Source organism: Grampus griseus, assembly GCF_964374135.1.
Source record: "Grampus griseus genome assembly, chromosome: 17".
Lineage (NCBI taxonomy): Eukaryota > Metazoa > Chordata > Mammalia > Artiodactyla > Delphinidae > Grampus > Grampus griseus.
Window position 1 is genome coordinate 46628624 of NC_139011.1, and position 72089 is coordinate 46700712.

Consider the following 72089-nt stretch of genomic DNA (forward strand, 5'->3'; position numbering starts at 1 on the left):
CTCTTGATACTCATGGTCCATGTCCTGGACACCCTCATATTATGGTAAGTTATGATCAAACTGCTTCACAAGCAGCACAGCAGTTGCACGCTTTACACCGTCAGTCAGCGGCTACATTACACACACAATTTTCCCTTACTGGTGAAGCCGCCCCACAAATTGTGAAGCAATGCCCACAATGCTTACCTCACCTTCCTGTTCCACATTATGTTGTTAATCCTCGTGGATTATTACCTAGACATTTATGGCAAATGGATGTTACTCATATCCCGTCTTTTGGGAAATTACAGTTTGTTCATGTCACTATCGATACTTATTCTGGTTTCCTCTGTGCTACAGCACAGACCGGAGAAGCTACTGAACATGTTATCTCTCATTTATTACACTGTTTTGCTTTCATGAACCTTCCCAAAATTATTAAAACAGATAATGGGCCCGCTGCTTTTGCAACATTTTGTAATTCATTACAAAATTAGCCATATTACAGGCATTCCATATAACCCTCAAGGACAAGGTATTATAGAACGTGCAAATAGATCTTTAAAGCTAACTATTGCAAAAATAAAAAGGGGGGAATTGTATAGAACAACGCCACATAACCTTATAAATGATGCTCTGTTTATTTTAAATGTTCTCACTGTTGACAAATTTGGCTGCTCTGCAGGGGGAAGGTTGGTGGCTGAGCCAAGATTGGCCTCTCAATCTCCGGAGGTCCTCTTGAAAGATCCGTTAACCAGCACTTGGCGTGGTCCTGATCCTGTGTTGATTTGGGGACGTGGTCACGTGTGTATCTTTCCCAGATCAGCGCCTGGACCTCGCTGGCTTCCTGAGTGCTTAGTCAAGCAAATAGATGGCTTGCCACAGCTCACCTAGTTCAGAAGATGAAGAAGCTCTGCACCTCTCCCGAAAATTTGACAGTGTTGATTGAGAAAAAGAAGAAGAAGAGGAGACCACTTGCCAGGACGACTCAAAGGAGTGATGTTCCAACTTGGGGACAAATTAAACAACTGGTTTCACGAGCTCAAGAGTCAGTGAAACAACAGAATAATCCTGTTACACCTGTAACTTTATTTTTGGTTATGTTGGCAACCATTTCATGTGTTCCCTCTGTTAATGCAGCAACTTACTGGGCCTATGTACCTTATCCTCCACTATTACAACCCATATCTTGGTCTGAAGCAGAGTTTCCTGTATTTTACAATGATAAGTGTTTATGGGCCTCTTATTGGGACTATAAAACAAATCAATATGTCTGTAAATTATACTAACTGGTTTAGTACCCATCCTGTCTGTCTTAGCCCATTGAATCTGGAAGCTGGATGTGTAAAGGCTATTAGTTATGAGCATACAGATGTTTATGAGGGAACGGATCAATCAATTAGTTTGTCAGGCTCTCCAGGCATCCTTCATTTTACAGGAACCAACATTACTCTTACATGCCCGGCTACCAGCCGACGAGAGGATCTTAAGGATACCATCATTTGGTATAAAATGGGCAAGCTATTAATATTAGAGGTCAAATCTCATACGCCTCACCACTTAGGGATTCTGCTATTACTATAGCCAAGGTTACAGGTGAAGATTCAGGAAATTATTTCTGTATGAAGCGTTTACTTGGAGGACAAGGGATACTTATAGCTGGACATAAGGTTACTATGCTTAACAGAAAATCAAAAAATCAATTGCCTCCCCTTATGACCGTTAACTTTCCTGCATCCAATTTTGAACGTTGCAATGCATCTTGGAATAATAACCAAATATGGTGTACTATGGATTATACCAAGCTGTCAATTCTTATCTCTTCTTTTCCCATCATAGATAGGTTTATCACATTTCAAAAGAACTGGGATATATGGAAACTAGCTCTAACTTATTCCAATACACCTGTTATAACTTGTGTTGCTCCTCCATATACACTTTTGTTTGGTTCTATTAACATTGGTAATTCTTCCAAAGGAGGATATAATATTAGCTGTGTTAATTGTATTTTTAGCAGTTGTATGTTCCCTTCTGCAGGAACGCAATCTGTGCTTATACTAAAGCAACCCATGTATGTTATGGTGCCTGTACATCTGAGAGAACCTTGGTATGAAGATACTGGAGTACAGGCATGGGTGGAACTCTCTAAAGCCTTGCAGAGGAGACGCTTTCTTGGGTGGTTAATAGTAAGTTTACTTGCCTCGGCTGCTCTGTCTGCTACCGTGGCTACTGCCGGTCTTGCTCTTTCACAGAGTATTTATCATGCTCACTTTGCTAATCAGTTATCTCAACATACCAGTCTTGCTTTATCTTTACAAAGTCACATAGATTTACGGATTAATAACAAGTTAGATGAATTTAAAAACGCAATGTTGGGGATTGGAGATCAGATGGCAGCATTAAAATTGAGGATGCGTTTAGCTTGTCATGCAAAGTATACATGGATGTGTGTTACTCCTTAAAAGTACAGTGACTATTTGGGAATGGGAAAAAGTAAAAATGCATCTGCTGAGTGTTTGATCAGATAATAATATTAGTCTTGATCTTAAGAAATTAAATGCTGAAATTCAGGATATACAAAATACACATCTTGATGATGTTTCGCCAGAAGATGTAATTCAAACTTTACTGGATCATTTAAAGTGGTTAAACCCTCAGTCTTGGATTACTGGAAGGTTGTCAGGATTTATTACCCTGGCCATAATTTGCCTATTATTGATAATAATCTTCTCATGTCTGTTTCGTATCCTCATGCAACAGTACACTACTCTCGGCACTAAACTTCATGGAATTATTTTGCAGCAAAAGTTAAAAACTAAAAAATGGGGACCTGTGGGAAGCCAGTCAGCCTTGAGAGCAGGTAAGGACATGCCAGGCATGCCGCCGCTGCTCGAAGGGACTGTCCCTACTTGTTCCCCTCCTTGTTCCATTCCATGGGAGATAAATCACCAGGGCCCAGAGATCAGAAAGAATGTAAAATGAGACAAGCAAAGCTGTCTTCCCCCTGCACATGCAGGTTATTTTTGATGCTTCTGGGTTTATGGGTTTCCTCCCAGGGAAGTTAACCTTGAGCCGAGACAGTCTGTAGATAATGTAAACCACCATCTGGCAACCTTCCTTTTTCTAGTCTAGATAATCTGCAACTGTAGCATAATAAAATTTGCCTTGCAACCATCAGTTGTCTTGGTCCTTCTGACCCTTCGTCGGTGCCACTTCAGTTCCTTACCCCTTCCCTTCTGACCCTGGGCGGTGAAATCCTCTTTCTCCGGCTGGTCCGCGGCACACATGAATATATGTTTTTGTCTTGCTGTACTGCACCTGTGCTGTCTAGTAACAGATATTTTGTCTGCTAGTAGTGTTCTAGATTATGTCTTTCCAAAGCGCTGAGGCAGTGCACCTATTCTGTAGTTGCAGCTGATGCCTGAATGTAGCCTAGCTGACAAATTATTGATTAATAAGAACTTGAATTTCTCAAAGATTTGTACTGTTAATCAAAATCTGAGCAAGGAGTCTCAAATGTAATTCTTAGCCAGAATTACATGTTAATGAACCATTTAACAGTGTGAATCAAGGAACATCAGTGTAAGGATTTCTTTTAATTTATTTTTTACCTGCTTGAAATATCAATTAAAGTTTGCCAGCTTGGTTGCAGATGAACGGACGTTTGAAGTTCACCAAACTACTTAATGTGGGAGAGGATAATAGACTTCCAGCGCCCTCAAGGCTGTGACCTTGCAGCCATTTTACATAGCACATCCTCCTCCTATAGGGATGAACCTTTCCCTGGCCCGAAAAGTAGCAGCTCTGTTGAAGCTTTGCTTATTGTAACAGGATTTTGTTTCCGGGTTACATGTCTGTGGAAGACTTAATTCTGAATAGAGATATAGATATTACTGGAAACTAATTGTTTTTTCTATTATACTCTGATTTATCAAAAAAGTAAAACATTTAAACTGTGCTACAGAAATTCAGAAGTTGTCTTGCAATCTTTAAACAATAAATGAATGAGTTGCCCTTAAAAAAAAAAGGATTAAGCAGTTAAGCTCTTGGTCCCACATCAGACAAATTTTCCTATACCTCCTGTCAATATTGTTAACAGAGACTGTTATTTTATTAATCCTTATGATCCCGTGATTCTTTCTTTCATGTTTCAGGGCACAGCAGGTGAGAGAGTGGATTTGTTAAGCTGGGTGGGTTTATCCTTCTTTTATGCGTTCATTCAATTTTATGTTCATTTACTTATTGTACACACATGGCAATAGAAGCTGCTAAAGCAATCATTGCTATTCTGCAAAACAACAAGGCACAGAAGCAGATGTCTTATTTCTGAGATTTCTCCCCCCAGGATTATTATGATTAAAGATCCTTGCCCCCCACTCCCTGGAGAGGACAAGGGGCTGCTCGCTGGAGGTTTTTTAATGACTTGGGGAAAGGCTCAAATATCCCCTCATTATGGTAATCCACCCCAGGGGCAAACCACACAAGAATATTATGAATTTATTTTTCTATCCTTGCAAAGGTAATACTCAGCTCATTAGAATATGAAAACTATACTGTCAAATTTCAGAATTACATGGATGAAGAAAATCACCAAAGTGGCATCATATCACGTGTGTTATAGTTGTATTGACTATATTGACTATATTAACTATGTTGTGTTAACAGTATATTGTATAACTATATATTGAAAAGGCAAAATGCTGTAACTTATTTCAGAGAAAATAAGTATGTTGGCAAACCCCAAATTGTACACTGTAGACAGGTCCTAGGAAAAGAAGATTTAATTCATAGTGGACAAGAGGTTAGCTTCTGTTTTCAGCCATGTGCTATTTCAAGAATTAAACGTCATGAATAATACAGGATATAAGAGGAATAGTCTAAAGACGGAAAAGCACATTTTGATTAGGAAAGAGAATTTAAGGCTTAAGTCTTTTTTTTTTTTTTAAGGAAAACTGCCTTATTACTATGAGATAAGAAAATTGTTTCCTTCTTTTCTTCCTTGCTTTCTTCTTTTCCTTTTTTTTAACCTTTTTAATTTTGGATATTTGACCTCTAAGCTGAGATGACTGAAAATGCCTCCTCTGGGCATCAACCTTTTTGAAAGACTTTTTCCCCCTCCCTAAGGGCTATTTGTCTCTTGGAGGCATTGCCTACATTACTCACCAAGAGGCAAGCACTTGTCCTTGCACTAAATGCTGACATCTCCTGATAAGAGGGAAGCTGCAAAGTAGAAGAATTGAAGGTCAATATGTTGATAGTGGTCTCAAGAGCATTGATGTACATTTGTGTATTGGGGAAGGGGAGAGAAGCTTGAGAGTGGGCCAGTGGGGAGGGGTAAATATTTTGTGATGCTGTCTACCTATGGGCTTATAAAGTTTACAGCTGCATTAGGAGGACAAGCATTACCATTAGCATGAAGAGTAGGGCAGACCTCAGTTGCAAAAGCTTCTAGCCATACACATAGGGCAATACGTAAATGATACACCTTATTGCATTCACCCATTCACCCTCCCCTGTTCATGCGAATTGGAAATTTCAGTCCATTTCAGAGAAGTAACACGACTATCAATCATTTTCCCTGGCACGAATCTTCCTAGAGCTCACGCACTAGCCCATGTGTCTTAGATTTAATATCTGATCACTAGCTGGATTGAAGCCAAGAGGTGGTTCCCAAAGTTGCTGCACATTAGAATCACCTGGGGAACTCTGAGCCCTCCCTGTGCCCAGGCTCCTCCCTAGACCTACTGAATCAAAATCTCTGGGGCTGGGACCCAGACACCAATGTTTTTCTTAAAAGCTCTTTAGGTCATTCAAATGAGCAGCAAAGCTTGAGAAGCAGCCCAATAACGGGAACAATCTTATTTCACACAGATAAAGTGGGGCAATTCATATGTTAAAAGAACATGAATATATGTCCATGCCTCTCTCACGCTTTGTCACAGTTTACCCTTCCCCCTCCCCATATCCTCAAGTCCGTTCTCTAGTAAGTCTGTGTCTTTATTCCTGTTTTACCCCTAGGTTCTTCATGACATTTTTTTTTCTTAAATTCCATATATATGTGTTAGCATACGGTATTTGTCTCTCTCTTTCTGACTTACTTCTACACTGTTGGTGGGGATGTAAATTGGTGCAACCACTATGGAAAACACTATGGCAGTTCCTCAAAAAGCTAAAAGTAGAGCTACCATATGATCCAGCAATCTTACTCCTGGGCATATATCTGGACAAAACTATAATTCGAAAACATACATGCACCCCTATGTTCACAGCAGCACTATTTATAATAGCCAAGACATGAAAACAACCTAAATGTCCACTCACAGGTGAATGGATAAAGAAGATGTGATATATATAAAATGGAATACTACTCAGCTATAAAAAAGAATGAAATAATGCCATTTGCAGCAACATGGCTGGACCTAGAGACTATTACACTAAATGAAGTAAGTGAGAAGGAGAAAAACAAATACCATATGATATCACTTATATGTGGAATCTAGAATATGATACAAATGAACTTATCCATGAAACAGAAACAGACTCACAGACATAGCACACAAACTTGTGGTTCCCGAGGGGAAGGGGGAGGTGGGAGAGTGATGGATTGGGAGTTTGGGATTAGCAGAGGTAACTTATTATATATATGATGGATAAACAACAAGGTCCTACTGTATAGTACAGGGAACTATAGTCAATGTCCTGTAATTAACCATAATGGAAAAGAATATGAAAAATTATATATATGTATAACTGAATCACTTTGTTGTACAGCATAAACTAACACAACATTGTATATCAACTATACTTCATAAAATAAATTTTTAAAAAGGAAAAAAAACATGAATATATATATATACATATATATATATATTTCTTTTTTTCCTCTTTATTCTGTTTGTGTTTCAAATAGGCTTTTTTTTTTCCTTCTGCAAAAAGCGTTATTGTTTCCATTTGGTCCAAGGCTTGGGAGAGGGCTCCAGGGCGGTTACAAAGCTGCCTAGTAGCTGCAGAGCAGGGCTTCAGGCAGAAGCTCTGATGCCAGAGGGGCTCCTCAGAGGCCGCTGGACTTCAGAGACTCCTGTTTGTGCTCGAGGGTGAGCCTTTCAAAGAGATACTCGCCCAGCACAGCCTGCGGACCAGCCAGCCTGCGGAGGTTGGTCAGGTGGTCGCCCATCTTCTTGATGAGTTTCACCTGCTCCTCCAGGAAGCGGCTCTCCAGGAAATCACAGAGGTGGAAGTCTGCGCGGGCGGAACCCAGGGCGCGCAGATCTGATAGTGCCTGGTGCAGGCTCTTCTCCCTAAGAATGGCGGCTTCCACAGCGTCCTGGGTTTTACCCCACTCATCTTGAGAAGGCTTCCGCGCATCCTGGAAGAGGGCGCGGCCACAGCACTGGTTTTGTTCTGCATTTTCAAGAGACGCTGGGCGCCCTCACACTTCTCCTCAGCCAGTTGGCGAAAAATGTGGCCCACACTGTCCAGAGTCCCATTGTTGCTGTCGAAATAGAAGCTCAGAGAGAGGTAAGTGTCCCCAGATGCATGTTGAACAGGCGGTGGACGGCGGCCTCCACCTCGATGGAATAATTCTGACGCACCTGGGAACTCGTGGTTGATCAGTGATAAGGAGCTAAGCTCAAAAAACGGTGTTGGCCTGTCCTGGAGGCTGAGGATAGCTGAGTGGCTGATTCCAAAGGTTGCGACAGGAAGAAAGGTTGGAAGGTGGTCGGGGGCTGGAGCAAGGAGCGTCCCTGGGTCTGTTCATTCCAAACACTGTTGAAGCAAAAGACAGAACTGCAGGACTGCCGAGCGCACTGCCTCAAATAGGCTTTGCTATAAATGAACAAGAAGTCCAAGCAAGGACAAAACTTACCCTTCCCCCCACCAAAATAGTTGGCGATACTAGAATCTAGACCTGGGAAGGGATTCTTCCATTACTTTCTGAACATTCCAAGCCACTAGAGCAGTGGTTCTCAAAGTATGGTCACCTTGTAACCAAGCAGTACCCTATGGGGCCTTCCTAGGACAGACCCATCCCCCATATCCTCTGCTGTAGTTCCTCTCTGAAGTACTCAGATAATAGTTATCTCAGGCATATTTCTTGAGTTTTCAGATGCTAAAAACCACCACCCAATGGAAGAAATTAACTCCTTGATGATCATGAGCACATAGCCCCCAGACCTTCTGGCACCTAAGGATGGATAATGTTACCTGCCCTGTGGCCTCCACATCAACCAATCAGAGGATTGTGCACGAGCTGATCACATTCCCTGGGACGTCCCTCCCTCACCTGGCCTTTAAACATGCTTTGCTGAAATCCTTTGGAGATTTCAGGGTGTTTTGGAACTCGGGCCACCCCTCTCCTTGCTCGATCCTGCAATAAACCTTTCTCTGCTCCAGACTCCAACCTTTAGGTTTGTTTGGCCTCACTGTGCTTCAGACACACGAACCTGCATTCGGTAACAACCTGACCAGTTTTACCAGCGTCCCCTGATAATGTGTCAGATATTCAAGTTTTAGGGCCCTGTCCCAGCCCTATGGAATCAGCAACTCTGGTGGGGCTCAGTGATCTCTGTTATAACAGGCCCTCCAGATGATTTTTATTCACCTTAAAGTTTGAAAATATCTGCATTGTCAGCTGGCCAAAGCGTCCACCAGCAGGTGAAGGGGAGTGGTGCCTGGAAAAGATAGGGACCAGCCAAGGCAAGTACAGCAGCATTTGCCGTGGTGGTAATGGAGAATGCCTTTTCTCCACTGGTTGGCACAGACTAGGATCTGGGAGCAGTGGCAGGGTTATTTAGGATGCTTTACATTTCAATGTAGAGGGACCGCTGTCCTGGTTTGCCAGGGACTTGCCCTGTGTGAGCACTTAAAATCTCATCCTGGCAAACCCCTTAGCCCTGGGTTTGAAAAACGTAGGGAATAACATGAAATTTAGGGGAAACATGATCTAGGTTTTGGGCAAGTCACAAGTGCTAATTAAAGCTAAGCAAGTATGGACAACACTAGCGTTCTTTAGCCCTTTGCGGGGAGGTAAATCTGATTGGGTGAAAGGACTTATTGTTAAGAGATCTTTGTAGAAACATCCCCTTCTGCTTAGTCCGCTGGTTCTCAGTTCTGGCTAGACATTGGCATCGTCTGAGGAGATTTAAAATGATTTTATTGGTCTACGATGACCAACCGTCAGTGTGAGGGTTTTTAAAAAGTGCTTCAGATGATTCTAATGCACAACCAAATTTAGGTGCCACTGCTTAAGCTTTTGAACCGCTGCTGCATATTTTCACCTCATCTTCCTATGAGAATATCCAACTGTAGTTGAGGTTTGTTTTTCTTTTTCTAACTGTCTTATTATAAGATTTACTGTCTTAAATAAGGTTGAATGTACAGAAAATCTTGCTAGTCCATCTGGTATAGCTGGATACTTAGAATAATATAGTTAAGATATATACCATTTAAGTATTGTGACTGGCCTTTTTTTGAAATTAACATATGCATTGAATTAGTATGTTCTCTTTTGAAGTTGTTATGTTGGGGAGCTATACCTCTAATCTGCCATTGCTAAATATCTGGACACCTCTTATTAGGAATTGCTTTTAGAAATCTTTAGGGATTAAAACCAAGATTGCTGTATTATTTGTACTGGAACCACAAAAACCTCAGAGTTCCCCCGCTGTACCTTCTACCCCCACTCTAACCCTTGGCAACTTCTAATCTGTTCTCCATCTCCACAGTTTTGTTATTTTAAGAATAATATGTAAACATAATCATGAATTACTTAATCTTCGGAGATCGGCTTTTCAAAATTTTTCCCTCGGCATCATTCCCTTGAAGTTCATTTCAATTTTTGCGTATATTAATAATTTGTTCCTTTCTGTTGCTCGGTAGTATTCTATCATAAGATTTTATCACAATTTGTTTCAACATTCATCCACTGAAAGACATTTGGGTAGTTGCCAGTTTTGGGCTATTATAAATAAAACTGCTATGAACATTTATGTGTAAGTTTCTGTGGGAACTTAATTAAGTTTTTGTTTCTTTTGGATAAATGCTCAAGAGTACAATTACTGCCTTGTAGGGTGAATCTACTTTTAGGATTAAAAGAGACTGTCAAGCTGTTGATCAGAGTGGCTAAACCATTTTATTTTCCCACCAGTGATGTGATATAATTTTTCTATGTACTCGCCAGCATTTGATGTTGTCACTATACTTTAATTTTAGTTACTCTCTGACATCTCATTATGGTCTTAATTGGCATTTCCCTAATGGCTAATGATGCTGAGCATCTTTTCATGTGCTCCTTTGCCGTGTGTATATTCTCTTCCATGAAATGTCTGTTCCTGTCTTCTGCCTATTTTCTAGTTGGATTTTTTTAAGTTGTTTGGAGAGTTCTTTGTATATTATAGATACAAGTCATTTGTCTCATATGGGATTTTCAAATATGTTTTCCTACTGTGTAATTTGAGTTTTCATCCACTTAAAAGGATCTTCTACGAAGCATTTTTAACTCATTTTGATGAGATCCAATTTATCAGTTTTTGCCTTTATTGATCATACTTTTGGTGTCAAGTCTAAGAATTATTCCCCTAGTTCTAGATGCCAAACATTCTCTCCTATTTTTTTTTCTAAAAATGTCCTGCTTTTACATTTAAGATTATGATCCACTTTGATTTAATTTTTGTGTAAGGTGTGGAGGTTAAGGTTCATTTTTTGTTTGTTTGTTTTTGTCGAGGGATGTCCAACTGTTTCTGTACCAATTTTTGAAAAGTCTATTCTTCCTTGATAGCTTTTGCACTGCTGTCAAAAACAAGTTATATGTATTGATGTCAGTCTATTTCTGGGTTCTCTATTCCATTCCATTGATCTATGTATCTACCCTCCATCATTACTGCAAACTCTTGAAATTGGGTAGATTAATTCCTCCCATTTTCATCTTCCTTTACAAGTTGTTTTAGCTATTCTTCAGCCTCTTCGTACCATATAAATCTTAGAATAAGCTTGTCTATATCCACAAAAACCTTGAGGGCATTTTAAGAGTAATTGTGTTAAGCCTCTTAACTTGGGGAGAATTGACATCTTTATCATGTTGTGTTTTCTAATCCATGAACAAGGTATGTCTCCCTATTTGTTTGCGACTTAAAAATTTTTCTTCATCAGCATTTTGTAATTTTCAGTCTAGAGGTCCTATAAATGTCTTATTGGGCTTATATTTAAGTATTTATTTAGGTCAGTTGTAAATGGCATCACATATTTTTATTTAAGCTTCTACACATTTGTTATTAATATATAATTTGATAAAATTGTGGTGATCTTGTACTCTAAATCATTTACAAACTAATATTATTTCTCAAGCTTTTTGTGGATTCCTTGGTATTTTCTCCATTTAGATTATCATCTCATCTTCAGATACAGACAGTTTTACTTTTCCTTATTCAGTATAATAGGATATATTGCTATTCAACATTCAGTAGGATATGTTCCTTCCTATGCAACGTAGTAGGAATAGTCCTTTTATCTTTTAAATAAACTTTTAAAAAATTTAACTTTTAAATTTATGTATTTATTTATTTTTGCTTTATTTTCTTACTAGAACCTCCAGTGATATATTTAATAAAAGTGGTGAGAGCAGATATCGGTGCCTTGTTTCTGATCTTACAGAGAAAGCATCCAGTCTTTCACAGTTAAATATCATGTCGGTATAGGTTGTTTGTAGATCATCTTTATGAGTTTCAGTATGCTCCTTTTCTATTCCTAGTTTGCTTGGAGTTTTTTTTCTTCTTTTCTTAAAATCATGAATGGGATTGGATTTTGTCAAATGCTTTCTCTGCATTAATGGATAGGATCACATGACTTTTCCCCCTTAATCTATTGGATATGGTGGATTACACTGTTTAATTTTCAAATATTTAACCAACTTTGCATAACTGGAATAAATCCCACTTGGTCATGGTATATTATTCTTTTCATATATTTCTGGATTTAATTTGCTAATATTTGGCTGAGGGTTTTTCAGCCAATTTCATAAAAAATATTGGTCTGTAGGTTTCTTCTTTCTATACTATCCCTGTCTGGTTTTGGTATCAAGGTAATACTGGCTTCATAAAATTAATTAGAAACTGTTCCCTCTACTTCTATTTCTTATCAAATCATGTAAAATTGGTGTTAATTCTTTAAGTCTTGGGTAAAAGTGAAACATCTAAGCCTGAACATTTCTTTTGGGAGTTTTTAAATGAAAAACCAGTGTTTCTAATGGTTACAGGAAAATTGAGATTATCTATTTCATCTTGGCTGAGTTTTGGTAGTTTTGGGTGTAGAAACATTGGCCCATTTCATCTACATTTTTGAATTTATAGTGTAGACTTGTTCATAGTAACTTGTCCCTCATTAACCTGCAGGATATGTCATGGTATCCCTGGTTGCATTTCTGATATCTGTGATTTGTGCCATCTCTCTGTTTAATCTTTATCAGTCTTTCTAGATCTTTATTGGTTAGATTGCTTATTTCAAAGAACCAGCCTTTTGTTTCATTGATTTTCCCCCCTATTTTCCTGTTTTCAGTTTCATGGATTTCTGTTTCATCTTTATTATTTCCTTCTTTCTGCTTGTTTAGTGTTTTTTCCTCTTCCTTTTTTACTATTTTAATATAGAAAATTAGATTATTGCTTTGAAATATTTTCTTTCCCAATTTAGTGCTATAAACTTCCGTTTCAGCATTGCTTTCACTTCATTCCGCAAACTTTGGTCTGTTATATCTCCATTTTCTTTTATTCTATGCATTTAAAAATCTTTTCCTTGATGCTGTCTTTTTTACCCATGAGTTATTTGGAAGTGTGATGTTTAGTTTTCATGTGATTGAAGATTTTCCTGTTGTCTTTCTCTTATTGATTTCTAGTCTGATTCCATTATGGCTAGAGAACATACTCTCTATGATTTTAATTCTTTTAAATCTGCTAATGGTTTTTTATCACCCAGTATATGGTATATGAGTGAATGTTCCATGGACACTTCAATATGTATTCTGCTCTTACTGAGTGTGTTCTTTAAATGTCAGTTATATCCTGTTGATTGATGATGTTTTCAGTTCTTCCATATCCTTGCTGATTTTTCTCTCTGGTAGTTGTATAAATTGCTGTGTTGAAGTCTCAAATAATAATTGTGGATTTAAAACTTTCTCCTTTTACCTTTTTCAGTGTTTGCTTCATGCATTTTGAAGTTCTGTTGTTTGGTGCACACACATTTAGTATCACTAGGTCATCTAGGTGGATTATTCCTGTTATCTTTATGTAATGACCCTCTTTGCCCCTAATAATTTCCTTTGCTCTGAAGTCTACTTTATCTGATATTAATATAGCCATTCCTGCTTTTTCTGATTAATGTTCACATGATATATCATTTTCATCCTTTTACTTTGAACTACCTATATCATGATGTTGAAAGTAAGCTTCTTATAGACAGTATATAGTTGGATCATGCTTGCGATTTTTTAATCTACTCTTCCAATCTCTGTCTTTGACTTGGTTATTTAGATCATTTTCTGGTAATGTAATTATTGCCATGTCAAAGATTTGGTCTACCATGTTATTTTTTGTTTCGTCTTTTACCTTAGTTTCTCAATCCTGTGTTTCCCTTATTTTTCCTTCTTGTGGGTTACTTAAACATTTTTTTTTTATTTCAAAAGTTTATTTAGTATCAAGCAAGGGGAGACTTTGCTTAACACTACAGAACATTTCAAGACTTGAGTTACAAAAGAATACCACATTATTTGCACTTGTAATTGGCTTCCCTTTTTATGCATGTTGGCAAGAGAAAAAAAAAACTAGCATATGGCTGAAAGATAAAATAACTAAATTTCTATGGAAACCTTTAAAATGAAAGGTGAGGCTTATGTTAAAAGGATGGATTAACATATTTAGTAAACCTATCTTTTTTGTTTAACACTAGTTAATCAAAGTTTTTTTTTCCTTTTGATGACCTATTTTTTCATATACAGACTGGAAATAACAAAATTTTACATGTCTTTTTTTTTTTTCTGCCCAGGTTGATGTTTCAACAAAGTAATTTTAAATTCCATCCATTCAGATGTTAAGCATTTTGATTTATTTAAAAAGGGATTGTTCATAGAAAACAATTACTTTGAACAGTATACAGGACTGGTGGAGACTGGCTATGTCACAACATCAGACAGTACAATCAGTATCTGCTGTATGGCTGGTCTCTGTAGACGCCCTTTGCTGTCCTTGCCGAGGGTGCCTTGTGTCTTGAGTTTGTCCACTCCTCTTGCCCGTAGGAATCATAAGTCTCTTCACTGAGTCCGTGTCCATAATCATAGTAATCAGCACCACTTTGGGCTGGGGCGCTATAGCTGTTATCATAGGAATCATAACTCTGTTCATCATAAGCAGCGCCATATCCATCATCATAGTCATAATCTCCATAGGTCTCTTGTGTTGGGGGCGGCGGTGGAGGTCTGTACCCAGTTGGGGGGACACCTCTTGCTCTGGGAGTGAGAAGTCCTCTTCCTCGACTCACTGGCCCTCGGGTGGAAAGGATTCCTCTGGAAGTCGGCGTCCCTCGCGGTACCCCGACTCCCACTGGCCGGGCCGCGACTCCTCCCCTTCCCCTGGTTATTGCTGGGGTTGGTACACCTCTTGTACGCAAGGTAGGTTTCCCTCGAACAACTGGTACATCTGCATTTTCTGAACCACCATTCAAATATGTTAATTCCTGGAGCTGTGCTTGCCTGATTTCATCATTATAGTCCGGAATGAGGAACTTTTTGATTTCCTCCAGAGCATGTCCTATCCGGGCATAGGCTTCTGTGGCGGGGCAAACACTTCAATCAGAACATGGAGATCATCATTGAGGTGGAAGTACTTTGCTTCTCCACTTTTCCTCAACTCTTCTTCCTTTGCCTTGTCTCTCATGGAGCCTTTTCCAAGGATGGACATTTTTGTCAAGGTTTCTTCTTGCAAGCGCTTCAGAGAATTGCCACGTGGCCCCAAAAGTTTTCCCACAAAGTTGAACTTAGGGAGCTGTTTTACAGGAATCAACACTTTCTGTCCCAGCTTCATGTTCTTCTTAATCACCACATCAATGTACTTTTCTTCGTCCTTGCCTTCTCCTTTGTGAAACTTTTCTATTTCTTGGTTCACCAGCCGCAGGGCGTGCGTGAAGGAGGGGTCCAGGGAGTCCTTCTCCGCCATCAGCTCCAGCAGGTACTTCTCCTCCATGCTCGCCGGCCGCCAGGGCCCGGGACGCGGACTCGAGGCGGGCGAGCAGCGCCAGCCACGCAACCCCCGACCCCGCCCGCGCCCTAGCGGCGCGGAACCCGGGCCGGATGCCGCGGCCGGGGCGCGGCGGAGCCAAGCCGGGCGGTCGACCTGGCGGCGGCGGCGGCAGCGGCGATGGCGGCGCCGCGAGGCGGGAAGAGGCCGCACAGCCCCGGTCCCCAGGGAGTGGCCGCCGACTGCCCCGCGCTGGCGGCCACTGCCTCCCGGACGCGGTCCCCGAGCTCCCGCCACGGGCCGGCGCGGTCAGGCGGGCCCTCTTGCCGGGCTGGCGGCACACTCTGCGAGCCTGAGGCAGTCCCGGGCGAACCCCGCCAGCCGGCGCCAGCGCCAGCGCCGAGCTCAGCCGCCACCCGCACGCCGCGCGCCGCCCCGCGTTCTCCGAGCTCTACTTAAACATTTTTTAATAAGTCCATTTTAATTTAATTCATTTATAATCATTTGTGTATACTGTTTGTATAGTTTTCTTAGTGGTTGCTTTTGGCATTACAGTATACATATGTAACTTATCATAGCCTACTGGAATCAGTGTTTCTTTACTTCAAGTGAAGTTTCAAAATTTTACTTCCATTTAGGTCTCTTAATATTCCCCAGTTTTAAAGTATGATTTTCTGTAGTATTTCCTTTCTCTACATTGAGAACCCCATCAGATGGTGTCATCATTTTTGCTTTGACCATCATATAGAATTTAAGAAACTCATGAGGCTAATGATAGTCTCTTATATTTACCCCATTTGTTTTCACCCATTCCATTGTTCCCCTTTTCTTTCTGAAGTTCCCAGTCTTCTGTTATTGTTTATGTTTTCATAACAGTAGGTGATATCTTGGATTTCCAGTGCAACTGGATATGAGTTTCAGGAAACACTGAGCCTGGCTCACTTAATGCTACTGAGTTGGAGGGTTTGTATATGTTGGGCCTGTTGGCACAGCAGATGCTAGCAGATTAGACTAATGTTGATGGGACTAGTGCCACAGGAGGATGGGTTCCCATTCAGGCTATGCTGCTGCTACAGTAGATCAAGTCCCCCTCTACCCCAAGTGTGGGGCAGTGACCTGCTGCTGTCACTGCTTTGTATTAGGCTCCTTTTGCCTCAGGTGTGTGGTGGGATCCCTTGGAAGCTGCTGCTGCTGCTGCTGCTGTCAATCACAAGGTTAAATTCATTTCAGAAATACTTAAGTATAAATATATAGCCTGGCTCTTGTAAGACCTCTGTATTTTTTTTATTGCTTTCATACAAATTATCCCAAATTTAGTGACTCAAAACAACGTAAATTTATTACCTTACAAGTCTGACATTGGCCTCAATTGAGTAAAAGTGTTGGCAGGATCGACAGATGAATGGATAAAGATGTGGCACATATATACAATGGAATATTACTCAGCCATAAAAAGAAATGAAATTGAGTTATTTGTAGTGAAGTGGATTGACCTAGAGACTGTCATACAGAGTGAAGTAAGTCAGAAAGAGAAAAACAAATACCATATGCTAACACATATATATGGAATCTAAAAAAAAAAAGAAAAAATGGTTATGAAGAACCTAGGGGCAGGGCAGGAATAAAGACGCAGCCATAGAGAGTGGACTTGAGGACACAGGGATGGGGAAGGGTAATCTGGGATGAAGTGAGAGAGTGGCATGGACATATATACACTACCAAATGTAAAAGAGCTAGCTAGTGGGAAGCAGCCACAAAGCACAGGGAGATCAGCTCTGTGCTTTGTGTCCACCTAGATGTGTGGGATAGGGAAGGGAGGGTGGGAGGGAGATGCAAGAGGGAGGAGATATGGGGATATATGTATATGTATAGCTGATTCACTTTGTTATGAAGCAGAAACTAACACGCCATTGTAAAGCAATTATACTCCAATAAAGATGGTTAAAAAAGAAAAAAAAGTGTTGGCAGAGCTACATTCTTTTCTGGAGGCTCTTAGGGGTGTTTCTGTTCCCTGGACTTTATCCGCTGCCAGCGGTCACTTGTAGTCCTTGACTCAGAGTCCCCTTTCTCCACCTACAAACCCCAAAATGTTGCATCTCTCTGATTCTGCTTCTATTAGGACATCTCTCTCTTTCTCTTTCTACAGTTGGGAATGGTTTTCTGCTTTTAAGGACTCATGCAATTAGATTTGTTCCATGAGGTAATCCAGGATAATCTTTCTATCTCAAGGCCTATAACTTCAGTCATATCTGCAAAGTCCTCTTTACCATGTAAGGTAACATATTATTGGGTTCTAGGGATTAGGGTGAGGGCATTTTTAGGAGCCATTATGCTGCCTACCACACCCTTAACAAGTGACCTTGAGAAAATTACTGAGACTTTAAAGCCTTACTTTCCTCAAACATAAAATGGAAAGAAAGATAACTAGTTAATATCATGAAAGTGAAACAGTATATATGAAATCAACTAATTCAAAAAATAAGATTTCTTCTTTTTCTTTATGATTGGCATGATTCTCAGAGTTCAGTTACTTGAAGAGTTACTTTTTTTTAAACAGAACTAAGGAATTTCAGGGTTCAGGTGCTGTAAGATTGTCTGAATTATCTGAGTAACATTTAGCTAAGCACAGGTGTAAAGCATTTGATTTACTCCCTGGTGTCCTTTATCTTCTCATCCCACTAAATCCATATCCCTTGTCTAGCTCCAGCCAGTAGAGTCAGAGCTTGTTTTACTGTTTAACTAAAGTTCAATTTAAATTTGCTCTACATCTCCAGATTCTCAGCCCTGGTTGCATATTATAATCACCTGGGGAGATTTCAAGACCTACTTGATGCCAGAGTTTTACCTATCATGGATATTTGAAGAGGGACCTGGAATGAAATGCTCTAGCTTATGGTTTGGGGAGCCAAATCATAGTCTACACTGAGCCAAATCATTTGCGAGATCACCTCTAAAAAGGAATTTATCTGTGGTGACTGATGCTCTTCCTTTGTCAGTATGCTTGTCCCTCTTTGGGGGAAAAGAAGAAGGGGAAAAAACCCCCAGCGGTTGGGCTCCCTGAATTATAACCTGATGCTGTGGAATTAGTGTTGGCTCAGAGCGCACATCTTCGGATACCCATTCTCTCTCCTGCTTCCTTGCATGAGCTTATATCCTTGGGCAGTTTTTCATCCACCACCCTCTTTTGCTTCTAATCTTAGCAAGTAAAGTCTCTCCTTAATGAAACAGCATTTCATGAGACTTACTGGGAGCATAGGTCTGTTCCAGACCTATCCTATGTTAGCTAAAGCAGATATAAGTGATGTATTTTTGGCATTCATCCTTGTGGGTTGGAGAGAGAAGACAGAATTTTATCCTTTAGGTGTCATATGACTGGGCAAATGGGCTCATTCCCTCTACTGCCTACCATGTAAAATACTGAGGGTGTTACCTCTAGAAGGTATCTTCTAGGTATCAAAATAGCTCAGATAAGTCATATTTCTTAGTAAAAGGTGACAAAACTATGGCTTAGGTGGTGAATTTTCCATGTCAATTTGTCTGGGCCACCATGCCCAGTTATTTGGTCAAATATTATTCTGGATATTTCTGTGATGGTGTTTTTGTGTTTTTTAAAATTTTTATGTTTTATTTATTTATAATTTTTGGCTGCATTGGGTCTTCGTTGCTGCACGTGGGCTTTCTCTATTTGCAGCAAGCGAGGGCTACTCTTTGTTGTGGTGTGCAGGCTTCTCATTGCGGTGGCTTCTCTTGTTGCAGAGCATGGGCGCTAGGTGCACGGGCTCAGTAGCTGTGGTGCATGGGCTTAGTTGCTCCACGGCATGTGAGATCTTCCCAGACCAGGGCTCAAACCCGTGTCCCCTGCATTGGCAGGCGGATTCTTAACCACTGTGCCAGCAGGGTAGTCCCTGTGATGGTGTTTTTGGATGAAATTCATAATTAAATTTGTGGTGGACTTTGAGTAAAGCAGGTTATCCTCCATAATATGCATGGGCCTCATCCAATCAGTTGAAGCTCTTAATAAAGACTGACCTCCCTGTCGCAGAAAGGAATTCTGCCAGAAGACTTACAGAAATTGAACTGCAACTCTTCCGAGAGTCTCTAGACAGCCTAACCTGCAGATTTTGAACTTACCAAGCCTCTATTATTGTGTGAACCAGTTGTTTAAAATCTCTCTCTCTTTCTCTATCTTTATATAGATATGGATATAGATCTAGGTATCAATATCGATATCTAGATCTATATCTGTCAGTATATATGGGCACATTGTATACACATGCTGTTGGTTCTGTTTTTCTGGAGAACCTTGACTAATACAGTGGCCCATATAAATAAAAGGACGAACCCAAGTTCACCCAGGTAGAAAGTAGTACAATGAGAACTGGAACTTAAGGCCTCATGACTCATTCAGCCGTGAACACTGACCCAGAACTGGCGTCCGCACACTCTGGCCCACTGTTCAGATCTCGCTTGACTCCTGGTTTTGTACATAACGTTTTGCTTGAACCCAGCCGCACTCATTCATTAACGTATTGTGCATGGCTGTTTCTGTGCTACAGCAGCAGATGGGCAGTTGCAATGGAGACGTATGGTACAGAAAATCCAAAATATTTACTATCTGACCCTTTACAAAAAAGATCTGCTGACCCCTGCTCCAGGATGCCATCTGATTTCTGATAGCACTGAGGAGAATAATTCATGCACATTGGGATAGATTGTTAATCTCACGTCCTCCTTAGGTCAAAGATCTCTTAAATGCTCACCCTTGCAATAGCCAGCTTGGGGAGCATTGTCTGAGGATGCAGAAATTTTTCTTGCCAGGTCTTTCCAATCCACACTGCTCCCTGACTATGGTTCTTAAAACCTATTTTTAAAAAAATTTTTTATTGGAGTATAGTTGATTTACAGTGTTGTGTTAGTTTCAGGTGTAGAGCAAAGTGAATCAGTTATACATGTACATATATCCACTTTTTTTTTTTTCTTTTTTCAGTACGCGGGCCTCTCACTGTTGTGGCCTTTCCCGTTGTGGAGCACAGGCTCCAGATGCGCAGGCTCAGCAGCCATGGCTCACGGGCCCAGCCGCTCCGCGGCATGTGGGATCTTCGCGGACCGGGGCACGAACCCGTGTCCCCTGCATCAGCAGGCCGACTCTCAACCACTGTGCCACCAGGGAAGCCCCACTTTTATTTTTTTTTGGAGTCTTTTCCAAATAGCCCATTACAGAGTACTGAATGGAGTTCCCTGGGCTAATAAGAAGAGCAGGTTCTTATTAGTTATCTATTTTATGTATAGTAGTGTGTATATTTCAGTCCCAATCTCCCAATTTAGCCTCCCTGCCACAATCCCCTGGTAACCCTAAGTTTGTTTTCTACATCCGTGCCTCTGCTTCTAAAACCTGTCTATTTTAACCAACTACCACTCATTGCTTACTGTCTCTGGCTTCATGTACTTGATAATAAATCTACTTCTTGTTCTATCCTGGATGACATGTTCCAAGGACTGAGATAATATCTTATTCTACATAATTTGTCTACATAATATTGTCTATCTTGGGGTCTTCATCTATGTCCCAAAGAAGACAGTCACTCTGTCTTCTAGTACTACTACTAATACCACATTTTATGGCATGAATTTGACCCAATGCACTGAACTATCCCTTTAGAAGCTGTATTCAACCTGTCACTGGGTTTTAGCACAGGGGTAGAACTCAGATTAGTGATCATATTTAAACAAATCTACTTGACCAGAAACTTTTTGTCTCACCATTTATTACACAAGTAAAGTAACTTCTGTCTTTGCATCTATGATATAAATATTTTTAATTTCCTAAATTATCTGAAAAATTATTTAGAGCTTCCATTTCAGTAGGCATTGGAATTGCTGTGTTATGACTATTTCATTATTTTATTTCCAAGTGTTAAATTAGGCTTCAAGCTTTGGCCAAGAGTAGACAGGAAAGGGTTTCAAAGAAATGAAGAGTGGGAAAAACTTCTGATGCAAGGGAGACTTAATAAAGATTTGATTTTGAATCAATAATTTATAATAAAGGTTTGAGTTTGAATCAATAATTTATGTCATTGCAAAATAGCTCCCTGGTAAAATTCCATTCTTTGGTAATCATTAAGTACAGAAATTAACAATCAAAATATGCAGTGATCTTCTTCATTTTCTAAAAACAAACCTATATCTAGATGAGAGGAGAATTCATTTCATAACTCAGGCTCTGGACTTACGACTCCAAGTCCTGTCTTCTTTCAACCATACCTGCTAAGTTTCTGTCTAACTTCTTGAGCATGAGGTAATGGCGTCAGCTTTCATCCCCTTCCTCAGTATATAGATTGGTGAGTATGAGTAAGGGATCTAAAACTTGAGAACCTGGGTTCAAATCTTGACTCTAAAATTTACTTGTTGAGTACTCTTGAGCATGTTATCTGTTTTTGCCTCAGTTTTCTCATCTATAAAATAGAGATACCATTACTTCTCTCAGGGAGTTGCTATGAGGGTGAAAGAGAAAATTCATACAATGCAAGAATTTATCAGTTCTTGGAACACAATAAATACCGAAAAATAATGTTAACCATTATCAAGGCCCCCTCATTTTATGGATAATATAGATTAGTTTATTATATAGGTCTAATATTTACATATACATAAACATTTTGTACCTATGTGTGTGTATACGTTCTTCTTAGAAAGTGAGCAGTCAACATTCACATCTAAAAATCTGTGCTCTGTGAAATGTAGATATCCTGTGTACAGACACAGTGCTATAGTTATCTATTGCTACATAATAAAGAAGTCCAAACTTAGTGGTGAAATAAACAAAAATTTTAATATGTGCCCAGATTCTGTGGGTCAGCAATTCAAACAGTACACAGAGGAGATGGCTTGTCTCTACTCCATGACTGATGTCTGGAACCTCAGCACATGAGGATTCAGATGGCTGGGGCTGGAATCATCTAGATAATTTTAATTCACATGTCTGGCCCTTGAAGACTGGGCCCAACAAGGACTGTTGACTGGAGTGCCTATAGATGGCTGCCCAGGTGGCTTGGACTTCTCATAACGTGGTAGTTAGGATTCAAGATAGAGTATTCCAAGAGAATGAGTGTCCAGGGTTGAAGCATTCCACGAGAATCATGCAAAAGCTGCATGACCTTTTATGACCTAGTCTTAGATGTTACATAGCATCACTTTCATTATATACTATTGCAGGCGTTGGAGACCTTTTTCCATAAAGTGTCAGACAGTCAATATTTTAGGCTTTACAAGCCATACAGTCTCTTTTGCAACTACTTAGCTCTGCTGCTGTGATGTGAAAACAGACACAAACAATACATATACTAAGGAACATGGCTGTGTTCCAATAAAGCTTCATTTATAAAAGCTGGTAGAGGCCTAGACTTGGCCCACCAGCCATAATTTACTGACCCCTGCTCTATTGTTTGAAGCCATGGAAAGCCTGCCTAAATTCAAGGGAAAATGCCCACATCTGGATGCGAAGAATGGCAATGAATCTGAGACCCTGTATTAAAACCACTACATATGGGATATTTATAAGAGGATCTGTCTGCATACCTTGTTTCTCCCATGTATGCTGGATATGAGGTATTGGGACATCTTACATCTCTGTAAGCCTGGGTCAGGGTCAAAGTTGGAATCTGAACTCAATGACCTTGATTTCTGGAATAATCGGTAACTCTAATTATGATTTGCTTACACTCCTTACCCCAATAAATATACCACAAAAGATAGATTTCAAGTAAACAATTGCTTTATGGCAGATTTTTATTAAGTCTCCATTGACTGAATTATTCCATTTTGGTTGGAAAGCATGAGTTTTGTTTCTTTCCTACAGAGATCTGCAACTTTTCAGATGTGGCATTTCATTCTACTGAGAGGATGATGTAGGTTTTTATAAACGGAAAAAGCAGGGCAGGCTGAGTTCACTCAGATCGTACTAGTGCTTACAGGAATAACCGAAACTGGAACACAGGCTCCCAGGTTTTCCTGTCCTGTGCTCTTTCCGGTAGGTGCCATTGTCTGCTGGGTCTGGCAGTAATAATTTCTGACCTTTACCTCTCTACGCTCCTGTGAAGTGGTTTGGGGCTTTGTTAGCTTTCTTATGAGTTTGTACTAAATTGCGTCCATAAAGTAGGCTGAATTCCTCAGGGAAGGATGAGAGCTGTTACTGTGTTATTACTGCAAATGTTGTGTTGGTTACCTTTTTTTCTTTTCTTTTGTCCAGTTGTATCCTGAACTTAAAAGTTATATTATCCGAAATGAAAGATGTGCATCTGGTAGAAAAGACTAATTTAAGGGATGAAAATTCCTGATGATTGCTTCAGTCAAACCTTAATACACACTGAGCTTCATTAGTAAATAGACAACTCTCAGACCATTCCCTTGGAAGAGGTCGCATAATCAGCCTTTGTGTTGATTTCGCATTCTGTTTGGTAGAGACAGAACAAATTAGAATAATTAGCTGGTACAGGACAGCACAAAGAACTTTCTTCTGTTTTTGTGATGCATCCCTTAATAAGGGTTGAAAATGAGACTGGAGGTAAGAACGTGAAACTCAGAAGAGCAAAGGAGAGAGGACAGTGTTTCTTTGAAAATATTCTTTCAGTGTTGGCCCAGAAGAAATATGAAGCTGAGGAAATTTTTTTTTTATGATGGTTTTTGTGTTGATGATGTGAGTGTGGAATTAGTAAGAATCAGGAAGCAAGCATCCTTTTCCACCAAGGACTTGGGAGCAAATGAAACCATAAATACTCCCCGCTCTTGGAAACCCTTTTGGAGCAGTAATCAGAGAAGGGTAAAGGCAAAGCCTCAGGGCAGAGGTGTTCAGAGCAAAGGGATAGGAGGAGAACAAAAGGAGAGTGGATATGTTTAGAGCTGTCATTTTGAAATTTACCTGCTTCTGATTCAGTGCTGCTTTGCTGCTGTGTTGGTCCAGTGGAAATCCTCAAAGCAGGAGCAGCCAGTATTTTAAAATAATAGGGTTAGAGCAAGTGACTTTAATCCAGGTCTCTTTAGCTCAAAACCACAGAGGAGAGTGTGAGGAAAGAGTGAGGCCACAAGGAATTGTTCACTGGGTACCTTTTCCCCAAACCTCACTAACTGGGAGAAACTGACCACTGGATTATGTGCCTTGAAGGAAAGCAAAAATGTTGAAAGCAAAGAGTGTGGAGCTTGTTTAGAAAGCAAGCTCTATCCTTTGGTCACCTGCTGATGATAATAGCATTGGCTGAGACCTGACCATTTACAATGAAGGCACTTCTGTAGGTAACAAGTTCCAAGAGGGCCCGAACTGAGTATGTCTGTTTCAGCATTTAGCATGGTCTAGCATCTGAGAGGCCGGTACATTATTGGCATATAGTAGACTTAAAAATGAATATTTGTGGATTGTCTGAATGAGTGGATGTGTGTGATTCACATCCTATTTGCAGGTCCTAGGCCCTACAGTGGATTTTCAGTGTCAGGTTGTGAAAGTATTTATGACGGGGATTGGCATTGTTCCCTATCTAATGGATAAAGATTACACATGAAAGGACTTTACATTGACATCCCAAAAGCCTCACAGGAATTACTTAACAAAAAAATAAAATTGGATTCTGTATAATTTCTAATTTGTAAGCTGGCCAGAACACTGGTATTTCAGCCAGTCCTCTGGTAGTTCCAATGACGTCCCCATGATCACCCAGGCATAATCAGAATGGCTTTAGGATTTGGGAGCCAAAATGTTCCTCAGTATTTACGGCATTGCTAGTCCATTTAAGAAAATGGACTACTGAAAAAATAGCTTCAGACACAATATGGCATTATATGATTTAGCATGAAATCTGAGAAATATACATGTTATCTGAAGCCTGCAATGGTAACATTCCCTCTGCTATTGAAATTATTGTCTTTAAACAAAGATTCTACATCAGTAATGCTATATATATATATATATTTTTATGATATTCAGGTTAATTTCCTATTCTCTTTAAGGAAGTAATTGGTTGCTTGGTATGAGAGATGGTGTGGCTTCCAAAGGTGAAAAGTATTATTTTGTTGTAATTTCCAGCTACCTAAGGATGGGAGAGACCCAGGACACTGCAGTCAGTATATTATGTGGAGCAGGTTATATTGTGGTTTATTTATGAACTTTTACATGTTTATTTTCTGTGCAAGTTTGTGTGCTCCTTTTTGAGTTTTGGTAGATAAGTGTTTTGTAACTTTGGCATACTTGGAGTTATATATATATATATATATATATATATATATATATATATATAACATATATATATATTTTAATGTAGTAGTTAAAGCTGTGGAGAGTGTACTAGTCTACCTAGGTTCAAATTCTGGCTTTACCCTATGACTTCCCTGTGGCTTCCTCTGCTCACCTATTAGAAAGTAGGATAATAAGACTGCTGTGGTGAGTTACATACTAAGTGCTATTTAAGCATTTGCTGTAATGATCATGTATACTCGAAGGCAAGGAACTTGCCCCTTGATCGTCTCTGTATTCCTAGTGCTTAAGAATTCCTAGTGCTTTCCTAGTGCATTGTCTTAGGATAGAGATAGCTCAGTATAGTTCTTCTCACTATAAAGTACTGTTACGTTGAACGTCTTTGCTTGTGTACTAATAATCTATGACATATCTGCTGAGGACAAGGAAAGGAATAGTTTTAAAACTGCAATGGATAACAAAAGATTGTATGATGTAATGCCTTTATTATGTAATTATAAAACTAACAAATGATCATGGTAGAAAATTTGAAAAACTCCTAGACAAAAGAGAGATCAACAACATTTGGAGTAACTTTCAGAGTGTAGAGCTGTCCATGAATATTAGTGCTTTCATATTTTCCAGGACTTTCAGTAGACTCTGCTTCTTAAGAGTCTATTCATGATATTTTACTTTAATGATGTTTTCATCATGGGCACACACACACACACAAATCTGTTAAAAAAAAAAACACATGTAAATCACTGATGTTTCAGATAGCCACATGAAATAAATAGTTTTATTTATTACAAACATCAATAAACAAGATGGGGAAGGGCCTAGACATACTTTCACAGGATTTTTAGGAAAAAACAGATGTTTTCCTGAAGAAAAGTAGACTTCAGTTGTGTGATAATGGACTACAAAGATGTGACATGCAAACATAGGTATTTGAAACTCAAATATTTTTCTCTGTAGTTCCATCAGGTCAAGCTAAGACCAATGGGTGACATGCTTCAGGAAGGCAACTATAAGGAAGTACTTTGTAGAAATTATAGCTGTTCGTATGCTGGATGACTTAACTCACCAAGTAGAGCATTCAAGATACGAGGAGTGCTCAAACAGAGGCCAGATTACCAGTACTTTTATAGCATGAATTCTTACATTGGATGAGGTGATAAAACAGATGACGTCAACTTCTAAAATCGAGATCATATTTCCCTTTGAGTCCTAACACTGTGATAATATAATCTCAGTTATGGTATAAAGCAGGTAACTGATTTGAGAAGGGTACTGAGTTTGAGGACATATTGACTGATTCATTCCACAAATACTTTACTAAGGGACTATGCTAAGGGCCTGGGATCCCATGAAACAAAATGCCAGCAGAAGTGAATCTCTTTAATGAAGCAAAGTATGTGGAAGACAAATCATTAAATGCTTACTTACAGTAAAGCATGCAATGTATCCTGAAATAGGATATATAAATGACTATATGTCCAGGGCTTGCCCCAAGAGCAAGTCTTCTCTAAATGGATTCTTTTCTTTTCTCTTTCTTTACCTTGTCTTCCCCACTTATACCTCTACTCTCTGCTTCAGTGAAAGATATTTCTCCTTTCCACTTCTAGCTGAAAAAAAAACAAGTCTCGGGTGTCAATTTACTATGTAACTGTGGGTCCCTCTCTGTATTACAAAACAAGACTCAGGGGACAGTGAGTCCTGATATCATGACCTCCAAAAGGGTCACAAGGGATCTCTGAAAATTTCAATCGTTTTAGAGTCTTTTCTACATCTTTTCCAATGATTCAGGTATGGAGGTTTCTATATCTTGGGCCTAGAATTCCTTCTACTGAGTGGTGAGTTGATGTGGTTTTAGTGCTTATATCCTATAAGTTCTTTTAATTAGTGTCTTATAGCCTCCCAAAGTGTTTATATATATATGACTGGCCACCATTTAAAATGAAAAAAATAATTTACATTGCTACTTATCCTCACTGAGTTGCCTATTTAAGAAGCAGAACTACACTGTCAGAGCATCCACTTTTGTAATACCTTAGCCATAGTATTTTAACATATATAGTAGTTCTCAATATTTACAGTGTATTGGAAGCACCATATTAGTCAGGGTACTCCAGAGAAACAGAACCAATAGGAGATATATAATAAATATAATGTAATGTATGTAATTGCTTTAACATATGTAATAGGTATTAAACATATTAAATATATTGTATATGAAATATAAGCTGGAAACTAGGAAGTCCAGGGGTGTAGTTTTCAGAACTGACGTAAGCCACAGTCAGAGGGCAGGGGATCAGATCAAACACTCAGGCAGAGAGAGCAAATTCTCCTTTCCTCTGACTTTTTATTCTTTTGGGGCCCTCAAGAGATTGGATGAGGCCCACCTACACTGGAGAGGGAAATCTGCTTTACTCCATCTACCAATTCAAATGCTAATCTCATCTGGGAACACCCTCACAGACCCACCCAGAAATAATGTTTAGCAAAATATCTGTGTATCTCAGGATATAGTTGAGAGTTGACACTTAAAATTAACCATTACATCCTGCAAACCTTAAAATATACCAATGCCTCAGTCCAACCCCCAGAAATTCATATTTAATTGGTATAAATTACAGGCTGGGCTTTAAGATTATCAAAAGCTCCCCAGGAGATTTCAATGAATCACCAAAAGTTAAGAACCATTAACATCATAGAACATTTCTTTCTTGATGAGAAATCAAAATGCTTCTCACTTTTAGCATTGATGCCCTGGGAGAGATATTATCTACCTCTGTAAGGTGGCTTCAGAGTATCCCCCTGTACCCCATGTAGTCAGTATTTTCAAACAGGCCACTGCAAACATGTGCCTCCAAGTCTGGTCAAAGTCAATCCAAATATTTTTCCCCAATATGGTAGTAGATGGGCAGAATTTCTTTTATGATCACCACGTTGTATGGTAGGCACAATTATTCCCATGTAGAGGGTGAACTGAGATTCAGAGAAAAATAGGGGTGCATATTGCCACAAAGCTAGCAAATGTAAAAAATTAGGAAAAGGTCAAGTTTTCTGATCCGAGTTAAATAAGTAGTAGGTATCATTATTTTATTTATTCCACAGATACTACTGTCAGGGGTGAGTAGAAAAAAAGCAAATGAATAAAAATGTAGTCAGCCTATGAACGGGAAGATTAGCTAGCATCCTTCACACAAAAGACCTGATATGTATCGGCCACTAGAGAGGTTTAGTCAGCTGTATTTACAGTCCCATAAATGGAAAGAAGCATCATAACAAATGGAAATTCTATGAATCCAGGAAAAAACACATCAAATTAAATAAATAATTCACGGGCAGAGCAAAGATTACAGAGTTGGCTCTGATAACAAAGTATCTAAAAGAAGTGGTGGTGTGTTTCTCCAACCACACAGGCTGCCAGTCCAGGTGCAAAGGAAAATAAATAGAACTATTATAGATCTAGTAAAAGTTAAACAGACAATAAAAACCAACAATGGAGATGAATTTTAAGTTGGTGATTCTTTGAACAATCTTCAAAAGATTTCATTTGCTCTGTTAACGCAATGTCAAGTCCATTTTAGAAATAAAAGAACGTTTTTCTGCTTGCTAGAGTTTAGACATAAATCCTCAAACTGTATTAAATCAAGATGCTTCTAGAATCATAGCGCTAAAGATCATCAAGGATTCTTAAAGAACTATAGTCACTCCCTCATTTTACAGGTGAGAAAGCCAAGGTCGTAAATGACTGTGTGATGGGCTTAAAGTCCACATGATTCCCATCAATGGCTAAAACAAGATTAGAGTGCAGGTCTCCCATTTCCTCTTCACTTAATTATTCATCATTCTTTAGTCATTTTGAGCACAACTAGTGCACTGCTGTTTGAAACCTGACCTTTCCAATGGCAGTCAAAATGCCATACTTTAATAGTGCTTCCATTGTCTTTGACCAGAATATTAAATAACTGGCAATTATGTTCTGAGCTTCTTTCCAGATGAATTATATGTTAAGCTCTATTTCAATATTGATTTGTAATATACTTTAAAGCATGTTGATCTTCCTCTGGTCTCTTCTTACAGTTCTGAGCTACATGAATGCTAGAGTTCCTAAAATTTGTGATTTTCTGAATGGCCATCTCTACTATGTCCACCAACCCAACAATAGTCACTGCTTGCTGCTAGACAGAAAAAAAAAGTTAATAAATTTACAAGTGAAATCCTGTGTTCGTTTTTTTTAATGAAAAACAGAAACCTATTTGATTTAGAATCTAAACCCTAGAAGCATACACAGGGCTTAAAGAAATGTATGATTCTTCTATGGAATATTGGAGAATTCTTGTTTAATCAATAGAAGCACATCATTAGTTTACTCAGGTCCCTAAAAAGGTGGAGGACCTCACTTAAAAGAAACAAGTGACTGTCTTAGTTAATGTAAATAGAAATGCATTTCCAGCTTATTTATGGTTGTTCATTTCTATACCATACAGTGGTCTGTTTCTCAGGACATCAGTATAAAAGGCAAATTGATAGGTGAGAAGGATAAGTGGTATAATAAAAAAGTTAAAAGCATGGGCTACATGACATGGACAAGTTACTCAGCCTTTCTAATCTTCCATATGCACATCTATAAAACAGGGAATAAAACATATTACAAAGAGATATGCTTCTCCTCCCACCATGCTTTGGCCTTCACATGTTTGGGAGGCATAGGAGATCCAGTGCCTTTCCCCTCCATCCTATTCTTGGAAGAGGAATTGTTAACGTTATTGGTCAGTAACCAGAACATCTATGGAGCAATGGGTAGAATTATTACATTTGAAAGGGACAAACGTGTCACATGGTTCTGTCCCAGTAGCTCAGCTTATGATTCACAGAATAAGGCATGTTAGCTTAAGCTTGTCCCATGACCTAGTCATCTGTGATTTGGGGGCAAGAGAGTGAGAGAAGGAAAGCCTCAATTAGAATTCCAAAATGAAGTAACAGCGACTAGCTCACTAGTAATAAATAATACTTTGGTCTTTTCTGATGATCGTTTCTTGTGTATGGATCCCTTGGCAGGAAACTTAACCACCCACTTCAGAGGTCTGTTATGAAGTCCGATATGGTATAAAAACTGCACAGTGCAGTGCCTCATATGCAATAAGCTGTCAAAGAATATTATCTAGATGACCTTGGATTTGCACTTAAATGTTTGTTATTAAGTCAGTTTGCATGGGACTAGTATCCAGAGCCTCAGGATAAAGTAGATTCATGTGAGTTAATAAATGAAAAGCTCTCTGAAATTCTAGATGGCAGGTCCTGTTAACTCAGGTAAGTGGAAGCTGGTGGCTGGGCGTTCCCTCAGGACATGTGTTTTGATGGAAAGAGGACTCAGGGTGTAGAAACCAGCTTGGCAGTGGATGGTAAACCATTGCCCTGCACATGCTGCCTCCTGTTAAGCAGAAGGCTCTCATGCAAATTGCTTTCTGAATCGTTAGCTGTCGGCAACCCTCATCTCTCCTCCTGCAGCTGTTCTTTCTGATTTTGCCTGCAAACTTTTCATATTGGGCAGGCTCCCAAGCCAAACAAGTTGCCCCTCTGCAGGCTTTGTTCCTGGGGGCGAGAAGTGAACCTCACAGATAAGTCAAAGTAAGGATGCACCATGGACTAATACACACTGAAGGAACAGGCTCCTGCAAGCTAAGGTGATGATTGCCTTTGAAAGTAATTTTCATGCGGCTTCCTATGAGAATGTCAGCCAGGCTCCAGAAGTTATATGCTGCAATTTAAAAATTATCTGCCTCTGTAGACTTCTAAAGCTTCTATCAGCTAAGAAGTATCTTTTTTAAAAAAGAAAATATTTTTATACGATTTTAAAGACTACTTGCCATTTATTACAAAATATTGGCTATATTCCCCCTGTTGTATAATACATCCTGGAGCCTACTTTACACCAAATAGTTTGTACTTCCCACTTCCCAATTCCAACTCTTAAATTGCCTTTCCCCCCTCCCCCACTGGCAATTACTAGTTTGTTCTCTATATCTGTGAGTCTGCTTCTTTTATGTTATATTCACTAGTTTGTTTTATTTCTTAGATTCCACATATAAGCGATATCATACAGTATTTATCTTTCTCTGTCTGACTTGTTTCTCTTAGAATAATGCCCTCCAAGTCCATCCATGTTGCTGCAAATGGCAAAATTAATTTCATTCTTTTTTATGGCTGAGTAGTATTTATATATATATGTATGCAAATATATAAATTTGAATTATATATATATATAATTTTCTTTATCCATTGATCTGTTGATGGACACTCAGGTTGTTTCCACGTCTTGGCAATCGTAAATAACGCCTCTATGATGCTGCGAACATTGGGGTGCATGTATCTTTTTGAATTATAGTTTTGTCTGGATATATGCCCAGGAGTGGGATTGCTGGATCATATGGTAATTCTATTTTTAGCTTTTGAGGGACCTCCGTACTGTTTGCCACAGTGGCTGTACCAATTTATTACATTCCCACCAGAGGAATGTGTGGGAAATCTCTGTACCTTGTGCTCAATTTTACTGTGAACCTAAAACTTAATTAATTCCCAGCAGCATTAGCAAATAAGACCATGCATTTTTTTAAAAGTATTTTTTTAAGGCATCGTAAATATTTGCTGAATAAAATGAGAAACTCTATCTCGATTGGGTGGATTAAATCAGCAGAAACTAAGCTTCACCTGTGATTTTAGCAGCTGAACTGGTTAAGAAATTCAAAGCAGAACAGGCACAAGTCCTCTCTGAACAAGGTAAGGTACAAGAAAAGGATGGATGTTGTAGGCAAATCATAACACTCTATCATGGCTAAATATAATATCAGGAATTAAATAACTTGAAATCATATAAAAATTTCCTTTACTCGTATGCCCCCTCCCACATAAAGTGGAAGGTGAGCACAAATGTAAATCAAGCAGGCAGAGGCTCCCACTATCTTATAAATGAAATCAAAATTTTCAAGTGTTTTCTTCAGAATCCCTTTTGCCTGGGTGCAGAAGAAAAAGTAGCTGATCAGTGCACCCAAAGGTAAAATGAAAAATAGTAAAAGAAAGTTTTTCTACATTTTTGAATTTAAAATCTGAAATACATTTCTTTAACACTCTTCTTATTTATACCCATGTATGTACCTTAAAAACCAAAATTAAAATTAAATTGTATTAGAGCAGAGGAGCAAAAATTTCCAGCCAATCCAAAGGTTAAGTGGTGCCTGATACACTGTTTGAATAAAGTTACGAATCCATATCCAGACTCAGCTAGAAAATTAAAGCGTGCTGTGATCACTTGGTACGAAGAGGGGTCATGGCAATTGATTTTATTTATACACACTTCCATACATAATAATTTATCAAATTTGTCCTATGCCACTTTCCATGCTTATTTAATCCTCATTTAATCTCTACCAAATGAATACTGTGAAACATGTTTAATCATTATTCCCATTTCCAAGATGTGGAAACTGAGGCAGGAAGTATGGTACATCAAAATTCAGAAATTTTGTCACTCCAAATATCTCCAGGTCTAGCTCTTTAACCTGTATAATAGTCTTTTTCTCTTTTCCTTGCCGTGTGAACCTTTCATCTTCTCCCACTGTCAAATTTAAATGTTAACTCTAACCTCTCTTGACCTCCGCTATCCACTGAAGGATGCCTTCTGGCTTCCTAGAAAAGCTTCACCATTCTTAGCAGAGTACTTGAGATCTAGCAGGTGCTTTGTTAAGTGAATGAGTTAATAAACATATAAGAGAGCATTCAAATTGCCATTTAAGGGATGGAGAAACAGGATCTGAAAGATTAAGTAACTTCCTTCATGTAAGGGGTCAAGCTGGAATTCAGATTCTGAAGCCCAAGTGATCATCCTCAGAAAAATCTAAGTTATCTTCATTGGGATAGAATATGCTCAGTCTATATCCCTCACTAGACTCTAAGGAACAAGAAGGCAGTACTAGGTACCTAATGCACTTCATTTTGGGTAAATTTTTCATTTATGCAAAAATACGTGTGTAAAGATAGACTAAAGCCTTAAGCTTTCCCTGCTGGATTCCCTGCTCAACTGTGAGTACTCCTGTGATGAAAACTCGCCTAACACACTGAATGACCTCGACCAAGCAGCTTTCCTTTACAGCCTCCATTTTCTTTTCTGTAAAATACTGTTGACAGGACATGTTCCACCTGCCTCATAGAAATGCGTTTATAAAGCACTTTGGAAAGCATGAAGCTTTCTTCAAAAGCAAGCAAGTATTTTAAATGTCATTATTACAGGACTCCTTTAAAGGAGCCTTTTTATGGTGGAAAGAAACCTTAGCTTATCAATTGTGCAACTCAACCACAGAAAATTTAAGGCAGAACATGCATGACACAATAATAATTCCAAATAAATCCTTCTAATAGTTAAGTAAAGAGAAGTCAAAATTCTTCTCTGGACTATTTTGATTTCATACAAAGGGCATCCCTTTAGAAGTTATGGAAGTTCAGATACAGAGCCTCAAACTCTAGATTGCAATGCGACATTTGTTTCTGAACTTCTGCTGCCAGTCTTGCTAACAGTTCACTTGCAATGTAATATATTACTGCATTTCATTTCTAGGCAAGAACATTATTTACTCACAGGAGAAATACTTTCCTGAGGAAAGACTGTCTTTGGAAACTTTCAAGGACATTTGAGAAATGCTTCAGCCCAAGCCACAAAATTATGAGCATGCTTTTGTGCCTCTCTGTTCCCAGGGCACCATTTTTAAAAACCTTTCATTTAAGTTTATTGCAAGCATCCATCTTCCCTTTCCAGAAAAACTAGCAATTAACACAACTTCATTGATTTCCAGTTTTCCTAGGTGTCATTTCATAATGCATATATTGTAAGCAGTTCACATCATCATTTTCATCGCTTTCAACATTTTCCATGTTGTCTCCCTACCTGAATTGTGACTTTTTGTATGGAAAGTTTTATTTATCACTTGCATCTTACTTTGAATAAATCTGAAATCAACATTCAGTACTATTTAAGTATTTTTATTTTCTTCAGTATGTTTCTAACTTAGCAAACTATGGGTAAAAATGCCATGTAACAACAATATGTAATATTTACATAGAGCCCATGTAGTGAACATAGTCCTAAACTCTTACCAAATCCTCACCAGACCCTATAAAGTAGGTACTATTAACCTTGTCATTTGATAGATGAGAAAACTGATGCATAAACTGGTTAAGTAACCTCTCTGAGGTCAGATAGCTAGTGATTACTTTCCCCATCACCGCCACTGTTTAGTTAATGCGTCCTTCCCATCTCAGTTCAAATGCCACTGACACAAAGAAGCCTTTCTTTGACCTCCTGAAAATACTGGGTCTCGTTGCTTTTACAGCATCGTATGTTTATTATTCATTTCACATATTTGTGTGATTATCTAATTATATTTGAACGTATTTTTCCTAAGGGTAACTCTAGTCCAGCTGTGCTTTCCAAATTAGGAAATCCGGGACTACGTGGGCTATGTCTGTTTTGCTTATTACTGTACTTTCAGTATTTGGTGCATGGTAAGTATTCAGGAAATGTGCTGGATGGATGAATACAGGACTTTGTCAGAACAAATAAATAAATGACTGGATCAATAAATTTGGTTGATCATAACATAAACAACAGTGCCATGTTAAAATTTTTCTCTGGGTCTATACACAAACTCTTCTCAGACAGGGTTCCTGTTTGCTGTCTACACCACCAGTTGGAAGAGAAAAAAGCCAATCAAGGTCTGACTGTCATTATGTGTACAGGCTGAAGCTGATGCATTAGGTTGAGAGACAGGGTGATTTAGGAATAATTTTACTTCTGGCTGAACTATATATAGAACCAAGTCTTACATAAAAAAAAAATCTACTTTTAATATGTTTGTGTGAAGAATGAAATAGGAGCATCAAGCCCATTAATTGTGATATTTAATTATATCGTCCCATTTCCACATTCATTTCCATGAATTTGGATGCCTTTAGGTCAAGCTAACCCAAGCATTTACACCACCATGATAAATAGTGAAATATCAATGGACACACAGAAAGAAAATTTCCCAAATTTAGCAGAGAACACATTAGCATGAACTTGTAAATTTAACATTCAAGTTCATTGGTGCGCAGAGAACCAAGTGACTTTTGTTAAAGTAGGAAACTTTATGACTATGTGAGGAGATGAACATTGACAAAGTGCTCCCTATTTTAAAACCAGGACATTAGAAATATTTTAATGAATTTATTTTTTTGCATATCTGCCATCTAGGTGACAGTAAAACTCAATATTTATACATCAGATTTTTAAAACATTGTGCATATATACTGTATACTGCTACAGAATATAAGTTGCCCCAAAATCTCCAAGATACAATATGGAATCAAACAAACAAACAGAATGACAAGAAAAACCAACTGTAATATTTTGACACCTCTTAATTATTAAATAATTATGTTTCGAGAAATAGAAATTTAAAAATTGTGCTCTGAAGAGTATTTAAAATATGAATGAACCTTCAAGATGGCAGAGGAGTAAGACGTGGAGATCACCTTCCTCTCCACAAATACATCAGAAATACATCTACATGTGGAACAACTACAGAACACCTACTGAACACTGGCAGAAGACCTCAGACTTCCCAAAAGGCAAGAAACTCCCCACGTACTTGGGTAGGGCAAAAGAAAAAACAGACAAAAGAATAGGGATGGGACCTGCACCTTTGGGAGGGAGCTGTGAAGGAGGAAAAGTTTACACACACTATGAAGACCCTTCACTGGTAGAGACAGGGAGCAGTGGGTGGGGGGAAGCTTTGGAGACACGGAGGAGAGCACAGCAACAGGGGTGCGAAAGGCAAAGCGGAGAGCATCCCGCACAGATCGGTGCTGACCAGCACTCACCAGCCTCAGAGGCTTCTCTGCTCACCTGCCAGGGCAGGTGGGGGCTGGGAGCTGAGGCTCGGGCTTCAGAGGTGAGATCCCAGGTAGAGGACTGGGGTTGGCTGCGTGAACACAGCCTGAAGGGGGCTAGTGTGCCACAGCTATCTGGGAGGGAGTCCAGGAAAATGTCTGGATCTGCCTAAGAGGCAAGACACCACTGTTTCGGGGTGCACAAGAAGAGGGGATTAATAAAGCACTGCCGAAACGAGCTCCAGAGATGGGCGCGAGCCGCGGCTATCAGCGCGGACCCCAGAAACAGGCATAAGATGCTAAGGCTGCTGCTGCAGCCACCAAGAATCCTGTGTGAAAGCACAAGCCACTGTCCACACTTCCCCTCCCGGGAGCCTTTGCAGCCCGCCATTGCCAGGGTCCCGAATTCCAGGGACAACTTCCGCGGGAGAACGCACAGCGTGCCTCAGGCTGGTGCAACATCACGCTGGCCTCTGCTGCGGCAGGCTCGCCCCGCACTCCGTACCCCACCCTGCCCCCGGCCTGAGTGAGCCAGAGCCCCCGAAGCAGCTGCTCCTTTAACCCTGTACTGTCTGGGTGAAGAAAAGACGCCCTCAGGTGACCTACACGCAGAGGCGGGGCCAAATCCAAAGCTGAGCCCCAGGAGCTGTGCGAACAAAGAAGAAAAAGGGAAATCTATCCCAGCAGTGGAATACCTGAATAGACAATGAATCATCCCAAAATTGAGGCGGTGGACGTTCTGTGATTTTTGTCTGTATAGCTTTGCTTATACCATTTGTCCTATGGTTCTGTCTGTACGTCTTTTGTTTTTTTGCTTTTTAGTATAGTTTATAGGGCTTGTTATCATTGGTGGACTTCTTTTTTGGTTTGGTTGCTCTCTTCTTTCTTTCTTTTTTAAATTTTTAATTTTTAAAAATTTTTAATATTTTTTTATTTTTTATTTTAATAACTTTATTTTATTTATTTTTTACTTTCTTTCTTTTTTTCTCCCTTTTGTTCTGAGCCGTGTGGCTGACAGGGTCTGGGTGCTCCGAAGGGTGTCAGGCCTGTGCCTCTGAGGCAGGAGAGCCAAGTTCAGGACATTGGTCTACGAGAGACCCCCCCCCGGCACCACGTAATATCAAAAGGCGAAAGCTCTCCCAGAGATCTCCATCTAAACGCTAACACCCAGCTCCACTCAACGACCAGCAAGCTACAGTGCTGGAAACCCTATGCCAAACAACTAGCAAGAGAGGAACATAACTCCATCCATTAGCACACAGGCTGCCTAAAATCATAATAAGGTCACAGACACCCCAAAACACACCACAGGATGCGGTCCTGCCCACCTGAAAGACAAGATGCAGCCTCATCCACCAGAACACAGGCACCACTCCCATCCACCAGGAAGCCTACACAACCCACTGAACCTACCTTAGCCGTTGGGGGCAGACACCAAAAACAGCAGGAACTACGAACCTGCAGCCTGCAAAAAGGAGACCCCAAACACAGTAAGTTAAGTAAAATGAGAATACAGAGAAATACACAGCAGATGAAGGAACAAGGAAAAAACCCACCAGACCAAACAAATGAGGAGGAAATAGGCAGTCCACCTGAAAAAGAACTCAGAGTAATCATAGTAAAGATGAGCCAAAAGCTTGGAAACAGAATGGAGAAAATACAATAAACGCTTAACAAGGACCTAGAAGAACTAAGGAGCAAACAAATAATGATGAAGAACACAATAAATGAAATTAAAAATTCTCTGTAAGGAATCAATAGCAGAATAACTGAGGCAGAAGAACAGAAAAGTGACCTGGAAGATAAAATAGTAGAAATAACTACTGCAGAGCAGAATAAAGAAAAAAGAATAAAAAGAATTGAGGACAGTCTCAGAGACCTCTGGGACAACACTAAACACACCAACAGTAGAATTATAGGGGTCGCAGAAGACAAAGAGAAAAAGAAAGGGACTGAGAAAATATTTGAGGAGAATACAGTTGGAAACTTCCCTTATATGGGAAAGGAAATAGGCAATCAAGTCCAGGAAGTGCAGACAGTGCCATACAGGAAACATCCAAGGAGAAACATGCCAAGACACATATTAATCAAACTATCAAAAATTAAATACAAAGAAAAAATATTAAAAGCAGCAAGGGAAAACAACAAATAACATACAAGGGAATCCCCATAAGGTTAACAACTGACCTTTCAGCAGAAACTCTACAAGCCAGAAGGGAGTGGCAAGACATATTCAAAGTGATGAAAGGGAAAAACCTACAACCAAGATAATTCTACCCAGCAAGGATCTCATTCAGATTCGACGGAGAAATTAAAACCTTTACAGACAAGCCAAGGCTAAGAGAATTCAGCACCACAAAACCAGCTTTACTACAAATGCTAAAGGAAATTCTCTAGATAGGAAACACAAGAGAAGGAAAAAACCTCCAATAACAAACCCAAAAGAATTAAGAAAATGGGAATAGGAACATACATATCAATAACTACCTTAATGTAAATGAATTAAATGCTCCAACCAAAGGACATAGACTGGCTGAATGGACAGAAAAACAAGACCCCTATATATGCTGTCTACAAAGGAACCACTTCAGACACATACTAGGGACACATACAGACTGAAAGTGAGGGGATGGAAAAAGATATTCCATGCAAATGGATATCAAAAGAAAGCTGGAATAGCAATTCTCATATCAGACAAAATAGACTTTAAAATAAAGACTATTACAAGAGACAAAGAAGGACACTACATAATGATCAAGGGATTGATCCAAGAAGAAGATATAACAATTGTAAATATTTACGCACCTAAAACAGGAGCACCTCAATACATAAGGCAAATGCTAACAGCCATAGAAGGGGAAATCAACAGTAACACAATCATAGGAGGGGACTTTAACACCCCACTTTCACCAAAGGACAGATCATCCAAAATGAAAATAAATAAGGAAACACAAGCTTTAAATGACACATTAAACAAGATGGACTTAATTGATATTTATAGAACATTCCATCCATAAAGAACAGAATACAGTTTCTTCTCAAGTGCTCATGGAACATTCTCCAGGATAGATCATATATTGACTTGTCACAAGTCAAGCTCTGGTAAATGTACGAAAATTAAAATCGTATCAAGTACCTATTCTGACCATAATGCTACAAGACTAGATATCAATTACAGGAAAAAAAACTGTAAAAAATACAAAAACATGGAGGCTAAACAATATGTTACTAAATTACAAAGAGATCACTGAAGAAATCAAAAAATACCTAGAAACGAATGACAATGAAAACACGATGACGCAAAACCTACGGGATGCTGCAAAAGCAGTTGTAAGAGGGCAGTTTATAGCAATACAAGCCTACCTCAAGAAGGAAGAAACAACTCAAATAAACAATCTAACCTTACACTTAAAGCAAATAGGGAAAGAAGAACAAAAAAAACCCCAAAGTTAGCAGAAGGAAAGAAATCATAAAAATCATATCAGAAATAAATGAAAAACAAATGAAGGAAACGAGAGCAAAAATCAATAAAACTAAAAGCTGGTTCTTTGAGAAGATAAACAAAATTGATAAACCATTAGCCAGACTCATTAAGAAAAAAAGGAAGAAGACTCAAATCAATAGAATTAGAAATGAAAAAGGAGAAGTAACAACAGACACTGCAGAAATACAACGGATCATGAGAGATCACTACAAGCAACGCTATGCCAATAAAATGGACAACCTGGAAGAAACACACAAATTCTTAGAAATGCACAACCTTCTGAGACTGAACCAGGAAGAAATAGAAAATAGAAAGACACCAATCAGAAGCACTGAAATAGAGACTGTGATTAAAAATCTTCCAACAAACAAAAGCCCAGGACCAGATGGTTTCACAGGCGAGTTCTAGCAAACATTTAGAGAAGAGCTAACACCTATCCTTCTCAAACTCTTCCAAAATATAGCAGAGGGAGAAACATTCCCAAACTCATTCTATGAGGCCACCATCACCCTGATACCAAAACCAGACAAAGATGTCACAAAGAAAGAAAACTACAGACCAATATCACTGATGAACATAGATGCAAAAATCCTCAACAAAATACCAGCAAACAGAATCCAACAGCACATTAAAAGGATCCTACACCATGATCAAGTGGGGTTTATCCCAGGAATGAAAGCATTCTTCAATATATGCAAATCAATCAATGTGATAAACCATATTAACAAATAGAAGGAGAAAAACCATATGATCATCTGAATAGATGCAGGAAAAGCTTTCCACAAAATTCAACACCCATTTACGATAAAAACCCTCCAGAAAGTAGGCATAGAGGGAACTTGCCTCAACATAATAAAGGCCATATATGACAAACCCAGAGCCAACACCGTTTTCAATGGTGAAAAACTGAAACCATTTCCTCTAAGATGAGGAACAAGACAAGGTTGTTCACTCTCACCACTATTATTCAACATAGTTTTGGAAGTTCTAGCCACAGAAATCAGAGAAGAAAAAGAAATAAAAGGAATCCGAATTGGAAAAGAAGAAGTAAAGCTGTCACTGTTTGCAGATGACATGATACTATACATAGAGAATCCTAAAGATGCTACCAGAACACTACTAGAGCTAATCAATGAATTTGGTTATATAGCAGGATACAAAATAAATGAACAGAAATCTCTTGCATTCCTATATACTAATAATGAAAAATCTGAAACACAAATTAAGGAAACACTCCCACTTAACACTGCAACAAAAAGAATAAAATACCTAGGAATAAACCTACCTAAGGAGACAAAAGACCTTTATGCAGAAAACGGTAAGACACTGAGGAAAGAAATTAAACATGATACAAACAGATGGAGAGATATACCATGTTCTTGGATTGGAAGAATCAACATTGTGAAAATGGCAATACTACCCACAGCAATCTACAGATTCAATGCAATACCTATCCAACTACCAACGGCATTTTTCACAGAATTAGAACAAAAAATTTCACAATTTGTATGGAAACACAAAAGACCCTGAATACCCAAAGCAATCTTGAGAAAGAAAAACAGAGCTAGAGGAATTACGCTCCCAGGCCTCAGACTATATTACAAAGGTACACTAACCAAGACAGTATGGTACTGGCACAAAGACAGAAATATACATCAATGGAACAGGATAGAAAGCCCAGAGAGAAACCCACGCACATATGGTCACCTTATTTTTCATAAAGGAGGCAAGAATATACAATGGAGAAAAGACAGCCTCTTCAATAATGGTGCTGGGAAAACTGGACAGCTACATTTAAAAGAATGAAATTAGAACACTCCCTAACACCATACACAAAAATAAACTCCAAATGGATTAAAGACCTAAATGTAAGACCAGACGCTATAAAACTCTTAGAGGAAAACATAGGCAGAATACTCTATGACATAAATCACAGCAAGATCCTTTTTGACCCACCTCCTAGAAAAATGGAAATAAAAACAAAAATAAACAAATGGGACCTAATGAAACTTCAAAGCTTTTGCACAGCAAAGGAAACCATAAACAAGATGAAAAGACAATCCTGAGAATGGGAGAAAATATTTGCAAATGAAGAAACTGACAAAGTATTAATCTCAAAATATACAAGCAGCTCATGCAGCTCAACATCAAAAAAACAAACAAGCCAATCCCAAAATGGGCAGAAGCCCTAAACAGACATTTCTCCAAAGAAAATATACAGATTGACAACAAACCCATGAAAGGATGTTCAACATCACTAATCATTAGAGAAATGCAAATCAAAAGTGCAATGAGGTATCACCTCACACCGGTCAGAATGGCCATCATCAAAAAAATCTACAAACAATAAATGCTGGAGAGGGTGTGGAGAAAAGGGAACACTCTTGTACTGTTGGTGGAAATGTAAATTGATACAGTCACTATGGAGAACCGTATGTCGGGTCCTTAAAAAACTAAAAATAGGACTACCATACGACCCAGCAATCCCACTGCTGGGCATATACCCTGAAAAATCATCATTCAAAAAGAGACATGTACCAGAATGTTCTTTGAAGCTCTATTTACAATAGCCAGGACATGGAAGCATCCTAAGTGTCCAGCGACAGATGAATGGATAATGAAGATGTGGCACATATATACAATGGAATATTACTCAGCTGTAAAAAGAAACGAAATTGAGTTATTCATGGTGAGGTGGATGGACCTAGAGTCTGTCATACAAAGTGAAGTAAGTCAGAAAGAGAAAAACAAATCCCATATGCTAACACATATATATGGAATCTAAGGAAAAAACAGAAAGAAAGAAAAAATGGTTCTGAAGAACCTAGGTGCAGGACAGGAATAAATACGCAGACATAGAGAATGGACTTGAGGACACGCGGAGGGGGAAGGGTAAGCTGGGACAAAGAGTGAGTGGCATGGACATATATACACTACCAAATGTAAAATAGAGAGCTAGTGGGAAGTAGCCACATAGCACAGGGAGATCAGCTCAGTGCTTTGTGACCACCTAGAGGGGTGGGATAGGGAGGGTGGGAGGGAGACGCAAGAGGGAGGAGATGTGTGGATATATGTATATGTATAGCTGATTCACTTTGTTATAAAGCAGAAACTAACACACCATTGTAAAGCAATTATACTCCAATAAAGATATTTAAAAATAATAAATAAAATGTGAATGACTGTTTTACATGTGATTCATCCCAAAATCATAAAAGTGCAATTCTCCATTGTATATGTTTAAGAATATATTCATGATGCTGACTAAGGTCCTCATATGACTGTGGCTTTGGTCTTGAAACATGTAGAAATTTTTTCTTGAATTTCTATCAAACACAACTACCCAGCTGCCATTAACAAGTGATGTGCAAAGTCAGAGAGGGTCAACGCTTGTAGGATTAGGTAGGATTAGGGAAAATTTTCTCCATTCTGTGAAGTGTCAACGTCATTTATTGAACACCCACTAAGTGTAAAACAGGGCAGGATACTAAACTACTGAAAAAATGGACAACATATACTTTAAGTCTTCAAAGAGGTGATACTGACATTAAAACATGTGAAAATAACCAACAAAATGAAGAGTGCTATACTATCATTTTAGATAACAAATATGTGAGTTAAAATACATTTCTATGTGATCAAATATAAGCTGTTATTATTAAGGATTGACAACTATATTTGTATTGAGGAGAACTGTATTGAAGCAGCCTATGAACTTATTAATGGTTTATTGATTGATTGACTCATAGATCTTGGAAAGCAAAAATTTTCTTAAGGTCAAGTTGTAAAGGTAGGAAAGTAAAGACCATGTAGGATTTAGGATTGTGAAGAATTTGAAAGACTTCCTAGGGAGATGAAATAGGAATATATTGGAATATAAGGAAAAGAACTTGTACTCCAGATAAGTGAATGCAGTTGGGTGAATGGATATTTGCTGTATGAAAGAAGTGGGGAGAACTACTGGAACTGGATTTTGGTGGATTAGAGTATGAGTATCTTGAATGCCAAGCTAGGGGATTGAGATTCCATCTGGCAAGCTGTTTTTGAAGGATGGCATGCCCAGGAAGCCAGGGCTGAGTAGTTCATTGCTAGTCATAGTCAGGGACTCAATCATTCAGCCTGGTTGTCTGATTTTTCTACTGCAGGAAATTCATCTGAAGAAAGGTTGGGTGGAAGACTGTGACGGGTTGAAGACCACTTATCCTTACCCTTACTACTAAAATCACTAAAATGCTAAACCTTTAATGGAACAGCCTTCTGGCTTGACTAGGAACACTACTTCACAAAGAAAGGATGAAACCAAAAGGTTTATCCAACTCAGACCTAGAAGTGGGGAGAATGGTGGGAAGGCTGTAAATAGTCAATCATTTAATACTGAATGGAGAATTAAGTACTCTAGAACTAACCTTTGGAGAAAAGTAAGAACAGAAAAGATAAGATTTGGAACACTCATTATTATTCCTGTTTTCATATAACAGAGTTTCTTGTCATCCAACTATTCGTTATCTACATCCTAATTTTAAGGTGTCTATAGATTCCAGCCCTTCTAAGTCAGCAAACTGCTCATCCTGTTTCAGAAAATTACTCACTGATGGATTCATAACATAAACATAATACCGTATAATAGAAATAAAATTCAAATCAACTTTAAAGTGAAATTCTGAATTTTAAAGATATAATATCATGAAGCCATTGTAAATAATACCAGAGATCTGCAGGGTTAAACATACAAAGCCACTGATAAATGAGGATGTGTAGTTAACAATTTAAAAAAGAGGTACAATAGAAGTAAAAGAAAAAACAATTGAGTATCAAATAATTAAGAGAAGGCCTTGGAAAACTTAAATTTTTACCAGAATTAGCCTGCTTGAGCTGCTAACATTGAACATGCAGGGAAGGACAGTTTACTGTCCCATAAACCAGTTTTGCTGAAATAATCACTCAAAACAAAATGTAATTCTTTTTTTTTAATTGTAGCACTTGTGCTTAATTAAAATTTAACCTAAATTTTACTGGCTATAAGAGAAAGTATACTGGATTCGTTTATATAATAACATATTTTGACATAAATTTCAAATGAAAATTATTTTCAAATGTATTTTCAATTACTCTTCAGTCACTATTTACAGATGATTTGAAGTATATGGATTTTTTTTTTCATGTACAAATCATCCTTGAAAAATAAGGATTCTTTTACTTGAGTAGGACTTATCTTAATCCAGAGATCAGATCTAGGTCCAATAGACAAAATTTTAAAACTTAAAATTTTCTGGGGCTTCCCTGGTGGCACAGTGGTTGAGAGTCCGCCTGCCGATGCTAGGCGACACGGGTTCGTGCCCCGGTCCGGGAAGATCCCACATGCCACAGAGTGGCTGGGGCCGTGAGCCATGGCCGCTGGGCTTGCGCGTCCGGAGCCTGTGCTCCGCAACGGGAGAGGCCACAACAGTGAGAGGCCCGCGTACCGCAAAAAAAAAAAAAAAAAAAAAAAAACACTTAAAATTTTCTAAGAGTAAAAGGCACTTAAAAGGTTAAAACCTCCTAACAGACCAGCATTCCGACTATAGAATCAGCTGATTTATGGGTAGTGAGCATTTTGTTATCAAAATACTCATCCACAGCTGAGTGAGCCTATAGCATGGATACATGGTAGATTTCTGTACCAGAAATTGGATAAGCTTGTGTGTGGATCTCCTTCCAAATGCTAAGATTTCAAGGGCTTAACTGAGACCAGAACAGCATTTTCCAAAGTTGCTAGAAACAAAGAGTCCTTTAAAATGTTCCACTGACAAAGGGTTGTAGAGCCAAATAAAGTTTAAAAACACTTCAGACCAAACTCTACTTAACAGTGAAATTCACAGAGCACATTATAGCTCATTCCACATCTCAAAAGTCCTCCAGTCACGAAACATGTTTAAATTTCCTGAACCCAGGATTTCTCAAGTTTATTTTACTACAAAATCCTTTTTCTTACTTTTTTTTTCTTTTTTGTTGACTTCACAGTCACTAATGTCCCAAGGGAGCATAGGTGCTATTCAAAAATATTTAACAAACTTCAAGTGAAGGCACTAAACAATCAGAAGGCTGTCTGACTAATTAGACTGACCATAAAACTAGTGTTCCTTGGATCACTATTTAGAGGAAAAATCTGGTTTAAAACTGAGATCTTAATTGATAATCTACTGCCATCAATCTGCAAAGTTGCCTTAATTAGTAGGGTTTTTTTTTTTTCCTTTTTTGGGTTACAGTTGCTGGACTTAAAATGTAGCTGATATAATGTAAATCATTTCAATAAGGTCAAATGTATGATGTCACATGTTCTCTAGCATCAAATCCATTTCACTAAGTCTAAAATAATCTCTTTCAAGTGACGCAATATTTTTTTAACCCTGGAAGGTTCGGTTCTAACCTTAAAATAACTTAAAGACACTTTTCAAAACTAAACTAAAAATTGAAAAAATAAATAATAAGTAGAAAAAGGTAAGAGCTAAAGTAAGAGACATTTTCACTGGCCATTCAAAAAATTCTCTTCTTAAATCTGATTTTTAAAAATTAATAGAAAAGACTGGCAATTAACTTATTTTCCCTGGTGACTACTGCCTGTTTGGGGTGATACAAACATTTACCTAGATAACTGTGCTTTAGGAGTAATAAGATTTATATTTTTGGTCTCTGTCCCAGTTTCTGCCAGTTTCTAAAACCCTTGGGATTTCCTAAGTGATGAGATGATAATGGTGCCTTTTGTTATGTTAACAAGGTGATCTTTGGAAAGCACCTAAGGATGGGAGCAGGCAGCCTGTGGAGCCAAACTTGTGATTAGAGGTTGGAACTTTCAGTCCCACCCCCTTGACCTCAGGGCAGGGAAGAGCCACTCAAGATTGAGCTCAATCGCCCATGGCCAATGAGTCATTCAGTCATGCCTGTGTACTGAAGCCTCCATAAACTCCCAACTACAGGGTTCAGGGAGCTTCCCAGTTGGTGAGCACATGGAGATTTGGGGAGAGTGGGCTCCATGCTTTCTCCCCATACCTCGTCCTATACATGTTTTCTATCTGGCTGTTGCTGAGTTTTATCATTTTATAATACACCGGTTAATCTAGTTAATAGAATATTTCTGTGAGTTCTATGAGTCACTTGAGCAAATTAATTAAAGCTAAGAAGGGGGTCGTTGGAACCTCTGATCTGTGGTACAAGGGTCAGAAGCACAGGTGACAGCATATACTTGGTGACTGGCACCTGAAGTGTGTGTGTGCATTCCTGCTGGACTGAGCCCTTCACATGTGAGATCTGATGCTATCTACAGGTAGAAAGTGCCAGAATTGAGTTGAATTATAGGACACTCAGCCGTTTGAGCACTGCTACGCTCTCTCATTGGAAATGGGGTGCTCAGGACCACTTAATGCTTTCCAGGCTCTGGCTTCTGTGAATTCATGACAACAGTAACCTCTGAAACATACACGTGTACCTCTGCCACAAAAAACTTCTGATAGACACAAAAGAAATTAATAAAAGTTGCTAAGAAAGGGGGTAAGGGACCTAACGTTGGTTGGATGAGGGGGAAAAATATTCCAGAAGGAATTACTACTACTATTTATCTTTTGATAGTATGTGATTTTTAAATATGTGATCTCATTAGATTTTCCAAATACAAATAAACAAGATTATCATTTTTTTAAAAAAAGGCTGAAGAAAATGTAGTTTTACATACTTCAGAAAAAAGAAAATTGAGGGAGGATTTGATTATAGTGTTCAGTAGGCCAGGAAATGTGAATAAAGAAAGAATTACTATAAAGGGGCCAGAAAAATGATTTAGGAGACAAGACTTTAGGAGACACTTTCTGATAAGCATAGCAGTAACTCTTCCCATTTCCTTTGTTTTTGGCAACGAATGGTTAAAGGCTCCTGTGAGAGGGCTACAAGGGGACTAGTGTCCACATCAAGTGGATAGCTTAGATCCCGATACCAACTACTGGAAATTATCCAGGGCCCAGGAAGGAAGTACTGGTAAGCTGCAGTTGCCAGCACGGTGCTTGGTAGATGTAAATATTTGTGGGTCTGCTAAATTAACGGTAAGACTATAATTCATAATATCTTGCACACAAACTAGATTGGTAAGTTTTCAGTGGATGACTTTATTACCATTCCGAACTCAGTTAGATGGAACAGTACTCCTCAATGATTGAGAAATCAATCTTCCTCAACCTTCATGTATCACCATCTGCAAACACTGCTCTCTGTCACAGATTACCTGCCTTTGGCTATGGATGAGACAGTGAGATGCATTTCATTCTCCTCTTCCTGGACACACAGAACAATGACCTTTTCTAACCTCCCTTGGAGCCAGGCAGAGGTCAAGTTTTTGCATTCTTGTTGAAAGGGTATGGGTCTACCACTTTCAGGCCTGGCCAGGAGATATTATGCATGATTGCCCATGTTCCCTTCTGCTGTAGTTTAGGTAGTCATGCATTTAAGACAACACCTCAAGGTGGAGGGGGCATGGGTTCCTGATTCACTACTTGAAAGCAATCTGCTAAGAATGAACCACCTAATTCACACTGGTCTCTGACAAGAGAAATAAACATTTATTAAGTTAAGACACTTGGCTTTCAGGAGTGTTTGTTAGACTACCTAGCGTTCAATTACCTTGAGTAATTCATTGCTAAACTGGTACACTGGTAATAACCACGGACTAGTGATGAGTCTACTTAATTCCAATCCTCTCCATTTCTCATTGCTGATTTACTCTATACTCACCAGAAATTATTTTTCATAGGACTTCTTGATGACCATGTCAGTCTAGAATTACCCATAGTACCTCTATGTCTATCTCTTCCTCCAATTCAACCTCCCAGTAGGGGACCTGGCATTACCCCTCTGTGTAGATACAACCATGGAGGATCAGGTCCTAACGAGATCATATCTAGAAGGGCCCTGTTCTGCAAGGTTTATGGTTTATTTTGCTATACCTTGGATTCATATGTTGGTTTAAAATAAAAAGTGACATGATTTTTGAAGGTTGAAGCTGAGTGGCTGAACCAAATTTCTATAATCAAGTTAACATATATTTTCCCCCTGAGTCTGTACTAGGTCATTTCTTAAAAATTATTTTTTCTATCCTATGAATCTATATGTTTACATAAGCATTAGCTATTATTCCCAACGTCTATGTTATGGATGAAAACAGGATTCTTCTCGTGTCCCAACTCAAATCAAACAGTAAAGCATTGTTTACATTATACCAGGTTTACATTGCACAGGACTGTTTATATTCTACAAGCATCCTGAGGTCATGTCTAGACCCAATGGGAAAAAATGTCATAATGGATTAGTAAGGACTGTAATGAAGATGGAAGGGGAAAGTGGTGGCATATGTGCTAGGCATTTATTTCCCCAACTGAGGTCATTTCCTTGTCATGTACAGTAAAAAATCACAATGTTACTGTAGTTGCTCATGTGCTGCAATCCACTGCCCACCCATCCACCCATCTAACATTTCTGAGGACTTAATCTGTGCCAAGGACTCTACTCTCTGCCTGAAAGGCAAGTGAAAAATACAACCCAGGTCTTTCCTGAAGGAGCACATAAAGGAAGACTGATCTCTGAATAGTAAGTGACACAAGATAATGGCTGAATGGGTGGTTTCTTTTATCGTGCACTTGCAGGATAGAAAGCAGAGAGAAAAATAGCTCCAAAGAGTTGGACAGTTATATTATCATTGATTTTCGAGTGACCACCAATTAAAGGGCATGCTTAGCAGCTAGAAATGAGGACCTCATTAGATGACTACAAGAGCCAGACACTTTCAAAACGTTCCCCTAAACTCTCAGTTCCATTTTCATTTCATGAAGAGACAGCTTGGGAAGTCGGAGGTCACGCTCTTGTATGTCCACAACAGGGATGATTTAAGGTGTGGGACTCGAGGGACATTGTTCCAGCTAATGATTAAGAACTCTCCAGACAATAGGGGCTTCTTAGACAATGGGTGAATTTCCAGGATGTCCGGCCCCCTTCCGAGAAGGAGGGAGATAACAAAATGTAAAAAAGGTGTCTGTCAAAGACCAATCAGGCAGCTGGGGACAAGTTCCCTCTCTGGTCCGAGCCTAAGCCGGGACCAATCAGCAGGAGAACACAACCAAATCTATAATTTACATACGGGGAAGTGGGAACCTATAAAACTGACATATTCGCGCCCAAAAGGGTTCCTTCTTCGACCTCCTGCGTGAGGACCAAGGAACCCCGGTGCACCGGCTTTCAATAAACCTCTTGCGTTTTGCATCGACTTCCGACTCTTGTTGTTTCCTGGGCGAGTCGAAACTCCTAGGAGACCGCGCAGGTCTAACATTTGGGGGCTCGTCCGGGATTCCACTCGCCCCGGACCACAAGAACATCGGGAGTTGGAGGTACCAGGTAAGCTCGAGCTTGATTGTCTGTTTGTCCCTTGTTCTTTGTGGGCCATTATCGGAGGAAAGCCGTAAGAATCGGCTTATTATGGAATCTGTATCGGACCTCTGGCTAGGCAGACGTGCTAATAGCCGGCGTCCATGAGCCCTAGGGGACGCCCTGGTGGCTCATCTGGAAGGAGAGGCAAAGTCTGTCTCCCCTTCACTCGGTTTCGGCAGTTCCTTTGGTGATAACTGCCATCTGAAGAAGTTTCGGTTTTGAAGCGAGCTCGCGGTGGCCCATACGTATATGTGTTTCGTGGAGTTTTAACTGTTTCTGTATTGTGGTCTATTCTTCTTCTCTGACGGACGACAATGGGACAAACTATGACGACTTCTCTTTCCCTTACCCTAAGCTATTGGACCGAAGTTCGGGCCAGAGCCCATTATTTTTCGGTAGAGGTAAAGAAAGCAAAGTGGCAGACTTTGTGTGCCTCTGAATGGCCAACATTTCAGATAGGATGGCCCCCCGAAGGATCCTTTTTATTAGACAAGATTAAGTTGCTGAAGTCTAAGATATTTAATATAGATCCCCACGGACATCCAGACCAAGTACCATATGTCTTGGTCTGGGAAGATTTAATTCTCTCCCCACCTCTGTGGGTCCGGCCCTTTGTTTCCTCAACAGGTACGTCCGCGCATACATCAGCAGCGTCGGAAATATTAGCCTTAAAGAAAAACCCCAACACGGAGAAGCTACCCGACGCCCCGGATCTACCGAAGGCAATTTATCCTGACCTGCAGTCCGATTTGCTTCTTTTGGATTCCCCACCCCCTTATCCTCCGGCCCCGAATCCCCTACCACCTAGAGGACCCCCAGCTCCACTGCCCTCGGCACCAAGGGAACCATCCATGATGGAAGAAGAAAGGGGTCCCTCAGTGGGCACTAGGAGCCGGAGGGCTATCTCCCCGGACTCCACTGCCCTACCTCTTAGAGAATATGGCCCCCCCGATGGCCAAGGGAATAGACCTCTCCAATATTGGCCCTTTTCCTCTGCAGATCTTTATAATTGGAAAATGCATAACCCAACTTTTTCCGAAAATCCACAGGCCCTTACCGCTTTAATAGAATCTCTTGTTTTCTCCCACCAGCCCACATGGGATGATTGTCAGCAGCTGCTCCAGACTCTCCTAACGACTGAGGAGAGGCAACGGGTTCTTTTAGAAGCCAGAAAAAATGTATTAGGCGCCAATGGGCAACCTACCCAGCTGCCTAACGAGATTGATGCTGGTTTCCCACTCGTCAGGCCAAACTGGGATTTCAATGCCCCGGAAGGTAGGGAGCGCCTGAAAATGTATCGCCAGGCTCTGGTGGCGGGTCTCCATGGAGCGGCCAGACGGCCCACTAATTTGGCTAAGGTAAGGGAAGTAACTCAGGGGCCCCAGGAATCGCCAACTGTGTTCCTGGAACGTTTAATGGAAGCCTTTAGACGCTTTACCCCTTATGATCCAACTTCGGAGGGACATAGGGCTACTATAGCAATGGCTTTCATAGATCAAGTGGCCCCTGATATTAAGAAGAAATTACAGAGGCTAGATGGCTTGCAGGGATTTTCGCTTCAGGAGTTAGTAAAAGAGGCAGATAAAGTATATAACAAAAGAGAAACAGAGGAAGAGAAGGAAGAAAGAAAGCAGAAAGAGCAGGAAGCCCATGAAGTAAGACGGGATAAGAGACAGGAGAGGAATTTAAGTAAGATACTGGCCACTGTGGTTGGAGGAAGAAATATAGGGGATAGAAATAGGCAGGAAGGGCGAACGGCAGACAGAAGGCGGCCATTAGACAAGGACCAATGTGCCTACTGTAAAGAAAAAGGACATTGGGCGAGAGAATGCCCTAAGAAAAAGAATGGAGGAAGGCCAACCAAAAACAAAATCTTAACATTGAAAGAAGACGACTAGGAAAGTCAGGGCTCGAACCCTCTCCCCGAGCCCCGGGTAACTCTTAAAGTGGAGGGGGAACCTGTTCAATTTTTGGTAGATACCGGAGCCCAGCACTCCGTCCTTCTCCACTCAAAAGGTCCTATCTCAGCTAAAAGGTCATGGGTACAAGGAGCCACTGGGAATAAACAATATTCATGGACCACACGAAGGACAGTAGATCTTGGGATTGGACGAGTAACCCATTCATTTTTGATTATTCCGGAATGCCCCTATCCTTTGCTGGGAAGAGATTTACTCTCCAAAGTAGGGGCTCAAATCCACTTTCAGCCAGAAGGTCCCACCATAACTGATAATAAGGGAAGGTTACTTCAAATATTGACTATGAAATTAGAAGATGAATATAAATTATACGAGCAGCCTTCATCCTCACGAGTTAATGTTACTGATTGGGTAACTCGGTTCCCTCAAGCCTGGGCAGAAACTGCCGGAATGGGGACGGCCGGATTCTGTAGACTATGGATTCCAGGGTTTGCTGAGCTGGCAGCCCCATTATACCCCCTAACCAAAAACAGCACTCTTTTCGTTTGGGGCGATAAGGAACAACGGGCTTTTGACCAAATCAAACGAGCTTTACTTTCAGCTCCAGCCCTAGGACTGCCAGATGTAACCAAACCTTTTCATTTATATGTGGCCGAAAATAAGGGCATTGCAAAAGGAGTATTGACTCAGAAATTGGGTCCCTGGAATCGCCCAGTTGCTTATTTGTCAAAAAAATTGGACCCTGTGGCATCAGGATGGCCCACCTGTTTAAAGATAATCGCTGCAGTGGCCGTTCTAGTCAAAGATGCTGACAAACTAACTTTAGGACAAAATCTAACGATAACAGCTCCTCATGCCCTGGAAAATGTAGTCCGTCAACCACCGGATAGGTGGCTAACTAATGCCAGGATGACCCACTACCAAACCCTGTTGCTAAACTCAGATCGCATCAAGTTTGCTCCAGCCACAGGACTCAATCCAGCCACCTTGCTACCTGATCCTGACTTGGAAGGCTCCACCATCATACATGATTGTCAGGAAGTACTAGCCGCAGCACACGGCAGTAGGCCAGATCTGATGGACCTGCCCCTCCCTGATGCTGATTTCACCTGGTTCACGGATGGGAGCAGTTTCCTGGAGGAAGATGCACAGATGGACACATTTGGGGACTAAAAAGATGGTAGCCTTGTTACAAAAAGCCGGGTACGAAACCCCTGGAATGACAAAATTAGCTGAACAAATTGTGCAGGAATGCGTCCCATGTCAACAGGTAAATGCTCACAAAGGGAAACTTGAAACTGGAAAGAGACTCAGGGGGGACCGCCCAGGAACTTACTGGGAAGTGGACTTTACCGAAGTGCGTCCTGGAAGGTACGGTAATAAATACCTTTTAGTTTTTGTAGACACTTTTTCAGGATGGATAGAGGCTTTCCCAACAAAGAAAGAAACAGCTGCTGTAGTAGCCAAGAAGATTTTAGAAGAAATTTTTCCTCGATTTGAAGCATCAAAGGTAATAGGGTCTGATAATGGTCCAGCCTTCGTCGCCCAGGTAAGTCAGGATGTGGCCAGATATTTGGGGACTGATTGGAAATTACATTGTGCCTATAGACCCCAAAGTTTAGGTCAGGTAGAAAGAATGAATAGGACTCTAAAAGAGACCCTAACTAAATTGTCCTTGGAGACTGGCGGTACCGATTGGACGGTGCTCCTTCCTTTGGCCCTATTCCGGGTTAGAAATACACCTTCCCGATACCATCTTACTCCTTTTGAAATATTATATGGTGCCCCGCCTCCCCTCCTCACTTTAGGAAAAGAAATAAAACCTGATTGTCAAAATAACACTGACTTATATGCTAGGCTACTGGGACTCCAATTGGTCCAGAAAGAAATATGGTCCCAACTCGCCAAGGCCTACCAACCGGGAACACCGGGAGAAACTCATCCTTTCCAAGTCAGAGACTCTGTATACGTCCGTCGGCATCGAACCCAGACGTTGGAACCTTGATGGAAAGGACCATACACCGTCCTCCTCACCACCCCAATGGCCATAAAAGTGGACGGCATCGCTGCCTGGATCCATGCTTCACATGTGAAGGCTGCACCAGCGACGGCATCATCAGGATAGCGGGCCCAAAGAACCGACAACCCGCTCAAACTCAAGCTTCTACGAACCTAAGACTTATAATTTTGGTTTTACTGCCTTTACTGACTGTAAGTGATTTTAGCCCTCACCTCCCCCAACGTTTAACTTGGCAGGTAATTTCTCAGACTGGAGATGTAACCTGGTCCATTAGTCATACTGCACCCCCCTGGACCTGGTGGCCAGATCTTTTTCCTGATGTTTGTAAACTGGCTATAGGAGCACCTTATTGGGATACAGAAGATTCTCATGATATGAACACTGCCCCTTCCAAAGTTTCGGAAACTCATTGGTTTGGGCCGGGTTGCAAAAATGCAGGCAAAAGAATGATGCTTGGTATCCTCACTTTCTACGTATGCCCCGGGTTCCACCGCCCTTGATCTCTGAATTATAAATGTGGTGGAACTGAAAACTTTTATTGCAAAAGCTGGGGATGTGAAACTACCGGGGATACTAATTGGAAACCCACCTCAACTTGGGATTTTATTACTGTAACGGCTAATTATTCTCATAATGAGGATACCGGACACCGGAGTAAATGTTCAGGATGGTTTCAATCATGGTTTGATAAGTCCCCCTGGTTTACCACCTTAATCTCTACTCTGTTGGGACCTCTTATTGTTTTATTGTTGATTTTAACTTTTGGACCATGTGTTCTAAATCGCCTGATAGCATTTATTAGAGAACGTATCAGTACTGTACAAGTTCTAATGTTAAGACAACAGTACCAAAGTTTACGAACAGAAGGTTGAGATTCCATGATTGGAATCAATAGTCACAAGAAAAAGGGGGGAATGTGGGACTCGAGGGACATTGTTCCAGCTAATGATTAAGAACTCTCCAGACAATAGGGGCTTCTTAGACAATGGGTGAATTTCCAGGATGTCCGGCCCCCTTCCGAGAAGGAGGGAGATAACAAAATGTAAAAAAGGTGTCTGTCAAAGACCAATCAGGAAGCTGGGGAGAAGGAGGGAGATAACAAAATGTAAAAAAGGTGTCTGTCAAAGACCAATCAGGCAGCTGGGGACAAGTTCCCTCTCTGGTCCGAGCCTAAGCCGGGACCAATCAGCAGGAGAACACAACCAAATCTATAATTTACATACGGGGAAGTGGGAACCTATAAAACTGACATATTCGCGCCCAAAAGGGTTCCTTCTTCGACCTCCTGCGTGAGGACCAAGGAACCCCGGTGCACCGGCTTTCAATAAACCTCTTGCGTTTTGCATCGACTTCCGACTCTTGTTGTTTCCTGGGCGAGTCGAAACTCCTAGGAGACCGCGCAGGTCTAACAAAGGCACCGGTAAGCTCCTGCTGAGCTGCCACCTAAGGTCATACGACTGTGAATCATGGTGGGATATAATGACTTGGGCAACATTCTTTCCTGCAAATACGTACAAGATGGATGATAAATAGTATTGAAGTATAATATATGGTGCCGATCATGAATTTAACTTCCCTCAGAAATGGAGGAGAAACAATTAGCAAAGGGCATTCTTGACTTCGTTGAGCAGCAATGCCTCTCTGACTCCTGAGACACTCATTTTCAGCAGTCAGGCCACAAGATGTGTCTTCAATTTCTGCAAAATCGAGTTCTAGCTAGATTTTGGGAACTAATGGGAACATGATCTTAATGGATGTCTCATGTTTCTCATGCAGTGTGGCTGTGGAAGTTTACGGGACGGAGTCAACAAAAAAGACAGGTCCTTTTTTACAGCATTCTTTATATCTGTTCAATCTTGTCACTACCATAGTGTCCTACTAAAAGGACGTTTCAGGGATTGTGTGAGGCCTGGTACAGTGTGTTTTTATAGTGAGAGTGGGTCAGCGGATGGAGAATCACATGAGAGAAAACAAGAGAATGAGGTGCTATTCCTGGCTTCGGCTTCACCTCAGAGAATGACCTTGGCAGAAGCACTTAACCTCACTTTTAATCTTTGAACCTCAGTTTTCTCATCTGTGAAATGAGGAAAGAACATCTGCCCCTTTGCTCCCTCTCAGGATTGTTGGAGGATTAAACAGATCAGGGCTATAACCTGAACTACGGTGAACCCATGAGGAAAAAAGTTAGACATCACTTAACTATATAATATTCTTTTTAATCATTACTAATTTCCAAAGGTGAAGAAAACCTTGTTTAAAAAAAACATGTAAGCTGATTGTTTTTCTGGAAACAAAATAAAGGCTCACCTAGCAACCTTGCATTAAAAAAGAGAACCTGAAATTCACATTCCAAATCTACTTCGAGACAGAAAGACCCCCAAATTCCTTCCAGTTTCCTAAGATTTTTCCACTATAATTTTTTTTCGTTATTGTCTTCTTCATAAAATGTTAGTTATATTTTGGGGTTTTGCTATTGCATAGTTTAGCATATATAAGGAAATCGTCTTTCCAATTCACTAATAAAAAAGGGAGTACAGGAGAGAAGAAGGAAGAGAGGGAAGGAGGAAGGAATAAATAGAGAACAAACCCACGTGGCTAGAAGAAACTGACCAGAGAAGACAAAACAATTCATAATTTAAAATACTATATAATACAAATGAAGTTAAAGATGTGTTTGCCCAGAAGAGGACTGACTTGAAGTAAACTGATATGATTTTCTGGATAACACCCTGTATTTCCCTGCTTAGTGAAACACCTAGTCATAAAAGAGCTCTATCTACAGGGAAATTATGAAAGAAATAATCTTCATTTCTCCATGATTCTTTAAAACCAAATTGGACTTTATTCCTTATTTCTCTCTCAAACTCCACTCCTTGACATAGAAAATAGCATTCTGGAATGACTTAGAATTAGAGATCAGTCAATATTTCATGATTTTAAGGTTCTTCATTAGGAACAATGTGAATTTGGGCCCAATAATCCTAATCCTAGCTTTTTCTTTAGTTCTATAGTTCTATTAGGCCATGTTGTTAGAGCACTGTTTACACTTATTGCCAATAGTCTCTGGATTGGAGGTCAAACTGTTACTTACCTTCTTCAGCATACCCTTCAATGATTAAATGCCCCCAGGGACTTTTAAGAATCATTTTCATCTTGTAAATATTTTTTAATTGACATCTTAACTTTATAGTTGCTTCCCCTGTGAGGGAAAGAGATTAGGGTGATGGAGGGTTTTTGCTTCTTACTTTGCAGTTTTTCAAGGACTTATTACTTTTTAAATTAAAATCAAGGAACCAGCACAAGAATGCTAGTAAGGTATGAGTGAGATGTAATGCTTGGTGTGCATAAGGCTTCAATAGTCCACTGTGAGAGTGCAGCCTTTTGAACAACCTCAGTGATAAGTGGGAATCACTTGTCTAAGACTATTTTATTTAAGATGCAATACTCATTTCTATCCCCTTCAATACATTTTAAGTACCCCAAGCTAGAATAATGGGGCTAGAGGTGCAAGAAGAATATTATACCAAACAGGGGCAATATAAAAAAATTACAATCAAATTTTCCAATTAAAAATATAAGTCAAAAACCTAAATACAATATTATTCCACAGACTTTTAAGGTATATTAAAAAACATTGTGATAGGATGTTTCAAAAATTATGGTACAATCCCCTTCTGACACCCTCATTCCTAAGTCACCACTTCAGCAGGACTGGGCTTTGGCATACTCAACCCACATGATGAGACAATAGCAAAAGAGCTTGATGGCTCAGTTGCCGAGGACTAGCCCACTAGGTTCTGAAGACAAGTGGACCAGGTGCTCCCACTGTCCATGCCAACCACCAAACCTGTGAGTGAGGCTGTCTCAGACCAGCTCTCACTCAGCTGATCCATCAGTTGACTAAAACTGCATGAAGGAGCCCAGATAAAACCAAAAGTAAAACACTACCCAGATGAATCCAGTCTCAAATGGCCAAGTAATTGCTATTTTAAGCCACTAAGATTTTTGTTGTTGTTTTTTTTTTTTTTTTTGCGGTACGCGGGCCTCTCACTGTTATGGCCTCTCCCGTTGCGAAGCACAGGCTCCGGACGCGCAGGCCCAGCGGCCATGGCTCACGGGTCCAGCTGCTCCGCGGCATGTGGGATCTTCCCGGACCGGGGCATGAACCCGCGTCCCCTGCATTGGCAGGCAGATTCTTAACCACTGCGCCACCAGGGAAGCCCCTGTTGTTTTGTTTTTTATATCTTTATTGGAGTATAATTTCTTTACAATGGTGTGTTAGTTTCTGCTTTATAACAAAGTGAATCAGTTATACATATACATATGTTTCCATATCTCTTCCCTCTTGTGTCTCCCTCCCTCCCACCCTCCCTATCCCACCCCTCTAGGTGGTCACAAAGCACCAAGCTGATCTCCCTAAGCCACTCAGTTTTGAGGTGGTTTGTAATACAGTAAAAGCTAATCTATACTATAATACAATTTGGTCAAGTGGGTTTATCCTTGAGAATGCAAGGTTGGTTCAGTATCAGCCAGTCAAATCATGTGATTCACTGTATTAGTTAAATAAAAGGAGAAAATCATATCATCATTCTTTTTAGATAGAAGAGATAAAAAGCATCCCATGAGGTTCAAAATCTATTGGGTAGGGTAAATTTTATAAAACTAGATCCAAATAATAACTATCTTTCCTTGATAAAGGCTATATACCAAAAATACATGGCACATGTATACACTAACAAAAATTATTATACTACTAATTTTTTAAAAAAATTAGCATTTCCTTTAAGGAGAGAATTGAGATGAAGATTTCTAACATTACTGGTCTATTGGAACCGACCTTTTTGGAGCTGTGTATTGAGAGAAATAGAAAGAGAGAAGGTTTAGAAGAATATAGATAAAAATGTCATATTTAGAGATTGTTTTGATTATGTATTTAATTGGAAACACAGGAAAATCAATAAGCTATTAAATCTAAGAAAAGAGCTCAACACAGGGACTGGAAAAAAATTAATGCACCAAAATCAATTGTGTTCCTCCATAGTATCAATACCTAGATACAATACAAGATGAATTTACCATAGTAACAAAACCTATAGAGAGTATGGGGTTTCACCTAATAAATTATGCAGAAAATCTTCATAATGAAAACTTTATTAGAGGACACATGAGTAAAAGAAATTTATATCACAGGTATGGATGAGATGACTTACTATAATAATATAAATGTCCTTACATTAATCTATAAAATTAAATGCAACTGTAATAAAAGGCCAAGCTCTTTTTTTTTTTTTTTTTTTTGAGGGACAGCATAAAAAAGTGATTCTAAAATGGATCTGGGGGACTTCCCTGGTGGCGCAGTGGTTGAGAATCCGCCTGCCAATGGAGGGAACACGGGTTCAATCCCTGCTCCAGGAAGATCCCACATGCCACGGAGCAACTAAGCTGGTGCACCACAACTGCTGAGCCTGCACTCTAGAGCCCACGAGCCACAACTGCTGAAGCCCACGAGCCTGGAGCCTGTGCTCCACAACAAGGGAAGCCACTGCAATGAGAAGCCTGTGCACCACAACAAAGAGTAGCCTCCTGCTCCACCCCTCGCTGCAACTAGACAAAGCTCACACGCAGCAATGAAGACCCAATGCAGCCAAAAAAAAAAAAAAAGAGCAGATTGCTCTATCTCCTATAAAAAAATTAAAATAAAATAAAATAAAATGTACCTGGAAGAATGAAGTTCTCCATACAGCTAAGGTAGTTTTGAAAAATAAGCTCAAAATGGAGAATGTGCCCTATACATTAAGATATATTGGGAAGTCATGATAGATAAGAACTGTGTGATGCCCTTGGAAGAAACGGCAAACAAGAAAACAAATCAAACAGGTGGCCTAGAAATAGAGCTATATACAGAGAGGAAGTTGGCACATGAAAGAGATGGAATCATAGTCCAATGGAGGAAGTTGAATTACAGCTTTTGGGGAAACAGTCTCATTTTCAAAAGAGAGATGAGACTGGATCTTAACCTAGTGATATCACTTATGTTGTACCCAGTCCTATATAGCTCACCTAATCTTCACAAAAAAATCCACAAGGCATAAACTATTATCCTCATTTTACAGGTGGAAAAACTGAGGTATGAGAGATAAAATGACTAGCCTAAGAAGTACATGGTGGAGCTGGAACTTAAACCCCACAGAAATCATTCTATTAACCATTATGTTATATAATTCCACCTAATGTACAAAACTAAAATACAATAGTTTTAATATCTAAATGTGAAAAATAAAATCTAGAGAGAATAAAAGAAATTACAAGGTAATATATTTGTGATTTCACGGTAAGAGATGAAATAGATCTTTGAAAAATAAAGCATACATTGTATGAAGCAAAAGTGATGAATTTAACTATATTAAAATTATAAATTTATTAATATAAAAAATCTGATTTAAAAAAATGGGCAGAAGAGCTGAATAGACATTTTTCCAAAGAAAACATACAGATGGCCAACAGGCACATGAAAAGATGCTCAACATCACTAGCCATCAGGGAAATGCAGATCAAAACCACAATGAGAGATCACCTCACACATGTCAGAATGGCTATCATAAAAAAGAACAAAACTAACAAGGCTTGGTGAGGATGTGGAGAAAAGGGAACCCTGGTACACTGTTGGTGGGAATGTTAACTGATGTAGCCACTAGAGGGGTGGGATAGGGAGGGTGGGAGGGAGACACAAGAGGAAGAAGATATGGGGACATATGTATATGTATAGCTGACTCACTTTGTTATAAAGCAGATACTAACACACCATTGTAAAGCAACTATACTCCAATAAAGATGTTAATAAAAACAAAAACAAAACAGAACAACCATATAATCCAGTAATTCCACTCCTGGGTATATATCTGAAGAAAACAGAAACACTGATTTGAAAAGATGCATGCACCCACATCCAGTGTTTATAACAGCATTGTTTACAATAGCCAAGATATGGAAGCAACCTAAGTGTCCATCAACAGATGAATGAACAAAGAATACGTGCCATATGTACACAATGGAACACTGCTCAGCCATAAAAAATGAGTAAACTGTGCCATTTGCAACAACATAGATGGACCTGGAGGGTATTATGCTTAGTGAAATAAGTCAGACAAAGACAAATACTGTAAAGATATCACTTATAAGTGGAATCTAAAAAATAAGACGAATGAATACAACAAAACAGAAAGAGATTCACAGATATAGAAAACAATTTAGTGGTTACCAGTGGGGAGAGGGAAGCGAGAGGGACAAGATACAGACTGGGAATTAGGAAGTGCAGACAACTTATGTATAAAATAAATGAGATACAAGGATATATTGTAGGGCATGGGGAATATAGCCAATATTTTATAGTAACTTTCAATGGAGCATAATCTATAAAAATATTGAATCACCATGTTGTACACCTGAAATTAACATAATATTGTAAATCAATTATACTTTAATAAAAAATTAGAATTTTATGTACAATAAAGGATACCAAAGTCAGACTGAAAAACAGTTGATGGGTAGAAGACATATACATATCTAAAACCCAATAAAGGACTCAACATCTGAATACAAAAACTTCTACATCTCTAAAGACACAGAGTACTCAATAGAAAAATGAGCGAAGGTCATGATAGGCAATTCATAGAATGGAAAACATGAATAGCAAGAAAGTATATGAAGACCTAACTTTTTTAGAATCAGAGCAATGCAGAATTAAAACACCTTACTTCATATGAATCCACACATGCCAAATTTCCAGAAGTTAAAATGCAAATTATGCCGTGGAGCAACTACGCCTGCGCACCACAACTACTGAGCCTGCGCTCTAGAGCCTGGGAGCCACAACTACTGAGCCCGCGCGCCTAGAGCCTGTGCTCCGCAACAAGAGAAGCCACTGCAATGAGAAGCCTGCGCACCGCAACGAAGAGTAGACCCCGCTCGCTGCAACTAGAGAGAGCCTGAGGGTAGCAACGAAGACCCAATGCAGCCAAAAATAAATAAATTAATTTTTTATGCAGATTAACAGCATGTGGTGACAAAGGATATGGCAAGAGAGAAATTCCAAGTATTGCTGGTGAGGGGAAAATGGTACAGCTATTCTGGGGAGGAATCTGTGAAATAAGGCATATATATGACTTCTACCTCACCCATTCCACGGCTGCACTGTTACTCTGCACTGTTACTCAAGGGGACATGTAGAAAGAGTGTATTAATGCTTTATGGTGGACATAAAGTGTTGAAAATAGCCTAAGTATGTATCACCAGGGTAATGGATAAGCAAAACATGGTATTAACATATGGTGGAATATTAGACAGTGGCCAGAAGCAATAATTTCTATGGAGCAACACAGACAAATTTTAAAACAATAATTTTGTGTAGAAAAAATAAAAGAATAGGATGTGATTTTTAGTCGATACTATTTTTGCAAAAATTAGAAAATACAAAACAATTCGGTATTTCAAATAGATACACATGTTTAAAATAACTATGAAAGGTGAGTTGGGAAATTATTTATTAAATGGCCCAAATGGTGCTATATAGGGGAAAATAAAGGAAATAAATCTGGCAGAGGAATGTCGGGGCCAAAACCAATCTTAAAAGTATTAGAAAATAGAGTGACCGTATACACTGATGATAGAGAGACATGAACTGAGGCATATGGTCCCTTTTGAGTAAATGCCTTAAATACAAACTAAAAAAATAATGTCATAAGATTTACAAGCACTATAAAAATATTTAGCATTATTGTAGTAGATAGTAGAAATATATAACCTTCCAACTTAAATAAAAACAAGACTGATGAAATATCATCTTTGTTCCCATGTCATCCATGCTAAGGAAGAAATAATAAATCAGCTTTTAAGATAGAATTTTTTACAATGAGAGATAAAAAACAAACAAAAAGAAACCCTAACTGTTTATCCCATGAAGGGAGAAAAAAACAATTTGAAAAGTCAGAGTAGAACTCTCTGAGGACAATATTTAACATCAATTTTTGTAAAACAGAATTTTAAGAAGCTGGTTTTGAATTGTTTATAGAGTTTCTAATTAGCATGCTGAGGAAATACAGGGTCCATCTTAATCCAGAAGCAAATAAAAAGTTCTGACTCTTAAAATTCTAGGCTCTAGAGTAGGTGCGTGCTGGTGTGCTGGTGTGTATGTGTGTGTGTGTGCACATTTGCTGTGTCTTTTCAATAAACTCAAGAGTACATAAGCGTGTATGTTATTACATTGTAACAATTCTTGAGCAAGTCTAACTGAAGGTCAGTAGCAAACAAGTAGATGCCGCTTGGGTGGCCCCCCAAACTCTCAGGTAATACGCAGATCTGGCTTGGCAATCATGTTCTGCTTTTAGACATAATGCATTTTTATGTTCTTGTTAGCATTGAAAGACTAACTTGAATATTCTGCAGCTGATGAAATGGACAACAGAGCAGTAACCTAGAGTTTACAAGTATTTGGGGCAGTAAAACTTTAGTTCTAGATTTAACTTGGATTTTAGTCCTAATTTAACTTGGATTTTCTACAACGCATTTTCTTCCTATAAACTGGAGGTATATACCACCATAATCCTAAAAAACCTGTGACTTTGGGCTTCAGGGGTCTAAGCCTTCTCTCTAAGTGACTGAAAGGTACAACTGGATATTAGACCTGTCTAAAAATTGTCCTTTTCTGTCCTCATATACAAGGGTTCAGCTTGATTTTTGGATAGCTGTCATTAAAAAAAAAAAAAATGTGCAAAGAGCTAATGCCTTTTGCTACAAGACAAAACCATTTCTCCTGGACATGCAGTAATAGGAGGCAATGCCATGTGTTAGAAGCATGCACATATTTTATGATAGATATTAATCTGGAGGTTAACAGCTAGATGCTCTGGTTGAAGTAGTTTATTTCAAACATACACATAATGCTAACCCACTTTGTAACAAAGTCTTCAACATTTCATATGCAAATTCGTAGTTTAAGCCCAAGGAAATCCCTATAAGTCTTGTCTCCAAAGAGAAAATATAAAGAATTCATAAGATTAAAGAGTTCTTATCAATTGTATAAAAAACTAGAAATGTACTAACTAGACAAAAATGTAGACGTCTAAGAGAATGTCCAACAAATAGAAAAGTAGAGGACTGTACTGAGATTGCAATCCTGAGAAAAATACATTATTTCTAAATGAAAAAGTAAAAGGAGATAGTATAAATTAAAGCCAGAAGAAAAATTTTAAACCTACAAAAATACGAGTCAATACAAAGTTAAAAACCCATGAATTTTACTGTATACCCAAAAGATTCACAAAAGATCTCATGAATATCACAAATTAAAATAAAACAAAAGCCAGAAATATTGTTTTCCCCAAATTGTACTACTACCTGCTTATTGCTTCAGTGGTAAGAAGAAAAATTATCTTCAAATAGTTAAATTGTATACCTACTTATATTTTAACTCTTAGGTGGATCTTGTTATATAATATATATGATCTTTAAAGAAAACTTGTTGATTGTTTATTTTGGCATCTCTTAGGAAATTCCTATTAGATAAATCTTAGATAACTCTTAAATAAAAATAGATGCAAATATACTATGTTTCATATCATTCATTTTAGACCTCTAAGAGTTGGAAAAGCTCAACCTGGAGAAGAAACTAGTTTTATTGAGGGAAAAAACTACTTTCCAGTTTAGAAGAGGAGGGATTATCCCATTTCGGTAGAGGAAGCAATCAGGAAGATACAAAAAGAATGATCCTTGCCTAGTGCTAAGGCCAGAACTACTGTGCATATTGTACCAGATCTTGTAAAAACAGCCACTGTGCTGGCACTCACAGGCCCGGGTTATGGTGTGTTCAATAAAACTTTGTTCCAAAGGATGGAACTCCTTCGGGCCAAAAAGCTTTCACCTGCGTTATTCCATTAACCTCACTGTTTTGTTATGGGAAATGCGTTTATTTTTTGAAATGACATTGAAATATATCCTTAAAAGAACACTTTAGGTCTCAACAAGATTCTCTTCTCTTTCAGCCAACACATTACCTTTTAGAAATCAACAGTCTACTTCTTTCTTTAAATCATCACATTTCAAAGCTGTAGCAGCTAATAAATGTTAATATGATTTTTCCAAAACTGCAATCTCCCTAAATTTCTATGCTGTCTTCTTTATCCTGTCTTTTCAAGGTAAAGGTATCTTTCCAGTTTTCTTAGCATTATCAGGATTATGGATTTTGTTCATTGTTAAAGTTCGTTATTTATGGACATAAGTTAATGTAAATGCAAAAATATCTCGTATTATTCACAAGGTGGCTGACTTAAATCACTCGCTCTTAAAACAACTTTACTGCTCTCCAATCTGTTCAAATGCACAGAAATATAAATTCAGGATGATGTCGCTTTTCTGCAATGCTTTCTTTTCAGGCTGCAGTCTACATGACAGCGTTATATTTTATCCTTGCTGCTGTTGTTGTTCAATCTATAAAATCTCTCTTGAAGACCCCCAAAACAGCTTGTAATTTAAACTTTTACTTTTGGTGACTCACTGTTTTCAAATTGCCATCTCTGACCATATCCCCCTTCCAGGGGAATTTATGCAGACTCTTAACCCATAATTGCTTTACTCTTTACCTCTATTTCTGGGTTCTTAAATTAACTCTTACATCAGTGTTCTTCATTACTCAAATTATTTTTTCTTAGGAACTTTTCCTGGAAGTAAGTTCATGCTTACAAGCAAACATTTGACTTCTGAAAGAATTCTTACGGAAATGGGTTTATATCCCAAATGCACCACCAAAAATCTTTGTGACCTTGCATAAACGTCCCTTACCATTTCAGGTGCTATCTTTGCTTGACTCCAAAGGGAACTGATTAAAACTATGAGCATCTAGCTGTTTTGCACTTTTGTCTCAGTTTGGTCAATGAAACTCTCAAAAATCCATCAGATTTTCATTATTTTTATCATTAGCCTGTTTGTGTAAAATGTTACCATTTGTGGAGCCAGTGTTCTCCTTTATTCCGGCATCCAATCATTGTAAATATTTCTCATGGACACATTCTTAGAAGGCCTATGAATAACCTGGCCTCTTACTGATTCTCCCTTTTGGAGTCTTACTAGCCAGACTTCCCCAATAACTTTCAGAGAGAGTTTTCCCCCTTTCCGGGTCTTCTTTTTGACTTCTATACGCCATAGAACTTTCAAAAGTCATCACACCAATACTAATATTACCACATACCCTCCAAAAAGCTCCAAACTGTTTATGCCTATTCATTAAGTTAATACTTTATCAAAACTTGTCCAATTGAGTAGTTTTAGCACAGATATTTTACACATTTTAGCACAGACATGCTCTGTTTAAGGCTGACAGATCCATTAGGAATTAACTTTTTGGTACATTTTCCCTCTGACATTTTCCTCACAACTGCGTTTCCTCATAACTGAGCCATCAGTTATCGCTTGCCTATAGAAAGGCAGATAAGAGAAAAGAAAGCTAAGTGAGAAAAGATATGTAAATAGACTAGCACAATATTGGACACATAATAAGTATTCAATAAATGATAGCAAGTATTCTTACCCTTATCCTCACATTAGTTTATATGTATTAAAAACTGATTACTGGACTCAACTCTTACTTCCATTTCTCATTAGATCCTCACAGAAACCTTGGAGGAAGCGAGGTTTTATCCCCATTTTACAGGTTGGGAGACTGCAGCCTAGAGGGCTTAAGTACCTTAACTGAAGTCATATAGTCAAGAAATAAGCCTATATTTGTCACAATCACTTGCCCATGCTTTGACGTGACACCACCACCCATCATTTACCCAGCTTCACCAAGGTACTACTAATTTTTTTACTCTTATTCTCCTCTCTTTGCCTCATACTGCCATTGCCACCAACCCAGTCAAATTCACTTTTAATTTTCCAATGTTAGTGAAGGGAGTAGAAGGTGGAAATTGAGGTTAAAGGAGGAAACTTTAATGTTATTCAAGGATGACTTCATCTTAACTTCCAGCCTTCGTCTACCCATTCTCTGCTCCAGTCACACGCAGAGTATTTGCTATCTCTTCCATAAGTCTTGACTTTTCTTGTCTTTATGCCACTTTTCTTTTCTCCATTTGCAATGAATCTCCCTTTCCCTTGGTTCTTCACCATTTCTTACTCCATATTCTCCATTAAAATTCAAATCTACCTTTAAAGCCCAACTCAGATACCAGTTCTGTCCTGCAGTCTCCTGGATCTGCCAAGTCAGAACTAACCACTTGCTCCTCCGTGCTCCTGCAATGGCAATGTTGTTAGAAGGGCGAGTGATTTTACAGCTCGCTCACCACCTGCGGGAAATATGTCCTATTTGCCCTTCCACATCCTTTCTCCACCCAACTCTATATGGATGGCTTGCATGGCCTATCTTAGTAAGTGTCCTTGCTCTGGCTTCCGTTTGGCTCACCAATGAAGAGTACCAATAGAAGATTGTAGGGAACGAAGGAGGGGAGTGAAGTTAGGGTATTAATTCTTGCCAAATTGCTGGGAGTTGGCTGCATCCCCCAACTAACGTATAGTGCTTCTCTGTGGGGCATCACAGCATCTTTGAGGAGGACTCTCTCTCCAGCAAGGCTTCCTTTCTCTTTCATGTCCTATAAAGTAGCCACACTTTTACTGAACCCAGGGCACTACACTATCTCTTGATTCTCTACATTGGGCTCAATTTATCCTTATTGATGTACCCCTGATTTCCTGCTGAGACCCTGTCTGATGAACTTTGTAATATGCTCTTCTAAGCTGTTAATTTTACAAACCACATTATTACACTTATTAGAAGAATGTCTTCAGGATATGTCAGTAAGCTCTGATTGATGATAATGGTAAACAGCTAGAATTTATGGAACATAAAGTATGCTTTGGTTACTCTCTTGAGTACACCGTGTGCATTATTCTAATTAATTTAAATCACTATTAGCTAAGCACGGCACACAGATGCTAAGAGGTTCCCAGAAGTAACTTGCTCATGGTCACTCCAGTGTCTCAGTAGTGTTTAGGACTCAGATCTGTCCAAAGCCTAAACCTTAAGTTCTAGGTCTAAGCAGTGGCTCTCAAACTTGAGTATGCATCAGCATCACCAAGAGAGCTTGCTGAAACAGGTAGTGGGCCCCACCCCCAGACTGTCTGAGTCTGTAGGTCTGGAGCAGGGCCCAAGACTTTCACTTCTAAAAACTCCTACGTGCAGCTGATGTGCTGGTCTGGGTACCAGATTTTGAGAACCACTAGTCCAGGCATTTTAGGTCCAGAATTTCAGGTGTTAGAATAATTTTCTGGTGATAAATTGTCAAAAAAAAAAAGCACTGCATTTTCCTGTTTGTAAGGAGGTAATACATTCAATCTTAAAGAGTCAATAATGGGGCTAAGTATTTAAGAAAGAAGAGTTATTCTCCAGGAAGATGGGAGGAGATGGACATTCTAAGGACAGAAATGCCCTTTCAGGAAACTTGCAAAGGGAACAGAAAAATAACATAGTAAGATTCTGCTATCCAGTGTTCACAGAACATGAGTGGGATACTCTTGACTGTAAAATGGGAAGCCAACTTTTGCTCACCATATACAGACCTTATTCAGTACAAATGTTTATTAAGAATCTCCAAAAGCTAGACACTAGGCATCAGGGCTACACTGATAGAGCAGATAAAGTGCCTGGCCTCAGGGAGCTTGTGCTTCAGAGGATGTACATCAGCTAGATAGACTGAATGATGGATACTATATTGGGTTCACACTTCGTCTCAAGAAAAAAATATATCCATAGACGTGATCCAGGAGTCAAATGGCAAAAGACCTAGCCTCAAAGTGAGTGTTAATTTCATTAAATGGTAGGCAAAAATTATTTTATATGCCGAGATAGGCTCTGCTTAAAAGACACACTATTCCTCCAAACGTATTATACAAGCCAGCTTATGAACCTGTGACTTTTTCTAGGAGAAATGTTGCCTTCTTTCCCAAGAAGGGAGCGGTAGGGGTCGGGGTGGAAATAGTTTCATCATCAGAGGCACAGTCTCACTACTACTGCTCAGCTCCAATTTGCAACCTTCTGAATGGTTTCCAGACTAAGTCATTTAGCAAAGTGATGAAGAAAAAATGGCCCATTAATCTTATTAATTATTAATATCTTAATAATCTTAATAATTAATCTTATGATGTGTGTTATAACGGAACTATGGGTTTAGCATAGGAAAAATATTATTTGCATTGATTAGAAATATGCTTTATGGCTGCATATATTATTCACTCTGAACATTCTAAAATTATTAGCTGGGTTGACATGATGAACTGCACCGGAGTACTTCTAGATGACATCTCAATGTCATCTGTTACTCACATCATATAGGTCTAGGAATCAATATGTATTTTACTCAATGAGATCTTATTCCAAACACCAAAATATGCCTGTTTTTATTCGATGGTTATCATCTTGAAACTACCAGCTAAACATCATTTAGAAAATTCAAAGCAAGTAAATTACTGTATTAACTGTCCAACTATGATTATGACTTTCCTCCACTTACAGCTGAACCTAATATAATGATCTGGTCAGTCTGACTAGGAGGATTTATTCATTAATTTACTCAAATGTTCTGAGGTATATTTTGAAGGACTTAAATTATGGTCTGCTTTGTAGGATCCAACAGTAAGGGTGCAGGTTTATCTCCTACAAGCTCTGTGACCTTGCCCAAGTGACTTAGCATCTCTGAGCCTCACTTTCCTAATCTGTAAAATGGAAACAATAATAGAACCCAAGTTGTAAAGCTGAAGGGAAAAAAAGTAATATGGTAATGTATTTTGGCACAAAAGAGCAGTTACGCCGATGGTCATTATTTGTGAATACTGTTGCTAAGATTATTGAAAACCTGTTGTGTGTTAGGTGCTGTTCAAGGACTAGAATTTTAAGACTGTTCTTCACCTTTATCCCAGTTTTACCTGCAAAGTTCTGCCATGCACTGGAAAAACATACTGGTATTTCTAGGGAAGGGGACCACTCAGGTGACATTTTTGTTTCACCAGGTATATAAAGTATACAAAGGTTATAGTGTATCTTTTAAGTCCTTTGGACGTCTAGTTACCTTTCACTAGAATGATTCTAGTAGATCCTGATAGATACCTGAGACAAGGTCAGGTCAGTGATGTTGGTACCTTTTCTGGCTTAAGAGCATAGGGCAGAAACACAGGAAGAGAGGTCTTCCTTTTCCACTCCTGTTTCTAAGAACCCTCTCGAATAATGACAATCTGAAACAGATCACTACATTGTTGCATGTTGTAGAATCAAAGCAGTGTACAAAGCAAAGAGCACTGGCCTCCATTATACTTGCATTTCACTCGAGATTCACTTTTCTAGACCGTGGAGAAAGCACGTGTTCCAACACTTTCCAGGTACTGGAATATTACAATCTGGCAATCTCCACCACTGCATGTTTGATCACACCATTCCCTGCAAATGGAATGCTGTTCCATCACGGTCAGATTGACCAGTGCAAATACCTGATTTTATCGTACGGTCAGAACCAAATTAACTTACTGAAATTCTGCCCAGCTCAGGGTCTACCTTCTCTGTGAAACCTCCTGTGAGATCCCAAGTTACAAACAACTCTATCTTCTTCAGAAGACACTGTATACTATATAAATAGTAATTTACATATAAATATATATATATATGTGTGTGTGTATTTCTTTGTTACATTAAGGTATAACTCCTGTGGTTTCTCTTCTTAACTAAACTGGACCCCCTTATCATCACAGTGGCCATGTACATCATTGTATCCTCCAAAAAATCCAGATAATAATATCATGGATTCAGTATATAGTTGTTTAATAGAAAACAATTAACTAACCACTGCAGAATACTAGTGTCTCTCAAGGTGTGTTCAGTGGATCATAAATCCTATGAGACAGTCCATGAAGGAAAAGATTTCAAATAAATTTGGGATCTGTTGTCCACTACATCTCCTTATCAGAGACTCATAATTCACAAGACTCGTAAAAAGCTCTGTAGCAAAGAAACTGTTGACTTAGTTTGACCCAGTATTTCTCTTACAAGAGTATCAGTTCTGGAGGTCAAGGACATTTTCCACCTCTAATACAACATCTCTACTGCCTAGTAGAGTGCCTGGCACTTAGTAGACACCTAATAAATATTTGAATAAGTTTCAACATACATTCCCCTTTTAAGCTATAGAAGAAAAACACAGTATATAGTAGATTTTGATTTACTTGGGGAGAATAATAATATGAATAGATAAATTTACACAAATCATTTTAAAGTATATATATTTGATAATACTTTTTTCCACAAATACACAATTGCACATTTAGTGGTGATAGTAAACGAACTACATTTGCTTCGGAAAACTTGCTAAGAAGGATGGCTACTAAAAACTACAACTTGAACCCAAAACAATTGATTTAGTTCATTGGTCCCCACTCCTTAGCAGTTTTAATATAGAAGAAAATAGATGCATATATTTCTTTTCTGCCATAATATGACATCATATAAGCAATGCTATTTTATTAGCTAGAAATAAGATTTGCTTTTGTTATTTTAGTACATTTGATCACATAAGAATAATTCTAGATTTTTTCCCCTCCTGTGACTCTCATAGCATCCCCATCTAAAACAGACTTTGGAGATTTACATCAAATGTCATATCAATTGTCCTAGACTGCTTACTATGTGCTTTCACTATAGATTTTAATGTCAATAGAGAAAGGAGAAGGAAAAGTCAGAGGGAAATGAAACAGGTGTATGCAACACCCCTCTCTACTACCGACATTTCTCAGAATTCTGGGGGAAGTTGCATCTATAAGTGGAAAGTTTTTCACCATGGAACTCACGGTAGTTGAACTTCTC

At 39.1% G+C, this 72089-nt stretch overlaps 1 protein-coding gene and 1 pseudogene across 2 annotated transcripts; both read right to left on the reverse strand.

Moving 5' to 3' along the window:
* Window positions 1–6928: 6928 nt before the first annotated feature.
* LOC309835235 (ferritin light chain-like) lies at window positions 6929–9262 on the reverse strand (annotated as a pseudogene). Its single transcript has 2 exons — window positions 9258–9262; window positions 6929–7578 (listed from the first exon to the last, which is right to left on the reverse strand). The product of its transcript is annotated as a ferritin light chain-like (transcript).
* A 4688-nt stretch (window positions 9263–13950) lies between these two features.
* Window positions 13951–15235, reverse strand: LOC309835126 (KH domain-containing, RNA-binding, signal transduction-associated protein 3-like). The gene is given in 2 exon segments (XM_082674460.1): window positions 13951–14789; window positions 14792–15235. Coding segments are annotated over 2 exon segments (1038 nt in total). The 5' UTR covers window positions 15201–15235; the 3' UTR covers window positions 13951–14160.
* Between the last annotated feature and the right edge of the window lie 56854 nt (window positions 15236–72089).